Here is a 64,894-nt window from a genome sequence, read left to right as displayed (position 1 = left end):
AAGGAAATGTCCTTGACAGCAGAGATTAATAACCCCAAACTATTGGCGACTTTGCCAGCTTTGGGTTTTAGGTGCCAGTTGCAACCAGCTGGCCATTAGTTTCTCGAGGGGACTTGGCCAGATCTGGAAACCTGTCTGGCGGACAGTGGCTATATTGAGAGATCTCTGATCTATGGCTAATTAGCAATTGGCGCAGAGTCAGCAGACCAATTTGTGGTTTTTAATTACTCCGCGGCACCTCAGCATCCCCTCCCCCTCTCATCCCGAAACGCAGCCGATCAATTTGCATTTGATTTGCATATTAAACGAATTTATTGCCCTGGCCACTCAGCGAGATGAACAGGAATCGAAACAGGAGGCAGGAGCCGCCGGATGATGCATCACTCAATCAGGCGGGGAGACAGCCAAGTGCCACTCACTCACTTTGTCCGCGCAGCGGTTGTTACTGTACAGTGAACACCATTCCGGCTATCAGCACTCAGCCACTCGGACATCCCGGGGAGATTGATGTGGCCGTAAAAGATCGCAAGACAAATTCGATGGAGTGGATCGCACTGAGCTTCGATTGGAGCCTTCCCAACAATTAACACAATTTTTTATTTCGCTTTTATCGCATAATGGCATGGCATTTCTCCCCATCCCCAGCCCCAGCCGATTCCCCAATTTTCCCCATTTTCAATTGCCCGCATCTGCTGTCAATTTCAGCTTTTCCCGATTCCGCTGATGTGGGGAGAGATTCGGGTTATACGCGTGTCTGTCAATGGCTTCAAGTTTATGTCGAAACCTCTTCAGAAAAGTTTCCCCATTCTAACCCGAAGAAAGCAGATGCACAAAACTAAACTGGCCAAGAAGGGGGAGGGGGTGAATCATAGTCTATGACAATCGCCAGCGGGTTGGCAATTTTCGACAGTCGGCACTATAATGAAAATTGCACAGCAAATTTCAGGCGCGAAATTCATTTCGAGGCATGAAAATCGCAACAACACCGTGGAACAAAGAGGCGAAACGCCCCTTTATAGAAGGGAGAGGACCGGGTTTCCATTTATAAATTATTACATGGAGCACAGCTTGATACCCTAAGAAGATGGAAAGTATTGCATGAAAATATATTCATTTGCCAGAGTTCTGTAAGAGTCATAAAAAAGTATGTTCTAAAAAGTATATCAAGCGTGACAAACTATTAAAAAATGTTGCTATGAACTTTGTGAGCTTACAGATATCTCTGCAACATGTGACAAAACCACATTTTTAGAAAACCTCTTTGGAAAATGGTCGATGAATCATGCAAGTCTGTTAAAACTTCGTAAATGACATTTATGTACGTCAGTATGATTTATATCAGTTGCCTATCTATTTGCATTCATGAATGTAGAATTTATATCTATTAAAAGTATTATTTACAGGAGCTGCTTTGTGTGTCTATCACATTGGTACGTCACTTCAATAGTAACCCATTGTTCGATTCCTTTTCGCACTTACCCTACTTGCTCTGGCTGCAACCATATTATCCTACTTCGCCGGCGGGCAGAGGCCACAATTCATACCTGGAACCCAGGCGTTAAATTTGTCCGGCACGTACAGCGCGATAGGGAAAAAGGAGGCGGACGGGGGGCGGTTGGCAGGAGGTCTCTGAGATCGCAGGACGTGGGCAGGCGTGGGCATTTCAATCAGTGCTTGACCGCAGCCTTTTGTCCCGATTTCCCACCGGGTTTGGTGGGTTTGTGTGTACGTGCAACGTGTGCAACCTCACAATAGGAGGCCTGTTGCACCGACATGTCCTGCTCGCCCACAAAAGCGACTCTCTGGCATGGCATTTTCCCCTTTCTGTGGGCGTTGGCAATTAGCCTTCGATCTAAACGCTTATTAATGAGTTCAAAGCGAGCTTTCTGGCCCGAGGGCAGGATCTATAAATCTCGGAGATCTGCGGATAAGACTGGAGTTACGTTTAGCCAGGAGGCGTTACCCAACGAATCAGATTTATGCGGATATTAGGGAATACTCGTTACCTGGGCAACACCTCTTAGTTACGTTGCACCCCGATGGCTGTTAACAAATGTTGCAGCATTGTTCTTGAGATATTTCCATTCGAATGCATTTCCCCGGCGCATTTGGCAAATGTTGTCACGACTCAAAGTGTCACATAAATAACCCAGCCAGCCACCCCTTTCGTGGGCTAATGACGCGCCGTGAGGATCCCAGCAGGCAGTTCTGAGTTCTGAGCCGACTTTGACACCTTCCTTTGAAAATGCGCCGCCTGGCTTTTCCAGGCTTCCTACGGTTCACTTGGTTCTCCGTTCTCCGTTCTCAGTTCTCAGGCCTGGCTGGATCCGAAGTCGAAACTGCGTGATGCATGGGATCGTGTTATGTAACTGGACAGGCTGCACGGGGGGGAGGGGGTGGCTACTTAGCTATGCATTGGGTACAGAGAAAAAAAAGTGACTCTAGGAACTCGTTCTGTAAATCAAGAACTGCGTTTTCTTTATATTTTCAGAATAATCTGTTTTGAAGAAGATGATCTCACATCAAAACAGCTATTTTTTGATTGATTGCAGTAATTTAGACTTTTGATTTGAAAAATTGCTGCAAAACTTAATTAAAACCCGATGTGCAAAGCGGTTTAAAAAAAAAGAAAGAAGAATTTTCTACATGACAGATTGGTTTTAAGCCAACATCAAAAATAAAGAATTTATGAAATAGGAACATGACAAATAAACATTAGTAGATATTGTAAAACAAACATGTTTGGAAGATTATCCCCAAAATAAGGAAGTAAACCAGAAGGCTTATTTGACTTTTTAATTGATATTCCCAGTGCATCCTTTATGAGATACGAAGTACTTCACTTGGTTGTTTGGACAGTAAACAAGAGCCTGGCACATTATAAGTAAACACCCCATGTACGCCGGGAATGGATGAGCACAGATTACCTCGACCGGGCTAATCCTCCTGAAATTGCTTATCGACATCGGGAAACTCTACCAAATGACCCGCTATTGGCCATTTGGCTAAGTACACTTCAATGGAAATTGCTGCGGCAATTTGCCACTCGCCCCCTCCCCCCGAAATCCCTGCCCCGCACTCTTTTAATTGAATAAACACAGCGGTTAGTGTGTTTACATTTTAAGTGCATCAGCAGTCGCTGCAACGTGCAACGGGCAACGGGCAACGTGCAACAGTGGCAGCTGCTGCCGGCGACATGGTCAGCGATCAACTCTAATTAGCGGCAACCAGTTGAGGAGACAAGCGCCGCAAACGGCGGAAGCGGTCAATTATAAATACTCCGAGGAGTCGGGTGGAGAGGGGGCCTAAAGTTCCAGGTCCTGTCAAAGTGTCAGAAATATTGTCAAAGTCGCTGCTCGAGCCACACTTACAAGCCAAACTGATCGATAGTCCAGCTTCCATAACTCAAATTATTTTTATAAAATAAATTAAATTATTTTTATTAAATAATTCACTGAATTTCAGTCGAAATGATTTAGATGGATTTCTGGCAAAATTGCATTAAATCATAAAAATAGACCTGTAGATCTGCCAAAGCTTCACTGTACCAACAGTCGCATTTGCATACGGCCCGCTGGCGGCTGGCCAAGCTGGTCAGCTTCCACTGTGACGTTGATGGTGGGCATTATCACGGATTTTATTTTTATGCCGCCCGTGCGTGATACGCTTTTCCTTATCGCTGCCATCGCCTGATTTATATCAGTCATAAATAAAATTGCAATATGGTATCCAAATATGAGGCGTGATATGAGTGCGGCTTTCGATCGATGGTGAAGATGAGTCCGGGGACTCTACAGAAAGCAGAATATATGGTGTTAGTTTTTGAAATTCCTAATAGATATCAATATCGTAAACCTTGTTCATTCCTATACTTTAAAACATATTACTTGTAAACCGTTACTTGTAGAGTAAAAGGGTATACTGCATTTGTTGAAAAGAATGTAACAGGTCGAAGAGAGCACTTGCGACCTCATAGAGAATTTATATTTTTGATCAGAATCATAGGACGACTCGATCTATGTCTGTACCTTTTTGTATGTCCGTCCTTATTAACCTCGAAATCTCGAGAACATTTAGATTTAGAATATTAGGATTAAATATTTAAATACTTCTTAATTTTGAACAGGCGGGTGGTTCGATAACACAATTTTCGATTGAATGCAACTCTTCTTTTTAGCAAGGACCCAAACCTGACAGGAATACCAAAATCACCATTTCTTGCTGGTATTTTTAGTTGCTTGCAAACTACATCCACTACAGGCGCGGTGTTTAAACATATTTGCCAATGTAATTTCCATCTTGATCTAAATGAGATGGCGCACAAAATGCATGTTTATCGTGCAGGTGATATTAAAAAAAAATTGAAAATAAAAAGCTTCAAAAATAGTTCTACAAATTGCATAATTTAAGCGTTTTGTTTTAAACGGTGTAATTGGAAAATTATTAATTAAAATTTGCTACTTTTAGGAAAACGGTGCACTTAACATTTTCTGTTAGACAACAGGGCCAGCGGGGGCACCAACCATCTTTCCACTAGTTGGCAACCAGTCTTCATGGAAGAAATAGTACATTTCCTTAAATTAGTAAGCAACAATATTTGCATCGATGATTTTCGGGCACTCTAAAATTTTTCACTACGTCGTTCGGACGCGTCTCCGTATTTAATTTTTAGGATAGTTTATGTTTATAGGCGAGTTAATTGAATATCTGCCCTGAGCAGAGGAGAAGGTGAAACAGCCGCCTGCCCTGCTTTGTGTGTTTGTCTTGTACTCACTTATCGTAGAGCCGCGCGTCCCTCGCTCTTTCTTTTTCTCTTTTAACTGAATTGTGAAACGTAAAACGCTAAATAGTTCATTTAATATTGCTGTTCTCGCACAACAAATCACCAGTCCAAACAGCCAGCAGCAATTTATATAATATTGGAAAAATACAGAAAAGTAAAACAAAACGCTCACACGGACTGCCAAATTGATAGGCGGAGAATGTGTGTGTGTGTGTCTATCAACGAGATCGAATAGCGAAATGCAAAAGCGTTTTTCAATTGAAAAGCGGGCGACAGGAAAGTGAAAATTAACGCGGTTTACGACGCATTTGCATTCGGAACGAATTCAGTGAAAACCAGTGAAAATGTCGAGTGCAGAAGACGGCGAACTGGATCCGCAAATTCAGGTGATTTTACTTGGCAATGTGCCTTTGTCCTTCCTAGTTTTCCCCCCTCAGTTTCTCCTTCGTTCGTACCTGGCACTGAATTGAACGGTATTTTAACGACAATAACAAACGTCAGACTGCTTTGTTTTTGTTTTTTCTGTTGGTCTCTTTTGCATTGCAACTTTGGTTGGTACAGTGCTCCCTCGAAATCCAAGGGTGGCGGCTGTTACAAATTTAAAATTCTTTTAAAAAAGGTAATGGTATTCTAAATGTAATGGTTTTTAAATTAAAGTTGGCAAAGGAATGTTATTGTTTTACATTTTAAACGACTAGTCACTCATGCCACGGTAGTTATGAGCGAGTGTTTACTTAAAAACAAAACAGTATTTTTAAAATAGGAAACAGGCGTTTTTGCATTGCATTTCGTTACTCATTTATTGCGTGAACCTTTTTTACGCTTTGTTGGTTTTTAAATACGAAAAACCAACACAGAAAATCAACACAGCGTTTAGGCAAATTGAAATTTCCTTTTTCCGACGAAACAGTTCAATATGCATTGTGAAATGCACAATACAAATGGTGCCCTGAAGAGTGTCAAGTAATCCCACGCACTTCCAAGTAATTTGGATTTTTCCGCTGCGAATTTGAACTCGGTACCTAAATAAGATTCAAGTGCAGCTTGGTTATTGCTCTTTATCTTTCGCCTCTTCTTCGTCGCTCCTCTCTTCGCTTTTTCGGGAGAGGTATGCATACAAATTTAATAAATGGAAATACCAAAGCGCACACGCAAGCCGAAGCAGCAACAAAAACAAAAGCCTTTTGTTTTTATTTTGATTCGTATTATTTTTTATTGTGTAAGTCAGACAGTACAAAGTGTCTTGAGGAGCGGTTCGTAGTTTGCATATATTAAGATTTATATGCTGCTCATTCAACTACGTAAAATAATCGCACATTCGTTTAATGGCCTTAAATGGGAAAAAAAGCAGGAGTCTGTTGGTAAAAAAAAACAGCACCCTTTGGAAAAACAAAAGAAATTTGTAATTTACGCGATGCGAATCTAATACGTATGTATTAAATTTGTTTATGCATCAGAAAATAACAATTGTATTATTTCCGTGAAAAACACTAAGAGCTAGGCGGATCAATGATTTTCCCTTGTGAATCCCCCTGGCATTCATAAGAACATCCCGCTCTAGACCTCCAATCTTATCTATTTTTAAATGCAAAACCCAGTGGGAGACGTCACACGCGGCGCAAAGTCATTAACAACATTTTGATTTCAAGTCTCACAAGACGGCATGTGACTAGATTGAAGACGTCGATAGTGTCCTAAGGTATATGCATGGGAAAATTTACTGGAGGTACTCCTGGACCTACAGACAGAACGATCGTTTTCTATAAACAATCATTAGCGTGTCTATAAACAAAGTTTGCTACGCTAAACTGTACCGAAACCGGTTTAGGAATTCTATTACCGAAAACGCAAAATATTTCGCTCTGGCTATTTTTGCCTTCTTTTTCAATGTTTTTTATGCTCGACTTCCTCTTTAGACAAGCCGACTTTGTTGTCGGACGCAAGATACTTCAATCGTCAATAATTTTTCAATGAGAGTATTATTTGCTTTTTTTCGCGCGTGCAAACTTTGTTATCTAAAAAGATTTTTTGTGTTGATGACGACAAACAATTGATTTTAAGGCGATGGCGCAAAGTCTATTTGAATAAAATCGTGTGTCTCGACAGATGTTTTTTGTTTCCTCTAAAATTCTTTTCTTTTTATTTCTAAATACAACTCACACGCGTTAGTTGGCTAAAGAATAAGTTATAAGCGTGCTTCGGGCCCGAAACTTTCTAAAACCATACGAATGCATAATTTAGCGTTACTTATCGATTATACGATAATTGCTTTAATTAAGAAACAAAAGGGAATTTGTTTTATATTCACAGAAATTATAGGAAAAAGCTTTGCAGCAATTTAAAAATAATGTTTACCTTGCCCTCCATTTGATAATGGTAATCAGATTAGCAGGGGAACTTTAGGCGCAAGTCAAATTGATAAAAATTAAAAATGACTAATGACTTTTGGATACCCGAGGCTCCATTACGTAAGCAAGGTGAGAGTACAGGTGTCGGGAAATAGAGAACTCGACGAAGGCGCCTATGAATCAGAAATTGTTAGTGAGTCAACGTTTATAATAAATGCATATCGGGTGCCCCCATAATAATATTATAAATCTTTATAATTATATTATGCGAAGTTGTTTGATATTTTAAATATAAAGTATCAAAATCATGGACTCTTAATAATTTTTTTAGCGAATAAAAAGAAAGTTACTTAGTGGCAGCGGTGGGATTCGAACCCACGCCTCCGAGGAGACTGGTGCCTTAAACCAGCGCCTTAGACCGCTCGGCCACGCTACCCGCAATTATGTCAAGTCCGTGGCGGAACGTGAATTACACTGTCACAAATAAACGGCCTTTTTGAGAAGGTTTGTTTTTTTAGTTAACGGAACGTTTTGTAACCTTTTGACGGGTGCAATCCCCCAGAGGTTCCTCAACCACCATCATCAAAATATCATTATAGTCAATGATGCAAAACAGAGTAGCGACTTTCGCGAGCGGTTACCGCACTCAATTTTCCATACAATTTCAGACTTAATGAATTAAGTTTTGCCTTTGCTTTGTTCGCTCGTCGGAATTGTTAATGACATTCAATGAATGGTGCCTATGTAGTTGAAGTAGGCAGTCATTTCCTGCTTTATCAAATCAGTAGAGATAGTATTTATTAGGAGCAATCTTATCAGTCATGAACTTAAAACTGCAATTTTTAACACATCAAAAGAGCTTGATAAAGTTTGTGCGAACCCAAATTGAGCTAAGTTGACCCTTGATCTAGATTGCCGGTCATAAAGAGAAAGTTAAGAATTTAACTTAGCATAGCAATTGAAAATAATTTGTTCAAAGTGGGTCAGCCACACGAATTTTCAACGCAGTGGTTGTCTGATTTTTTCGGCTCGCTGTCGTTCATTTGTACCAAGTTGACATAACTCTAATAAAAAATATAAAAAACCTTATGCGGTCAATTGCAATCGTCAAGCTACGTTGACTTAATTTTCGAGTCGCCTGACCTGACATTCACTCACGCATTGCTGCTGGATTTTCCTTTATATAACAATAATTTTTACCTACCGCCGAGAATTTCTCAGCAGTGCCACTTTTGTTTCTCTTATTTCTGCAAGTCGGAGGTATTTTCCATACAATTGTCGCATTATTTTAGTCCCATGACGTAGATTTCCGCCTGAGTTGAATGTCCTACGATTTCCTGCGGCGTCCTTTTTGTTGCGCAAGGCAAATCGATGTAAATTTTATGTAGGTTTCCATTACAGTTCCTTTTTGCCAAAGTCCGAAGTCCCAGGAAAGCGGGTGGTTTAGGGAGGACGGGGGAAAGCCTGTCACCAGCGGATGTAGGTCAGGTCAACCTCGTCGGCATCACGCCACCGTCGCAAAGGGCAGCTGGCGTCATTGCGGAACTGGAAAACATTCAGCGGAACTGAAGGGAGTGGCGGGAACAAAGTAGGGTTTCACTAAGTAGGGAGTAGAACATCCAGAGTGGTCGGGACAAGCTAATAAACTAATCACATGATGTCCAATAATGAGGTAGGGTGATGATGTTACAGGATGGAAAACGGGTGTCATCAATTAAGATCAAATAATTTGGTAAATTCTTTAGTTTAAGTTTATGGATATCCAGTTACTAGAAAACACGTTTAAATATAGATATTTTCTATTGTGTCTTGTTTATCTTTAAATAAATTACGAAAATAACGCCCCAGACTGACGTGTTACTAGGCAAACAGTCGTCTTCTCCGATTATCCATCCATATAAAATGTGTGGGGGTGGCGCCCTCGTGTCTGACAAATTGTTTTGGATCCTAACGAGCCGCGCTCACGTCATCTTCTCCTTGGTGTTTCTCTAGTCTAGGGACGCTCCTGGTTTTAACCTTTCGCATTTGATTGGCTTTATTCATAGTCTGTGACTCAAGTTGAGCTTCAGTCGCCCTTTGGCAACGCGGTTCTGACAAATGCAAAATGAACGTGACGCAGTCCGTCCGCACATCGCGTGATTTGGTAAGGTTTAGGCCAGGCCTCGTTCCACTCGTCTTTGACCCTGTTGAAAGCATTAAATTTAGCGAATTAAATCAATAATTGAAGGGGAGTTCCATTGGGAAAGTTATGTTTGTTGTTTTTCATATCTTCGAGCGAACAAAGCATCGTTCTGTTCAAATTATCTTAGAACATTTTGAGTAAAATATTCCGCATATTTACACAATCGCGTTACCCCAATTGCATTTCGGTTGTTTTCTCGTGAAGTTGTGCAAATATTTATTCAATTTGCGTCGCCGTTTCGTCATTTAATTTATGCACAATATTTTTTGTTTATTTGATGATAATCAAATATTTTTTTGCAAAGCCACACACAGCTGCCTTGACGGGTAAATATGTTAGCCTTTTTTCAGTATTTACGATGGACTCGCATTGTAATAAAATGTTTTTATGATATTTACTCGTATGATTGTGCGTCATTGGCGAAGAAGGGCGTATGGAGGAGCTAGAGGTGGTTATGCCGTCTAGGGCCCTTAATCACAGTAGCTGTAGGCTTACCTTTGCTTGGGGTTTTTTCTCTACTCAATTGCATTTGAAACTGTTAAAAAGTGAAGGGCAAACAAGTGAACTTTTCATTAGCCAATAGTTTCCTTAGGCAGCGAATGCAGCGAAATGCACGAAACAAGTTCCTGGGGCCGCAGAATTCCTGGAAAGTTCAAGTGTTAAAATGCTCATCTGAGCCGCCGGATGCCCAAACTGGTTTCGTTTGTTTACACGAGAAACCAGTTTGCGAGTTTTAGAGGTTCGCTCGCACTTTGCTTGGTCTTGGCTCTTAAATCAATCTCGATTACAGAGGCGACTCGAGCGTGCCCTTACCAAAGCCCCCGCCTTCATCTCTAGTTTATGTATGTCCGGGATGTGGAGAAATGTTCAACGGACACGATAAAAATCAAACTGGGACAGCCTTAATAAAAGCTGCCGTAAAAAAAGGGGCAGAAAACACGAAAAAAAATTATAATTAAAACCAGTTTTTCGACAACAATCTGCCGTGGGTCCCAAACTGAAATTCCGAAAAAACACAACCAAAAAGCCCAAACAAAAAGCTGTAACCGCATGCAGTTCACCGATCCATGAACACAAGCCCGCCGGCTGTCGCCATGTAAATGGTAAATCCGCAACCGGGAAACCTGACATTTAAAACGGCTATGAGGATTTATTTTGAAAAATTGTTTGACAAAAATAAAGGAGTTCGTTCATGCCCATCACAATAATGCAATTGTTTAGGGAATCAAATTATAAACTTTTAGAAATATGCCTCGGCAAAATCGAATCAAAATTAGAAAAGTTAGGGACTTAGAAGTAATGAATTTTGGTCATTTTTTATTAAAGACCACATCTCATTTCCCATTATCGCATGTACAAATTTCTTTTCGTTTAACCTTTTTGAATTTTTATTTAACCATCGTTTTACGTATGTACACGCCTTAGGAACTACTTAAATGATCGCTGGACTACGAATACATTTTTATAGGAAAATAAAATGCATTGACAAAGAATACGAAACAGAATCTCTAAACGCTGGAAACTAAGGACAGGGCAGCCATTTGTTGTTGATTAGATTTAGTTTGTTGGGCTGTTGTGACTCTCATGGCTTTTGCTGGGACTATATCTATGCACTGGATACGGGGGATCCAACATCTAGACGAACTCATAGCCGATGCCAAACTGGAAACCATTCAAGATCTTATCCGTAGCCTGGCGTCGCACTGGCACACAATAGTTGAGTTCGATCCGGGCCCTTTCTGCTAGTTTAACCGCCAAACCAACGCCGAATGCACTGCGCATATTTTCTGTGGAGGGAATAACAATTAAAACCAAGTTTTTTATGAATGTAATAAGTGCCAACCTGTGCTGAAATTGTTGCTGTTGCCAATGTTGTAGAAGAAATGCATTCTAAAGTGACTAGCCAGGTTTTTGAAGACTCCGGCGAAGGGAAGCGGTGCCCACAGATGGGCACCCGTGCACCAGAAAGTCTGTGCCCCAATGGGTGTCCCATCAATTACGGGTCCAGCTCCTCCAAACTTGAATCCTCTCAGGGTCAGTGGTCCGCCGCAGTAGAACAGCGAATTAATAGGCAGCTGAGTGGTGTTTTTGGTCTCTTTAACGACGCCAACACGACCGCAAAACTGTGCCACCAATCCGGCAAACAGTGGCACATTCAACTCGCCGTGGGCAGTGCTGCTGGTGTAGGCGATGTTACCGCCCAATCCGCAGTATTCGTTAACTGATTTCAGGAAAACACCGCGGGTGGGGAACACGTTGCCATCGCGATTATCATAAACCACGGAGTAGCGCACCAAAGAGGCCAATTTGGGTCCACAGTGGTCGCGAATGGCAAAGGGCACAGATTTGTTAAGCAATCCCAAGTCTCTTATGGAATTCTCGTACTGCAGCGAGTGCGTCAACTGAAACGAAGGGGTATCGTCATAGTAAGAAGATTAATACAAGAGTGTCTTTGACGTACATCTACTCCCAACATTGTGTGTGCCGAGAAGTCCACATTGTAGCCCAGGTTAGTAGTTTGAAAGGAGCTGATGTCAAATCTATCTGTTTGTCTAAAAATGCTAAAGGATAATCTGTGGAAAAAATTAACATACTGATTAATTAATGATTAAATCAAAAAGGGAAGCTCTTTCTTACTCAGGTCGATTTTCCCTAAAGCGAGTGTGGAAGAAGGGTTTCCAGAACTTCAGTTGAAGATCATTGGCCCTGGTGCTGCTGTAACTGCCCTGCAGCGAAATGCTCTCTCCTCGGCCGAAAATATTAGGGATCGTCAGCTCTGTTCGCAGGGAGCCTTCGTTCTGGCCAATCTCAGTGCCGGCAGATCCCATCATGCGCGACATTTCGTTGCCCTTAAAGGTCACCTCGTATCCCTGGGGCGTGGCATCAGCTCCACGACTGATGTCGATGTGCACGCTCACATCCTTGAAGATTCCCAGTTCATGCAGATAGGATTTAGTAGACATAGCCTCCAACATTAGATCCTGGAAGTTGTTGGCCTTAAAGAGTCCATCCGCCGCCCTCATCACATAGTCGTTGTGGGTGCGGAGCAAACCGCTGACATTGACGCGATCCACGCGGGCTGAGATCTTGGTCAGGTCGTACTTGGAGTCCTTGGGCGCAGCCCCGTCGCGAGCCGACTGAGGCATCTTGCTGGTTTCGGTGGGCAGACGTTAAGCAAATACTGAAATACAGAATGGGAAACTATTTAATGCAAAGAAACTAATCAGAAATTATCTTTTATTTACAGATTGAACTGGAGAATCTCAATAGTGCAACCGACGAGATTAACAAATTAGAAATTGAACTAGAGGTAACACAACTACTTTTCATTTCTTAAAAAACCAAACTTAAATGTATTATGTTTTCGTTTTAACAGGAGGCCAATTCGACATTTCGCATTCTGCTAAATGAGTCTACGCGCCGCCTGAAGTTGTCCTCCAAGAAGTTGGGCAACTGCATTGAAAAAGCTCGACCTTATTATGAGGCTTTGGACAAGGCACGTGAGGCTCAAATCGAATGTCAGAAGGCGGCAGTTAAGTTCCAAAGAGCTAATGGTTCGTATTAACAAAGTACGTCCTTTGGAATAGTCATAACTCGACCTTCTTGTTTAGAAATCCATGCCGCGGCTAAGGAAACGGTGGCGCTAGCCGAGCAGCGTTTCATGTCCAACTCACACGAGTGGCAGTTCGACAATGCTTGGCAGGAGATGCTCAACCATGCCACCCAAAAGGTAATGGATGCTGAGACCCAGAAAGCCGACTGTCACGCAGAACATCAGAGGCGCACCAAGCTCTTCAACACGGCCGAGCAAAAGTTACAGCAGCTGGAGGATCGCTTCCGGCGAAGCATTAACAAGTCGCGTCCGTACTTCGAGGAGAAGCAGGTTTGCCAGGATCAGCTGCAGACGCAAAAGAATCGCATCCAAGAGCTGCAGCAGCAGGTCGCGGGTGCCAAGAGCACTTACTCCACGGCGTTGCGCAATCTGGAGAGGATCAGCGAGGATATACACAGACAGAGGGGAGACTTTCCCACTCCGCCAGGACCCCGCGAGCCGGGTGTGGGAGCGGAGCTAAACTCGCCGACTTCCAGTGCCTTGCCATCGTTGCCGGACTTCCAGCTGGAGCTGGAGAAGTGCGACTATCCCTCCATAGCAGGCAGTCAGATGTCCTTGGGTGCTAAGACACCTCAAGCATCTGTCGAAACTGAAGACGAGGAGGATGCCTGCGACTACGATGAAACGGGAGCTGGAGAACTCAGAGGCGTGGTGGATGAACGGGATTTGGAGGCTCTACGCCAGAAGGTCAAGATCCTGGCAGTGCGTCCCATTGAGGGTGGCGATGGTCAGCAGCAGAATGATGTATGGGAGCATGAGCTAAAGGCCACGGTGGACAAACTGGATCACTTGATGATGCTCAAGGAAACAGCAAAGAGGCAGGAAACGAACCGCTTGAAGTCCACCGAGCAGCGACCCGATTCGCTGGGCGCCGAGGCCCTGAAACGCCACAGTGATGAGGTGGAGGTAAAGATTACTACCTGTGCCGCCGCCGCCAGCTTGCCAGTCACACCCCACCATCAGCCGAATCACCTTGCACCGCCCACGCCCATCAAGAAGCTGCAGCAGCAGTTGGCCCCCTTGCCCTCGGTGAACGTCTCCATGCGGGAGTTGCCCCTGCTGGCTAGGCTTTCTAACGAGCTCCTCGATCGCAGCAGTGCTGCCTTCGGAGGAGTGCGCAAGCAGTTACGCAGGCGCTCCCTGGAATAGTGAGCGGCTTGGGGGGCGGAGGAAACTTTCGCAGCCAGCCCCATATCAGATTTGTTTATATTAAATGAATAATGAAAATTAATTGTAAAACGTTAAACGCCGCATTTAAATGTGCACCACTCTCAATAAGTCTACACCTACATGATATAAAAAAAACAAAACCATCTATTTTCGTATAAATGTTGATTACATTCTAATCTAATGTCTCCGTACTTGTTTCTCACTGTTAATACTTTAACTATGTAAATGTTTTGTGATTCGAGAGAGCGAAAAGAAAAGGATTGATTGATATGCAAACAATAAGCAGCTTTAAGTTAATGTTTAAACCCTAAACTAATAAAACAAGCAGACTCACTAATTTAAATCAAATGGGCACATGCACTAAATAGTTTAGCCTAAAAATACCACGAAAATGTAATTTGGAATAAAAACAAGTGTCGAAATGTAACGAATTCAATTAGATAATTAAGTGAAGAACTCTCAAAGCAAAGTGGAGTGGTCCAGAGATATGGTCGGTGCCCCTAAGTAAGGGAACGAAAGAAAAGTATTTGCAACAGGATAAATAATAGTGAAACTGGAATAATAATAAAGTTGCATTAAATTTCAATGTCTGAATGGTGTTTTATTAAAGTGGGTACGCGGGGTCTAGCTCTTTTTCTAAAGTTATGTGGGAATACTTTAAATTTAGGGACTGACATTTAAAGGGGACTTTGAATGATGCAACTGCAGCCGAAATAGTGCAAAGATAATTAAGAACACAGAACTAATATGTCACAGGTTCTATAAATCTCGCAATGATGTCATTTTTGCTGCATTGAAAGCCGAATTTATTGGGAAAACAAATGTACTGTCCTCAAATTATGTAAGCCCGTCATTGTATCCAATGGCAATCAGCTGACCTACCTTTGAATAGGTACTGCCTCTGCAGGTGGGTGGGCACACACGAATTTAGGATTTAGTTTCACTTGTGTTTTAAGAACTACAAAATATATTTAACCGAGCACACAAATATTCCCAATTGCTCTCGACTGAAACGCGTGCGGCACCGAAAATCAACAAGCTTCTTCTTCTTCTCCCCCAGTGCTGACTTACTGGGTAGGAAATAGCTAGATAAGCACCCAAAATTGAATAAAGAAACGTTTGTCACTAACGTGTCTTTCGTTTTTTCCTTACTGCATTTTTTTCATAACTATAGTTTTGGTTAAAAATAAAAATTATTTCCAACCCCACCCAGTACTAAACAAATCAGCATTAAATAAAAATATATTTGGCGGTAAATCAGATTTAGTGGGCAGCCAAAGCGAACGGTCACACTGCTAGTGGTGGGGAAATTATCGAAAAGGCGCATTTATATTTAAATGTCACGGATCTGATAATAGAATATTTCATTTTTTTTTTAAATAAATTCCATTTAAAAACTGCCATAATTGCTAAATTGTAGCCTAAGACTTTAGCGGAGTGCCTTGTAAAACCTTCTGTTTATTACATTTTTTAAACCTTCAGCATTGAAGAAACATAACTTACTAATATGTACTATGCCTTCAGAGGCACTGTTCATTGTCAAACTAATCCTTAAGCTAAACAATTACATCTAATACTTCTACTGTTTTTTTACTTTGGTGCATCTGATACCCTTTGATTGCAGCTTACGCATGATGTCGAGGGTTTCTTGATTTTTGGTTGGATTTTGATCGTTTGGAGGAGTGCCATTTAACCGGGTATTTCCCCGCTTTACCTCCACGCCGCAGGCTCTAAGTTTGTTCAGGATCTTTTGAGTTCCATCCATGGGTGGTTTTTCTATCGCAGGACTTACTTTGGTTGTCGCCGGAGCTGTAGGCTTTTGAGATGTTATGGGTGGAGTGGATCTTTGAGATGTCCTGCGAGGAGGTTTTTCAGAGTCCGCTACAGGAGGCAGCTTAGGTGACCTCGAAGGAGGTATTTGAGATTTTCTAGCAGTTGGTGAACGAGATGCATGCTGAGCCGCTGGAGCTGCGCGAGTGTTCTGCTCCTTTTTGGGGGACTCCTGCAGTCGCATTAGGTCCTCGAGCACAGTGGGCACCAGGATGGTGTCCTTTTTCGTTTTTACTGCGGGCGGCTGTGGCGAAGGTTGGCTGGTACGTGACCTTCGTTGCTGCTGGGCGGTGAGAATGGGGCGGCGGGCGGATGAGAGGGTACGCTGGCGTTTAACGGGCACCACTTCTGTTTCGGGCGGCTCCTCGGTCAACTGAACTAGGTACTCCGTCACCACATTCTCCTTGGATTTGGTTTTGGGAAGGGCTTGTGCCGGGGGCTTGGCGTCGGTGTACCAGCGGGGGTCCTCCAGTTCCGCCTCCCAGTCAATGATAGAATTATTAGCGCTGGAACACTTTACTGCCTCAAGGTCGTAGATATGGAGCTGCAATATTATGTGGTTATTATCAGAATATCCGGTGAGTTTTCTAGGAAGATTTGCTTAAGAGGAGTCTCCAATGCAGTCTGTGTTTGCTTTGGTTCCTTACCTCCTGTCTACCATTCACCAGCCTCGTTTCCCGCTTGGCGTCATCGTATGTTAGTGGATCGGCCGGCGTTACTATATGTTTGAGTCCCGAGCAGTCGATTAAGTGGTTCTGAAACGATTGGAACGTCATAAAATGGCGTTCGCAGCTACGGCAGAGTGTTATAAGGCGTTTCTGCTCGTCATACAGAACGTCGGCTAAGCGAATCGTCCTTATCGACTTATTTTTTCGCGTTCCATTCATGGTTTTTACAATAAATTCGCGCCAAGCGAAAAAATTAAAAAATATCTGGCGTTTGTTTTGCTTTGGGCGGTGTGGCCAGACAACGAAAGTGAAGAGGTGGCAAGAAATCCGCGTTAGGGTAAAAGTACTTGCAAAAACACCATGGCTTCACTGCACTCTGCATGCGACGTGAGCGCGCAATTCAAAATGTGTAAGTGTTAATGAATATTCAAATAGTATTTAAACTTGCATTACGATAACTTTATTTTAACTACAGAAATATTAATCTCTTCAGAGACTTTTATTTTTGCTTTTCATTTTTCTTTCCTTTAAAATTTTAAAAAAGCTTTCGTAAGGGTTAGGGTACTTTTTCTTAAAGGAAAAGGCTTAAGCTTGAAAAACTTAAAAGTAATTTACATTAAAGAAACCAGCTTAACCGGCAATACGAGGCTGGCTGCGACCACGCCTTAAAAATATATAAATCAGTAAGCCATTTTATTTACAATGTCCTCACGCTTTTTGCTCTTATGAATATTATTTGTTTTGTTTCTGTTAGACTTCTGCGTGACTCTTTCTTAGTTTTATTTTTGGTGCTTGGCTTTTGTTGCCTTTGATTAACGCCCATGCAATTGAAATTAAATCGCTTGCAAATGATTCGGATGCCAGCTAAAAAAGTTTGAGAATCGGAAAAATGCCATCGTTTATGCAGCCAGGGGCTGTGCCATTTGTATACTTTGCGCTTTTTTTCGACCGATGTGGAGCCATATGGACAGAACATTGTCTGATTTGGACTCCAACTCTGATGGCTGTCTAGTGGGTGGAAAAAAGGGAACCTTCAATTTTTTGCGTGTCCTGACATTGGTATATTATAATTTTTTGTAATGTTCCGGGTAACGAGCACGGTCCATGTGTCGGTCCACGTGTAGCATAATCACCTGACAGAGCGGAGAAGAGTATCGTTGGCAGATTCTTGATATTATTCAGCCATGGCCCACATTCCCGCTTTTTCTGTTATTCTTGGGACTTAAAAAGGGAAACTTTAAAGAGGCGCATCGCTTACACCAGGAAATTGTACGGACGGGGGGTCCGGCGGCAATTGGATGAAGTTGCCGATGCTGATGAGGCCGCTCCTGTAGTTCCTCCTGTAGTTGCTATTCCTGCATGCAATTAAGCCGGGGACGAGGCACAACTTGGCACTCTGTGTGTCCCAAAACTGCAAGCTGACCATGCAAATTACGTCGCCCACACTCATACTTGCACTTGCCACTGGCACACACGCATTCCTGTCGCCTCGTTTGGGGGCTCTCGGGGGTTCCCCGGCGTTTGAGTGATGCACCGAGTCGAGTCGAGTCCGTCGGCAAGGAGGCAACTAGCTAGCTGGGCCAGAACTACTGCCACTGCCAAAGCTAAGTTAAATGGACCTGCGGTGCACTCGAGCAGCCAGCACACAAACTACAGGCGATACCCTATAAAACTGACGAGGAGGTATTGAAAACACTCTAAACACACTAAAAATTACTTTAAATTCTCATAACAGTTTTACACTTGAATTTAAATTGTATTTGTAACTCAAACTCAGGGTTTTTTTTGAAAGGGAAGCTCATCCACTAAAAATACTCGGACAGCAGAAATCGATCTGCCCTTGCTCAAAGTGACCACAATTGAAATTCCGTTTGTGGGAAAGTGGTGGTTTCAGTGTGGCAGGCACCACTGTACCACGTGCATGCAGATTGAAGTGCAGACCATGTCAAGGTAGCGGCTGCAGCTTTGGCCAGTAGATTAAATTAAACGTGGCAAAGGCGACGGCGCCAGAGGAGGAGCTCCGTGGCTCCGAGGCTCTGGGGCTCCGAGGGCCAGGAGCAGCGGGCACTGCCAGGAGGAGCAACTGCAGCAACGGCAACAACATTAAACGTGTTTACACCATGTCCGACCAGTTGATATGCCAACTGCCCCGACCTGTCCTGCAACCCCACTCACTTGCACTCGTACACACAGATGCGTAGCCAAGCATGAACTGCTCTTGGACAATGAACACATGGCATGGCAGGGCATTTCCACCCGGCACCCACCCACCTATGTATCCGGCCAGCCGCCCATCCAACCAACCAGCCAACCACCCACCAGACCGTCGACTATTGTCCTGCTCTTTGTTTACAGTTTTTCGAGGGGTTTCGCAGGCGAGTGAACTAGCAAAAAAAGCAAAGAATCACAATCACTGCATACTTGCAGGTGCAGCTGCTGTCATAATACAATAGAGAAGCTGCCGCTACAATTGCCACACAGTTCTTGTTGCTGTTGCATTGTTGTGTTCTGCGAATTAACCACCCCGCTCCACAGCGCCCATAGTTTCCCTCAGCTTTCCCCACTATTTTCACCATCTTGGCGACCACGTTTTCGTACAAAAGTGCTGCATACTTTCCGCAGCCACACACCTTGGATGTGTCACAGTATTAGTGCGTGTGTGTGTGCGTGTGTGTCTGTGTTGAGCTGTGTCGCCATGTGTTAAGTAAGTTCGGACAAGTGGCTTTCCAGGCATTTTCCAAGCACCTCCGTCCGACACTTGGCATGTCACTTAAGCTAAGCATCAAGAAAATGCCATTTTTCACATAAAACTACAGCAGAAAGATTGATTCCGACTAACCTGCTGGCTTTTTGGGCTTGTGCTTATGGGTATTATCAAAGAATCTTGGCTTTAACAGCCTGCAAACCCTTTGCAAAGTAAAAGCTATTCAATTGATATGATGGAGTCTCCTGGTTTAAATATTAAGTTTTCACAATAAATTAGTTTTTCATTTGATTTCATTTTTTCAGAAAACTTGTTCAGTAATTCAAAAAATAAATAAGGTGTCAGAAAATACATTAGGTGTATTATATTTTAAACCTATTATATAGAAGTAAACCTCTTTTTATGAAAATTACCTATTAAAATTCTAAAGGCACAATGAATATATTCAAAAGCAAACATTAATTGGTCCCAAAATGGATTAGGATAACTTTTTCAGTGTGAGGCACAAACTTTAGCAGCTTTACATTGGAAGGACCATTGTTGAGTTCCCAACTGACAACCTGGCACCTGCTAGTTGCAACTGTCGCACCGTCGTCAGTTTAGCCGCAGGAATCAAAGTCCAAATATTACGCTCATTTATTGACCCTCGGCAAACACAAGCGAGAAGTCAAATGAAAATGCTATAAACGATGGACCGACCAACTTTCACCGCCCGCTCCCCTTTCTCCAGGACCTTTTCTGTCGAAGGAAAGGCATGTGTTTGTGCGGGGGGAGGGAGTCGGGGAGACAACTTCCTGGTTTGCCTTCCATGGAGTGTGTCTTTCATAGAACTATCGCTAGGTGGGGCACTACAATTGCAGGAGATCGGCAATTTCCTGCTTGCCTCGCAGGCAACTTGATTGCAAAGCACAAAAATCAATAGGAAATGCAGTTAAATATTTTGCAAGCCGAAATAATTGCACATCTGAGAGGTGAAGGGGAGGGGGGATCGAGCACTATACACGATAAATGCAGCCAGCTGTCCGGCGTTTCTGGCAGAAATTATTTAATTAAAAGCCGAAACTGAAGTTCCCGGAGAATGTTCCTCAGCTGAAAGCGCAACGGAAAACTTATGGATCATTGCAAACTTTTGTGCCCCTCTTAGGGCGTATTATTTCCCACCCGAAAGAGCTGAGCTGAGCAGGTGAAAAAGTTTGCCAGTCAGCCTTCAACTTGTTAAACAATTTCGTATATATTTTCGACAAGTTTGCTCCGTAAGTGCGAGTGTGCGGGTGGTTAAAAATCTTAAAGATAGGGCGGCTGCAAAAATAAAAACAGCAGCTCCTCCTGCTGGCTGGCTGGCTGGCTGGCTGGCTTTTGCGTCTGAATAGCTGACTGACTAGCTGACTACCTGCTGTCTATCTGCGATTCCTCTGACTGGCAACTTTGCCAGACTATTTTTCTGCCGCTTTGCATGTCAGTTCGTTCGGTGGGCTTGCAGCCGGTCGAAAAGTTACAGCTCCCCCGAAACCTGAAACCCCCAATCCCCGATTTCATACCCCTTTCCACCTGTTTTCCAATCCAATCCTCCGTCGGCTTTTGTGCGCTCGAGCGGCGAGCTCCTCAGCCATATGCAATTGAATTTGCCAGGCTCCTCCATCCGGGTGCTTGGACTACACAGATAACACTGCAAAATACCATAAAGTGAGCGCTTAAAGGGTAACGATATCAATAATAAATAGCCGGTCTAGAAATTCATGCAACAGTATCGCCCAAAAGCCACTGCCACTGCCTGGCTGGAAACAAAAAACAAAAACAGGCGAAGCGCCTCTGGTCAACTATTAAATTGGCCAGCTTAAACGTGGTCTATATAATAAATTGATGGGCTTAGCCGATCCCAGCAGGAGGGGCAGAAATTTAAGAAAGTGCAGACTGAAATTTAAAACGTTTAAGTGCATCCGGCAATAGCCTCATTTACATACTGTCGTTAGGTTCTTAGGACAAGAAATTTAATGCAGGCAGCTTAGCTTCAAAACACTCAAAACTAAATGGAAGCTTAAATCACTTGAGCAGCGAGAGCTTGTTAATGTTTTAAGCCCAACATTTGCTATATGACGACGATGACAGAATGCTTTTGAAGTAGAAACCGCGCCACGGAGGTCAGTCGATATAGAGCGAAAACCTCAAACATTATAAATGAAGCGCGACCATTTAAATGGCGGACCAGCAGGCGTGGGTTTCCGTACGACCGCCGCACTGCGGAGATAATAGAAAATGCATTTGGCCAGCATCAGAGCAGCAGAGCATCAGAGCAAGTTCGGCGAGGTAAACAGCAAAATCAACCGGCAAAAAGTAATCACCAATAAACGACAGTCGAAAAGCAGGCGAGCACAAATATTTGCCCCGAAAGCAGACAACAATAAATGACAGTTCACACACACACTGTGCCCCTCCCGGCTTTCCACAGGATTTTCCCCGCCGCATTTTCCCACTTGCCGGCCGACCAGCACAGCAGGCAACGATAAATGACAGCAAAATGCTGCTGCAAAGCCAAACGGTTTGCAATAACCGCAGAACGGGCTTCAGCTTTAAGTATCGGCCACGTTAAGCAGTGACCCCAGGCCCACGGCCCACGACCCCAAACCCCACAAAACTCCGAGCTGCCCAGCCAAACACGATCCCGACCCACCGACCCCAAACCAAACATTTTACGGCTTCACCTCGAAATTAAATTTCCCCTTCAAACGTGGCCAAAAACCGTCGATATGTCGGCATGGTGAAAACTAAAATCAAATTGCCACGGCCGGCAATGAAAATCGGGAAATTATCAGACGAAAAGCGCCAGTCAAAAATCGTTGCGAAAATTCTATGCACCCCGCAGTGCTGAAATAGAAAATCCTTGCATGTGCATCGATCAAATTTGGCCAAATGCCACTGGAAAGCCCTTGGATTATTAAAACTATAGTATGAAAATACAAGAAAACAGCATCAAATTATTTTCCACAAAAAGCAAGGTTCATTGGGCAAAAGGTGTGCGGCCACGTACCGCAAATATTTGTTAACACACGTGCAATGGCCAAAAGTGATGCGAAAGTTGCACTCGCGTTTTTTCTAATAAATGAAAAGCAAATAGCAAAGCGGCAACTCAGCTGGTTCTCCGCCTGGAAATATGAAATGATGTTTGTGCCTGCTTTTTCCTTCTCCTTCTTTTTATTTTTTTTTGTTAGGGGCAAAAAGTCCTTTGTGAGGAAAACGCTTGGCGCAGGTCAAGCGGAGTGTGCAGAACCCAACATTCAAGCTGGAAAAGCAGGAAAACACAAAGCCAAACTTTGCGCACGTTCGGCGTGGGAAAAGTGGTAAAATCGGAAATCTGCCAGTTGTGGGTTCAATAGTTCCGGCTGGTCATTAACATTGCTTCTTTAAGGGGCGTCCAGATTTTAGATACATTACTTTAAAGCCCCGACAACGCCGAGAGCCACTTGCGAGACCTTTCTTGCGACCTTGACTGTACAGCCCTCGGATCAAGGACCGCTATCTCCTTCACTGAACAGCACAGGGCACTCGCGAAAAAAGCCAGGCAAATAAAGTTAAAAATTCAAATGGGTCGACTCGGGGCAAAGAAGCCGAGTTGACTTCAGTTGAGGTTGCGGCGAAGAATTCGCAGTCTGGAGGAGCACAACTGCAAACAGAGATTGGGACACCAGACACTCACTTGCTGACAGCTGAGTGTATTCTTAATAATGCATATACACACCAAACAACGACGACAACAAAAAAACCCTATGTACGTACACCGAAAAAAATAAAAGGAATCCAAAATGAAAAGGGTCTCAAAAATCAAATATTATTGAATGGAATAAATTGTAAATGCATTTTGTTCAAGAATTGGACATTAAGAGGTATGTAACTTCAAAATAAAAATTATAAAGGTCCTTCTAAAGTATTTTATTATTTTTTCAGTGTTGCAATGGACATAGGATTCGGAGGAGGGAGTCGCGTCTGACGAAAAATTTACAATTTCGCACGCCATAGCGCCTACAGAATGTCACAGCAAAGTATGGAGAAATGGATGATGGTGGGATGGGGGGACAGGGAAAGGGGGAGGGGGCACCGTCGGTGGAGCGCCAGTGGAGCCGGGCTCTCGGCCTTTCCCGCCCCGCTGAGCCGCCGACAACAACAATCACAAAACAGACAAATCCAGCGGCAGAAGCAGCGACCACGACAACGAGAGCTTGTCGCTCCGATCTGGGCTGTGTGTCTGCTCGGATGTTTGGCTGTTTGGCTGTTTGTCTGTTACGTGCCACATGTGCGTCAGATGTGGCAATGATTTGCATCGAGGTGTGGCATAAAAAACAAACGCCCCAGCTGCGGGGTCGTTGCCAGTGGGCAAAATGGGCAAAATACGACCACGCGTGCGAAGAGAACGAGGATACAAGGATCCCAGTTCTCGGGGGGAAGTTATGCGCTGCCCGTTTTTATGACACATATGCAAATGCAGGAAGGACTCGTGTGGCAGGCCGACTCGGTGTCGGTGTCTCCTTGTTTATTTGTTGTCACTGATAGGTCACACATATAATTGAAATTTGTCCCCAGTTTTAATTAAGGTGCAGAGGGGGAGCTCAAGTTTGTTTAGCTTAAAAATTTGAGTGAGTAGAACAACAGGAGAATTCTCATGAAACGCTTAGGAAGAAAACCTTACAGAATTTTTTCTGTTGTAAGGAATTTCACCCTATTAGTTGGCCGTAAGCTGACACTTTTGATCCTTTTATTTAATTGGCCATGGCAAAACATGGACACGCTCCATGAATGATACCAATTCCTAAACATGGCCGTAGGCCCGAGGAGTCTGGGAAATCCTGGCAGCTGGCTCTCCTAAACTGGACATTAAAATGCACAACGCAGAATGATAGGAAAACACTTTCGGCTAATTCGCACTGCCGAGCAAAGACTCAATTTCTGCTCTCGCCGTTTTATTAGAAAAATCCATGAACGTGAGCATAAAATTTGATGCGAATAATAAAAGCAAATTAGCCACAACAAGCGGCAGTCGACGGAATACAGGCGGACTGGGTGGGAAAACTCCGAAATAAATAAATACATGACCATAAAGAGCAACATACAAATGCGATTAAAGTATCGGGGCCAATAATATTGACAGCCATCGACGACAATATCAACAGGAGGAGCAAAACCAATAATAACCTCGTTCAAGTTCATGTAAAACGGCCAAGGGGGTGGCGGTGGGTGGTGGGGGGCCAGCTGGCTCTTGGGCGGTTAATTGGCGTGCGAACCAGATGGGCGAAAACGAAACCGAAAGAGGAGAGATAAATTACACGTGTTTTCATTAACCCCTCAATGGGGCACTTTGGGTTGCTTGTCATAACTGCATGACTATTATTTAATTGCGGTTGTTATAAAGGTGATCTGGAAAACCAGTTATACGAGTTAACCGAACAGAACTCCAATATCAAAAGTAAACATAATATAATACAACAAGACGTGTTCATGATTACACTTAAGTTATTTTCTTCTTTTTTTTTCATTAATGAAATCTTATTATTCAATTCATTAAGTATTGTTTGAGAATGAATCTGCCATTTGTTCTTTCTTTTATTTGTATTTATGAATTTGCATTAACAGCTTGTACCTTGTACATTTTGTGAAACCGTTTTTATTTATGGATCGATAGGAAATCTGTTTCCTCTGGCCAAAGTGTTCCCCAGGGGCCGCTTGCTACCCGCCAGCACCTCGGAGGGTTAAGGCCGAAGACGCAAAGTGTCAATACGCCTTTTGTGAGGCAGGTTCGGAAAGGGGAGGGGCAGTGGGGAGTGGAGAGTGGGGAGAGATGCGCAGCGCTAATGAAATCAGACAACATTAACTGCGCCGCCGGCAGACGAGTGAGCCGATGATGCCAATCGTAAGGGGCCCAGGCGAAATGGGCCAACTCAAGACAACAGGTAACAGGTAACAGGTGAGCATCTGAGCAGCTGAGTGAATTAGATGGGCAATTGTTGCTCAAGGCTGTCTCCCTGAATTATGGCCCATATGCCGCCCCCCGAGGCGGTGGGAGGCGTAAACGTTTGATGTGACGGAACTTAAATAAATGTAATTTGCTGCGGTTATTGGCGGTGAGCGAGGCCGTAAGGAAAACTCGGTCGGGGACAATTCGATTTCTGGTGTAACGGCATCCGCCGGTTTGGCTGTGCATTCCGTGTGCGCACCGGAGAGATTTTCCCGGTGCCCAAAGCCGTCAATAAGTGAGGCTTTGGGAATGTTTGGCAAGCGATTGATTAAATTTCCATAAGCCTCCTGCTTTGTGATTGGCGATTATTTAGAAGCAGTCTCCCTCCACATAACTAACTAATAAATAATATGAAATATTATTATGTGAATATGTTTACTGTATAATTTAGTTTTAAAATATCTTGTTCACTTGCTTAAACAAAAAGAAAAATAGAATATAATCAATTCCTGACAATCTAGCTAAGCCAGCAAAACTACGACAGCAAGAACGGCAAAAAAAGTTTTCAATTAGTTGCGCTCACAACTTCATAATGCCAGTGCCAAAACAAGCAAACTGAATTTGCAAAAACCGAACTCGCAAACATGCCAATAAGTAGTCCCGCAAACACAAAGCCACCCAGCTGAAATAAAACAACATTTGACAGCCATTTAATTTGCTCTGGCCCCAGGACATTAAAACCCCAAAACAAACACCGCGGGCCAAATGGCAAATAAGTCAGCTAAAAAAATGCGACAATATTGCGTGCAAGTGCCGATGCTAGCATATTAGTTTTACAGCACGAGCACAGATAAATGCGGCCAAAGCCCGCCCCCAGTCGCCGGCTTTCGACTGTTTTATTTATTTGGTTAATTATGGCCGCTAGGTGCGGCTGTGCCGACTGCGGCCTCACAGCAAATAATAAAATCAAGCAAATAACACAATTACATCTCTGCGAGCAGAGCTAAATAAAATTACGCGCTCGCACGGCGGGAGTGGTTCAGCAACAGGCGGGCCCAGATGCAGATACACTCACAGTCTCAACTACGGACACAGATACAGATACATTCGCAGCGACAGTTGGCTAAAATAATAAGCGCGTAATTATGCGAATTAGGCGACAGGCAACAGTCGCATTAAATAAAGTCTGGCACACGCTCGGGGCAACTAGCTAAACATGCTCTTCTCTATCGCAAACAATTTAATTTAATTCGTTTTGGTTGCCTCTTAAGGATGTCGATTTTGAGGTATATGCGCCCTAAAAAGTATGCTTTAAAATATCTGTCAATTACAAAGAAATTTTAATTTTACCAAAATCAATATTGAGTTGATTTAATCGTAGATTTCTTTCTTGCTTTCATAGAAAATATTTCCATGACAAAATAGCATTCATTTTATCTATATTTCAATTAAAAAATATAAGTGTTTCAGCTCAAGCCCCTTGTTACTTTCTGACAACAAGCGTATTTCCTCATCGACCTGAAACCCTCCTTGGTTCGCCACTTTTATTTACCTTATTTTTTGGTAATTAGTGTATATATTCAAACATGAACAGGTTGAAAGTGCACATTTTTTCGCCAGCCAGCTACTAATATACACATAAGTGTGTCTGAACACGTGGCCAGTGCGACGTGAACAACTGCCATGCACTGCACACACGTCCTTACACACAGACACACACACTCTGCCCGAAACTCTCAACAACATTTCAACATTTCAGGAGCTGCAAGGAGTTGCAGGAGTTCAGGAGTTCAGGAGTCCAGGAGTCCGAGGAGGAGATCCTGAGGGGAGCCCAACTGTAGGCAACTAAGGCGCATAAGCGTCGTCATCTAATAAAAATTTAAAGCCATTATTGCAAGTTGCCAACGTCCTCGGGCTCCGCCGAAGAGGCTAAGAAAAGTCGGAGAAAAGCTGGAAGGCAACCCTTCGCACCTCGCCGACTGACCCCTCCTCGATCCCCGCCAGAGCATTAAAACAAATTCCCAAGTATATTGTTTGAACAAGTCTCGTAGAAAACGTCAAATGTTAAATTGCCAATTTTTTCCTTCCCTTCGCTTCTTGCCTTTTCCCGGAGTTTCGAGGGGAGGAGGGTGGAAATGGGAGGACAAGGATGTGGATGTGGATGTGGAATTTCGGAGCAGCCGTTGCCATTTCACTTTATTTGCAACAAATTCTAAGCTGCATTTACAATAGGCAGGCGAGAGCCTCCTAAGATGGCGCTGAATGCAACAAAATACCGGGGGGCTCGGCGATATGGCGGGGATTTGGGGATTCCGGGGATTCGGGGGATTCCGGGGAGGGGGTTAGCCATGCATAAATTGTGTTACTGCTCTCGGCCCTGTCCTTTGTTCCCGGCCAGAGCTTTACGGTTTACTACTTTCGAGCTTACATTTTATTTTACTTCTATTCTCCGTCTTCTTGTGTGCTATACGTGCAACATTTATGACATTCAGCAACAGAATCTATCCATATCTTTCACTCTCTGCCACAAAAGTCTTTTTTATGATGGAAATTAATATTGCATGAATTAAATTTTCCAAGTAAATGCAACAGAATAAAACGAATGCAAGCCAGGCTCCTCCTCATCCAGAATGTCGTTGCGTCAAAGCAAAGTAAGAGCTGATTGCTGAAGGGGGGAGCGCATGAATATTACTTTTCCTTCCCATTGATTCTATACAGAAGATAAGAGATGAAAAAGGCAAGCTGAGGATGCGAGATCGAGCAGCAGCTTTGAATAAATACCTGGCTTTTCTGGCTGACAGCATTGTTTAGTCAATACGAAATTTAAATAAACTTCGAGTCTATTAAATTATTTGCTTGCAGTTATTTTTTCTTTTATCAAGGGAACAGAATTACCAAGGCTTCTCATGTCGTTCGAAGTTACTTAAGAATATGTTTTTATGTAAGGGTTTTCCACAAATATGTTTACAAGATAACTCCCGCTTACAAGGTTTCCTCAGCTTCAACCTCGTGGTGCTCTCAAATATTTACTCGGGAAAAGTATCCATATCCTTGGCAGCCAGTGCGGTTTTCAGGTAAGAGGTTCCCATTTAGGCTTTAGTTACTGAGTTCACACTTGCATCTATCAAGGATCTCGGCGGGCTGAAAAACCACTTGAAAATCCGCCAAAAAAAAGCGGAGAAATGAGGACAGTCTGGTTAGAGATACACGGACGCCTTATCAGCGACTCCGGCGGGATTTGCATTTGCATTTCGCTGTTTTTGCTGGTCCTGCCGGTCCTGCGGGGGAAGGAGGCGAAGAAGGGAAAGGGGCGGGGCGGGGTGCTTGTTGTTGTTTTCCTGTTGGGGTTATGTAGGCACACACGTTGCCGAAACGCGGATTAAAAGGGATTAGGCGTACGCGGCGTGTACGCATTCGTGGCAGGCCGTGTGGCGGGTAGTTCGCGGGGGCCAACACATGTTTAAATTATGCTCAAAATTTGTTTAAAGCCAACTGGGCGAGGTGTTTGGAAGGGGACTCTGCTGGGTACTGGGTGCTGGGAGCTTGTGCTCCTTGCTCCAGTTGGCGCAACTGATAAGCGGGCCAAGTCGCGGCGAGTTTGGGGGGTCTGGGGCACATAGGTAAGCCGTGGGGATAATACGCCGGGTCTTGACTTAAATCGATGCTAATTTTCGGTTTAATTCAATGGTTTTGTTTACATGCGTTGGAACAACACCAACAAATCAGACCGTGTGTGTGCGTGTGTGCATGTGTGTAATGACATTTTGGCTTTTGTTGCCACCGTGGCTGTGTAAATAATGCCTTTATTATTTTGCTTGATATCCAGTCGCAGCAGATAAAATTGGAAGGGCAACAAAACCACAACAAGCAGCAGGTGTTAAAATTTTCACAATATGATTATCTACAATTTTTTGTTCGCCCGCCGCTCCACATTTTTTCATTACACTTTTCAGCTCTGCTGTCTGTCTGGCGGTGTGAATTTTTGATGAAATTATGCGTGTGCCGGGTTAGGCGTAGCGTAAATAATGCGTACTTATCAGTGGCAAACATTGGCGCAGGTTCTGAGCCCCACATTAGCGGGGAGCTGTTGGCTCGGAATTGAAGTGCATGTGAGTATCTCTCGGATTTGGGTTCACTGCGGTGCTCCTGGCTCCTAGCGTGTGAATGGAGCTGGAAAATGTATTCCTGTAGCGCCAAAAAGGTAATTTCAGTCAGTTTCGCGGGATTACAGGGGCCTTTAATTAACCCAATATTAAATTTAACTTGGATTGCTTACTGTCCTGTATTAAAAGTACTTTTTTTAGCCTTACTAGCAGATAACTTCCGAAACAATGTTAGTAAATGAAGTGTAAAATAATTTGTACTTCATATGAGAGACCTTTGTAGCTTGTGATCCAAGAATTAGCCAAATTGATCAGTTAATAATTAATTAGAGTCTCTCCGAGTTGGAAAGCCCTAATGAGTTTCCAGTTTCAGGAATTCCTATATGGTTCTCTTTGTTATGTTAATCAAGTCTAATTAATTTTCCGTACGAACATAATTGGAAGCCCGGTGAATCATTGGACTTGTACCCATTCGAGCCTGAGTAACTTTTGCTCGGCATTCGCATTTAGAGGAGAAATTGCCTGCCGTCTATCTTCGGAGTTCGTTCTGCACGGAGCTACTCCCCGAAACCCATTGAGGTATAATAACAAAGTCAATGAACACCTTGATGACAGTTAACAGAAACCGTAGAATGGCCAAAAGCAACGCACACGCTCGCACACAAAATGGCAGAAAAGAAAAGGCAGAAGATGGCGCAAATTACAGACAAGCTTATTACGCAAAATTTCGCTTAATTAGCAGGCAGAAAGGAACCGAACAAAACGCAAAGGAAAGGAATGGAAAGGAAAAGCGGCAAAGTAGGCAACAGTTGCCCGTGGAGTGCGGGAAAAGTGAAAGGAGGCTGCAGACTGAAGAGGGGGGAATGGGGAGAACTACTTGTACACCATACACACGGTGGCAGACTTATGGCACCTTTAGCCAGCCAAAGCGTAATATATATGAACTGACCTTAACAACTTGCACAGCAGCAGTGGTAGCAACTACAACAGCAACAACGACGACGACCGTCAAGAGGAAGAAGCAACATGTTAGCCGGGTCAAAATGGGGTGGGTTTTGTGAGGGGTTGGGGTAGAATTTACTCGGGCAACAGAATATTAAATGCCGCGTGGGAATTCTCGCCGTTTATGGTTGCAGCTCAAATGGGCCAGCTAGGCGGAAAGGGACGGCGCTAGAGTGGCAGAGGGAGATGGCCAGATAGCGAGGAGCGCGGCCAGTTACGCTTCAGTAATTTCACTTAAGTCATTATGAGCCATTAATAAAGCCGGGCTGTGCACTAGTTGAGCCACCACATTATTCAGGCTATATCTATATGCTACATCCCTCCTGTCTGTCCCCCCGAATGTCTGCCGGAGCAGCTCATTTCACACATCAAAAATCAGGAGAGTGCTGCCCCGAATCGTTATGATAATCCCACCTTCATTGATAACGATTTCATGGTTTTATATGGTAACATCACAGATACTTAGCATATGCAGCGAGTTTAGTGATACAATTGATATACCATCAATTTTGTTGAATTGGTTGGTAGATAAAGAGAACTCAGCTGTAAAACTCTTTATAAAAAAATATATTTTAATATCCCTGATCGCCAGTAACATGAGCCACCCTCGATTTATTTCTGTGGCACCCCGCCCCCACACTATTTGTATTATTCAGATGCACAGACAAACAAACATATTTGTTGATTCCCCTCCAACTTGTTTGCTGTTTTTCCTTCGTTGTTGTGGAAGTGCAGAAAGTCCAATTTCCCTGAACCGATTTTTGTTATTCGGTTGAAGTGCATTTTATTGCAATTCATCAGCTGCAAAAGCAAAACTCGAGTGCATTGCGATTTGTGTTGTTCGAGATGTGCGAGGTATTTAATTAATTTAAAAAGTAAAGTCCACCAATCGAAATATCATATGGTGGAGATATTCGACCGTAAGAGTGCATGGCCATTTTTATTTATAGTATTTCCCATCGAAATGGGAATTTGCGAAGTGCAGAAAATTGTTTGATTTTCAATATTTAACTTGATGTTGATGACCTGTTAACGTTTTGTCCGAGTGGCAGTCAAGTTGAAAGAGAGTTTAATTAAATTTTCGAGCAACTGACTGGTTAAAGCCCTGTGAACCTATTCTCAGACTTTTACACTCGTTTCGGCTTACATCTTAACAGGATTATAAGTTATTTGAATATGTTTTTCTGGTGTCTCATAACTTTTGATACTCATCCTCAGTAATCCCAAATCCGGGTCAATTCATTTCCTATTACTCAAATATTTCTGCTGGCATAAACTTTTTCTAATTCATCTCATTGCTGGCACTTTCACTTAAGTCGAAAACTTCTAGGATATTTTTTGTTTGCCGCTGTTCAATGAAGTTTTCGCCTCACACCCGTAGTCCTAGATATACTTTTACTTTTACTTTCATAACCAAAAGCCTAACACTCGAGACAGCAACAAACACTTCGAAAAAGTTTGAAGCCCACTCTTAAATCTTATCTGTGAAGTAGCACTCTTAAAGGCCAACTTATAAAACTCTTCTAACAGAAGCTCTTATAAGCGGGTTTAAAAAACTCTCATATAAGTTTGAATCTCATCCTCTTCTAAAATCTATTCAGCCAGGAAAATAGCGCTTATACAGCTCTTATAAGACAGGTTATACTAAGTTTGTGGCACGGCTTATACAGCTCTTATAGGTATGCGACTTTCAGTTTCTTGGTGGCGCCACTCTTCGAAAAGCGATTCAGCTATGAGTTGGGGCTTATGTATAAGAGCCCGTCTGCACAATTAGCAGAGTCACAAACCTCTCTGGCGCCGAAGCAGTGGATGCTGTGAGAGAAACGTACGATATCTTTACGAAACTGTGACAAAAACGAAGTCGAGGTGTTCTAAAAGATACGAATACTTCTTGCAGGAGAAAAAATTGTTTTAGATATCAGACATGTACATAGAAAAATAGAAAAAAAACAACAATGAAAATAAGGGAGTTGAAAAAAAGTTTTATTTTTAACCTGTGCTGACCGACGAATTTATGAAATATTTAACGTTCGAAGTATAAGGCTTTCCTACTTATAACACGCATATTTTGTCTTATATGTTGAACCTAGTGGGGACCTCAACCCCTGAACTATGCTGCTGCTGCAAGTCCATCCGTATAAGTTGCGCCGCAGCATGTTTTTCGCACCACCGATGTTCGAGTTCGATTCCATCTTTTGTGAGCCGCGCTTGGACCTGTCGGCTAAAAGATACAGATACTTTGCGTTTAGTCTTGGTCGGTCTGCGCGTGCTTTATGTTGACAAACATTTGTGTGGCTCCCCGTAGCGTCTCTGAAGTCCGAACTTTTTGCGCCGAAACACATAAAAATATTCGAAGAGTACAAATAATCGAAAAATAGTTTTAAGTCCCAGACAGTCCGTACATACTGTTAGTGAGAAACAAGTGCTGAAAAATGTTCTGCGAAATGCATGGCAAAGTGCGGCCAAGCCTAGAATCGGCTAAGGCTTGTTATTAACCCGAAAGATACAAAACATAAGCAAACTGTAAACAAGTTGAAGTGAGTGAGTGAGTGAGTGTGTCGCAATCTTACAACGAATTCCAGCAATCAAGCAACCTACAAGATGCAGTTTCGGATAACTCTGACATTTGCCGTGCTCTTGGGTGAGTTATCTGCCACCAGTAAAAATTGAAAACATATGAACCGCCGAATGTAGCTCACAGATGACCGCTTGCAAAATGTCTGCGGCAAAAGTTCATGACATTTCAGCCGGGCCATCGCAACAAAAAGAAGATGAGTCCCCGGCTCTCGGTGGCAGTCGTATCTTTCCATATGAATTGTGGCTAAGAGGATCGGGGACTGGGTTTCCGTGGTGGGGGACTTTATGTCGAGATACTCCTTTGTCTGCTCGCTGGTTTTTGCCAGCGATTTTTAGTTTGTTTGCCGTTGACATTTAAACACTTGTTTTTTCGCTTACCCAGTCGACGGCGTCTGCGGCGTTTGCTGCTGCGGTTTTTGCCTCACAACAAATAGATATAGAGAATAATTTTCTTGCCACAGCCAAGTGTTGCTTTAACACACAGGTCACCCCCTCAGCCCCCTCAGCCACCTCGGTCCACAACCCCCAAAACCCCAACCGACCCTTTACATGCAAAAGTTTTTCGTATAAATTTTTTCACAGTTTCAGTATTTTCCTCAACAATTTTTGCAGCCTCAACTTTTATTTTTTCCGCCTGCTTCGGCTGCTGTTTATTTGATTTATGCGACATAATTCAGGCGAACTTTGTGGCACACATAATTTAATTTTTGCCATCACTTCGAGGGGGAAGTTGCAGAACGGAAAGGTGAGAGAATGGGCCCTTTTACTAACAGACATTGTTGCCGTTGCCGAGCGCTTTTTAATTATTTTCCCAGTTTTCCCTCCAGTTCTGCGATGACAAAGTTGGCGCTTTTGTCTCGCGTAGTTTGGGCTTATTGTCGGTATTTGTTCATCTGTTAATTGAAAACTATTTGCATATCAAATTTGTGTGGCGTTAAAAGTTCCTTTTTAAATTCGTGTACAAGTCAAGTGTTAATTGTCGAGTGCTAAGAGTCGGCGTTGCATTCAGAGACCGAATCTATCATCTATCTGTATCAACACGATTCTTTTGTTTGGTCTTCTTGATGCCACATGACGAATTTATTAGTGGCCATAGAAAATGTTTGATTATCGTCTTGTGAAATCAGTTAAGAAAAAACTGAGTGTTAAGGTTATTGGTTTATTGTTTGAAAACAAGAAATTAAACTGGTTTTTCTCATTTTTTTCTTAATATCGATATAGTTCGTACGTGTTATGTGGCAGGACTAATATATTTATTTCATAAGACGGATAGTTGTATCACTTAATTCATGAGTGAACGTAATATTTTGAAATTATACATGCCCGATTTAGTATTGAGCATTGAAAATGTTTGATTATCGTTTTGTGAGATCGGGTTGAAAAGAGGAAGTGAATAACAGAAATCATAGAGAGATTGAGTGTGCGATCAAAATGTTATATTGTACATAACAAGGCAACTTGCAATTTATGCCGCTTAAATTGCCATAGTTCCATGAAATAAATATAATTTGCCTTGTTAACCATTCGCAGAACTGAGACACTTACCATTTAAATTATATTAAAAGAAGAGGAGACCCGAAGCAAAAACAGAAAAAATAGGAGGAAGCAAATGAGGTCCCTGGCAGGTTAGCAATATCATTACAAGACTCGGCCAGACTTTCCTGTGGCATTAGCACCTGCCCAATGATATACATATTTATATATGTATATACGAAACACGAGTTACAAATGTGTTCGCAAGCGTCCAAAATGAATACAAGCCAAGCTGCAAAGGGCGAGAAACCGCCAAGAAACCTTTTGGCCAGAAGGCAAAAAAGGAAGTGAAGTTGGCAAGCTGCTAAAAGACGAAATCCACCTGCCCAGGCACACTCCAAAAATTTTAATTCAGGCTGTGTGTTCAAAATTAGTTGTGTGCCCGCAGATCCACACTGTTTTTCTCGTAGTTCGCCTCTCTTTTTGAGCACAACTGGAAAATTGAGGATGTGGTTAGTCGCCGGACGGGAGTGGAGCTGGCAAATCTCTTTTACCCACATTGGGCCCGTCGCAGACACATATATATTCGCTCATATGTACCGTCAGCTTTATAATCCGCAGACGGTTTACGTAGGCAAATTGAATTAAGGCTGCAAAACCTCGGCAAACAGAATGGACTTAAAACCCGATTTGGCCTAATGCCGCAGCTAAAATGTGTTAGCACACAGCTTTGCAGCTCAAGTCCTTCACAACACATCGGTGGGGCCGGTGGTAGTGCATTGAACCAACGGCTTAAGCCGGGCTAATCGGTTGCCCAACTACGGGCACTCGGCAAGTAAGCCACTTGCTCTGATTAAAAGCAGCAAAAAGCACGCAGAAAGGAGTTAAAAAATGAGTGCAAATTATATGACGAACGGGTTATGGGGTTGCGTACAAGAGCTCTAAGCCATAAAGAGCAAATGATGTTGGTACTAGCCTACATAAGGCGGCTCTTCAGTTGCTAACTGACCGCGTTTGGCTCTGGCCACACAGCAGACCGTCGATGTGATGTATGTGCTCCATTTGGACGGGGTCCAATTCCATCCTCAAGCCCGAGTGCCAACCTCATTACAGAAGCTTCCCTTTTGAAGCTCTCCACCATTTGATGGGGCGGCAAAGGGAATATCTGTGCACAGGGAAAACCTGTACAAAAATGCTGTACGTCTTGGAGATTTTAATTGTGGAACACATTTCCAGGATATTGCTCTGCACACTGGCTAGAAAAAATATCTATCATCTCCTGGATTCCCTCGGCCATATCCTTCTAGTAGAAACTAATTCATATAAGGGCGATGCCGACTTTAAAACCATGTCTCGCACGAAGTCTCACATGGGGTTCCGATAATTAAAGAGGGATTTGCGATTTTAAGTCTGCACAATCCACTTTACACTTTTTCAAAAGCTCATCCCCGTAATGGAATGCTGCAATACTTTTATTTGTTCCACTCCGCATCTGATCATCCATTGCGATAACGATTTCCCACAAAAAGGTGGATTTTGCCACCTCATCTTCGCAACGTTTTTCCCAAGGAAATCACATTCCTTGACATTTCTGCCTGCATCTGCATCTGCATCTAGAAGTGCCGCATAATTACAACCCCGGCCGTACCTCCTCATTGGCGAACAGTTCTTTCCATTTCAGAGTTTGTCCCTGGATTTGCCCCCTTGGCTTGATCACAAAGCTGCGACCCCAAACGGAAAATGCTGGTCATTTGTTTTTATGTAAATACGGAATGCGCTGCCATCTTGCCGTTGTTAAGTTGGCTTATGGACATTTCCCGTTCCCGCAGAAGCCCCTGAGCTTCATGAGCTGGATCCCCTTCCTGAGCTGAGCAGTATTTATTTTTTGGTTGGTGTAAACATTTCTATTTGGGCTGGCAGTTTTTGGTCAAAAGCGCAGAGCATGTTCCCTATTATTTTTTGTGCAAATTCACTTCCGCCAGCAAACCGAAAATGAGCAACGAAAAGCAGCAGAAAATTGCTCGCAACTTCTTTTCCTCTGCGCTGGCTGGCAGCACATTTTCGTTTGTGCAGTAAAAATAAATAACAGTTTATGAAAATTTGCCAAAAAGTATCAGCGGCCAAGAAGAAGAACAAGAACCAGAGCAAGAACAAAGTGGAGTGAAGTGGCTTTTCCTGTTTGGCCATTGTTGCCGAAAAAATGGCTAAAAAGCTGCCCATTTAAGAGGCGTTGACACTCCCCGCCAATTCGGTCTCTCGCCCGCTTGAAATTCGTGCTAACGAGTTGTCGTTGCCGTTGTCGTTGTCGTTGTCGTTGTTTGCTTTCCTCAACTGGAGGGCCGGGTCTTCAATAGGCCCGTGTGATGAGACCGGGCCCAATGAGCCCCACTCCCGCCTCGTCTTTGTGCCAAATTGAACCAATTTCTCGCTCTTCCTTAGGATCTATCCCAGGGTTTTTATTTTGCACAAACATATTCTGTTTTATGCCGTTTTTTTGCAGTACTTTGCACGTCAAGTGAGTGAAAACTCAGCGCTGGAGAATGCGATTTCCAGCATGAGTGTGAATGCGAATGCGCTTTCAAAGCTCAGCTTCTGTCTATTCATGCGTATTCACATCGAGAAGGGGACAAGGGGGCGGTGGTTTCTGGCGGTGCCCGCCCCGCCCCTCGAACACACTTGTGTATCTACACACTCAGGAACACCACCCAACTTTCCCAGTTTGAGCTGCTATGAGCCAGGCTCGTGAAATTGATATCGTCGTACTTCATGCTTACGCCCAATCATAATCGCTTCTCATCACTGCTAATTCTGATTTCACGGCCAATTGTGATTAGACGTTATGCATATGGATAATCGATCGTTAACAGCGTGAAATGGCAATGTCAACATGTTTTAAAAATTAATTTCCCTTTTTTTTTGTTGATAACTGAGTTAAAAGGACCACAGAGGACCAATGACTTTTTCTGATTATTTTAAAGATTGATTCTGATCAGTATCTGTTTCTAGCACTAATCGGATTTTTATCTATAGCATTATTTTAAAGATCGCCATGATCAGTATCAGTTTCTAGCACTAATCGGATTTTTTATGTATAGCTTTTTCGATTCGTAACGATTCGTATCGAACCTAAAAATTGCAGGGCTTAAAGTGATTAACAATGGGCACAATAAATTATATAAGCGCTTTTAGAATCATTATCTTTTTATTTCAAAGACAGCAGGGAATACACATTGCGGTACTGAATACAAATAATTGCCGGTATCGGCTTTAAAATTACCGCTATATAAAAGTACACAAGTTATTTCACTGATAATATGACAACGCTTTCTCAAACCTTACACCACCAAGACGCTCACGGACACAATTAAACCACTTGGACGCAAGCTCACACCTGTCGGGATCAGTGACATCATGGCACTCTTTCACCTGTTTTACCTCCTCTGGCGTACTGGCTATTCTGGATGCCGCATCCTTGACGATCTTGCCATCAACAATAAATTTATTGTATTCGAAGACGCAATGGTGAAAGCACTTAAAATCATTGGTTACTGAGTAAAAACTTTGTTTTTTTATCTCTTTTGCGCTTTTTCAAGGGTTGTGCAATTATCAGGTGTCTCAAGCTGCGGGTATTCGTAAGATATATACTCCGGTTAACTATGAGGAAATATATTCTTACGGCTTCAAAACAGAAGATTGAGTCAATGGAAAGCAGGAAAAGCAACGCACCCAACACCTTCATGTTGAAAACTTGTTATGTTTTTAACCATTTTTTCAAGGCTCTGCTTCAGGCTTGACTTTCTAATATTATTAGCTATGGAATTTTTCTCGGTTGCGTGTAATTAAAATTACAATTTAAGTTTTGAACTTTAAATTGGGGAGAAAAAGAAGGACACTCATAGTTCTACTGACTGCTTTTATACCCTTCTTTAGCAACAAATTATCGCTCTCAAGCTGCGCTTTATCGGCAAAAACGATACATAACTTGGGCCGTAGAACTTTATTTGAAAAAGAAAACAAGCGCTTTTGGATTCATTAGTTTTTTATTTAAAGACAGCAGTGAATCCATATTGCAGAACTGAAAATAAATGACTGTCGAGACATTTGACCTTAAAATTACCACTGTTTTTGGTTGTTAAATGGTACCGAGTTGCTTAGAGAAACATTCGGTGAGTTTGTACGCCAGCTCACACTTGTTGGAATTCTCGATAGCCAAGCATGGTTTAGTCTTTTCCGCCTTCTCTGGCGTTTCGTCGAAAGGGTTACGAACGATCTTGCCATTGACTATTACTCCTTTTGACTCAAAAACGCAATGGTAAAAGCACTTAGCTTCAGAATGGACTTCCCGTATTTGTAGTTTAGTTATCTCTTTGAGCGCTTCATTACGTGTTGTGCAATTTGAAAAATATCGATCATATTCAAGGTACTGTGGGAATTCGTATAGGATATACTTCGGTTAACTAGTATGAAAAGTATTCTTACGTCTTCAAAACAGAAGATTGAATCAATGAAAAGCAGGAAAAGCAACGCACCCAACACCTTCATGTTGATGACTTGTTATGTTTTAAACCAATTTGTGTAGGCTCTGCCTCAGGCTTGACTATTTAATACTATTCGCTATGGAATTTTTCTCGGTTGCGTGTAATTAAAATTATTAGCATAATATATAAAATCTTTTGAACTTTAAATTTGGGTGAAAAAGGAGGACACTTTCGCAGAGTTTTGACTTCTTGCAATATTATAATATTTAGTTTTCCGTATTTTTATTAGTCAACGGGTATCGCTTTGCGTTCTCTAAAAAGCTACTAAAAAGGGTTATAATAGAGGCGAAGTACTTGGTTAAGATTATTTTTTTCTGGCTAGAAAAGTATTTAAAGGTAGAAAAAACTCGCTTGTTTCACTGTGTACCGTATAGGCTCAGCTCCCAGCTCGTCGCACTTGGCTCGCAACGCGTTGGGAAGTGGGTGTGCGTAAGGTGTCAGTGGCACCTACCACGACGCCGTCTGCTACAGGAGACTCTACTCTAGTTTAAACAGACCACCCAATAAAGTGATCCACTAGCCAATAAGAATAGGCACCAACTCAATTTAGCAATAAATTATCGGTCTCAAGCTGCGATTTATCGGATAAAACGATACATAACTAGGGCCGTAGAACTTTATTTGTAAAAGAAAACAAGCGCTTTTGGATTCATTAGTTTTTTATTTTAAAGACAGAAGTGAATCCACATTACAGAGCTGGAAATAAATGACTGTCGAGACATTTGACCTTAAAATTATCACTGTTTTAAGAGAACGAAAATGCCGAGTTGCTTAGTGAAACATTGGATGAGATTGTACGCCAGCTCACACTTGTTGGGATTCTCGATAGCCAAGCATGGTTCAACCTTTTTCGCATCCTCTAGAGTTTTTTTAAAAGGGTTACGAACGATCTTGCCATTGACCATTACTCCTTTTGACTCAAAATAGCAATGGTAATAGCACTTAAGATCAGAACTGGTTTGCCGTTGTTTAGTTATCTCTTTGAGCGCTTCATTACGTGTTGTGCAATTTAATAAATATCGATCCGTGTACTGTGGGAGTTCGTATAAGATATACTTAGGTTAACTAGTATGAAATTTATTCTTACGTCTTCAAAACAGAAGATTGAATCAATGGAAAGCAGGAAAAGCAACGCACCCAACACCTTCATTTTGAAGACTTGTAATGTTTTGACTTGACTTTCTAATATTATTAGTTATGCAATTATTCTCGGTTGCGTATAATTAAAATTATATGTATACTTAATCTTTTTAACTTTAAATTGAGGTGAAAAAGGAGGGCACTTTCGTGAAGTTTTGTTTTGGGGTTCTGAGTGCTTTTATACCCCTTATTTGAACAAGACATGATTAGCTAAATTTCGTGTGTAGTATTTAATTTTCCGTATTTTTATTAGCCAGCGGGTATGGCTTTGCTAGTAAAGTATTAAAAGATAGACAAAACTCGCTTGTTTTGTGTCACTGTGTACCGTATAGGCTCTGCTCCGAGCTCGTCGCACTTGGCTTGCAACGCGTTGGGAAGTGGGTGTGCGTGAGGTGTCAGTGGCACCTACCACGGCGCCGTCTGCTACAAGTTGATACTCCTACATGACCGCCAGGACCCCGCCCCTTCCCAACCAGTCTTGGCCAGGAGAGGGAGTTGATGCAGATGGAGATGCAGATGCAGATGCAGAGTAGATGGAGCTGGGGCTGGGTGTCTGGGCCTGCTGGCTGTTTTCCGCTGGCGAACTGTTGACTGCCAGCTTGCCACTTGGTGGTGGCACGGTGGCACGGCGGCATGGTGGCTCCGAGGGTGGTGGGTGGTTACTGCCGGGTCTTCACTGCATTTTCGGTCATTATTCAACGTCATTGCAGCTTGCTGCTGCGGTGGCAGCTTCAATGATGCATAATTTGTAGCGTTATATAAATGCAAACTGTGTTGATATTTTTTATGCTAATTGCATGCAAGTAAGCTTACACACACACACACACACACTCGCGGCCAGCTCTCTGTAATTACATGAGCCTGGGCGAAAAAGAAAGTTGACAGTTAGGCTGCGTCAACATGAGCGGCAGGCACCAAACAAGTTGCAACTGCAACAGCAATTGTTGTCGCTCCTTATGAAGCGGCAGTAACGAGCAAACAAACATACAAACCTGCTGGATATATCTGTACAGTATGAACACCTACATATCTGATACAAGCAATTATGCATGACGCGCTATTACAGATCTCGAAAAGATACAGTCACCGCGGGCAGGTCTAAAAATGATTGTGTTAAAGATGTGTAATATGCGAAGATGTCAACGTTTTCTCCCTTGAAACAGAGTAAAGTTAACTGGGCTTTCAGTTGAATGCCATCCAGTAAATACATCGCATGCTAATCAGCTCAAAATCTATATAATTAAACGACTAGTAAGCTCCTCTAGTGATCCACTAGCCAATACGATAGGCACCAACTCAATTTAGCACCAAAATATCCCTCTCAAGCTGCGCTTTATCGGCAACAACGATACATAACTTGGGCCGTAGAACTTTATTTGTAAACGAAAAAAAGCGATTTTGGATTCATTAGATTTTATTTTAAAGACAGTAGTGAATCCATATTGCAGAACTGAAAACATTTCGAATTAAAATGACCACCATTTGAATTCTACGAAAAAAATGAGAAATTCAATTGCTCCTTGACACATTCTTCGAACTTGTACGCCAGCTCACACCTGTCGGGATCCTCTATGGCCTTGCATGGTTTCGCCTTTTCCGCGTCCTCTGCCGCTGTGTTAAAACCGCTTTGGTTGATCTTGCCATTGGTAATAATTTCAGAAGCTTCAAAAAAGCAATGGTAAAGGCACTTAGGTTCAAATTGGACTTCTTGTGTTCTAATTTTAGTTAACTCTTTGCGCGCTTCCGTACTTGTTGTGCAATTATGAAGAACTGTTTCGAATCTATCGGGCTGTGGGAATTCGTATAAGCTAAGCTCCATCTTACTAGTAGGATATTACGTACTTACGTCACAAATAATTGAATCGATGAATAGCAGGACAAGCAGCGCACCCAACACCTTCATTTTGAAGACTTGTTGTGTTTCAAACCAAATGTTCTTCTTTACTTTCTAATATTATTAGCTGTGGAATTTTTCTCGGTTGCGTCTAATTAAAGTTATTAGTAAATATAATCTTTTGAACTTAAGACCGGGGTGAAAGGAGAACACTTTCGTAAAGTTTTGTTTTGAAGTATGACACTGTTCGGAGTTTTACTGACTGCTTTTATACCCCTTATTCACACGACACCTTGCATAAGCTTTAGAGATGATTAGCTTAAATTCGTGTTTAATATTTAATTTTCCGTATTTTCATTAGCCAGCGGGTATGGATTTGCATTCTCTAAAAAGCTACTAATAAAGGGCTATAATAGAGGCGAAGTACTTAGTATAGATTAAATAAGTCGATACGTGCCATCGAAAATTTCATGGCTATCATTTACAAGAGACTGTTTAGCTCCTCCAGCCAGTTAACATACTTATCTCCAAAGAGGTCCACTTGGCAATACGAACAGGAACCAACTCAATTTAGCAACAAATTATCGGCAAAAACGATACATAACTTGGGCCGTAGAACTTTACTTGTAAAAGAAAACAAGCGCTTCTGGATTGATTAGTTTGTATTTTAAAGACAGCAGTGAATCCATATTGCAGAACTGAAAACATTTGGCCTTAAAATGACCACCATTTTATTTCAACTAAAATAATGAGAAATTCAATTGCTTGTGGACACATGCTTGGAACTTGTATGCCAGCTCACACCTGTCGGGTTCCTCTATGGCCTTGCATGGTTTCGCCTTTTCCGCGTCCTCTGCATTTGTGTTAAAAATGTTTTGGTTGATCTTGCCATTGGTAATAAATTCAAAATCTTCAAAAACGCAATGGTAAAAGCACTTAGGTTCAAATTGGTCTACTTGTGTTCTAAGTTTAGTTAACTCTTTGCGCGCTTCCGTACTTGTTGTGCAATTATGAAGAAATGATTCGAATCTATCGGGCTGTGGGAATTCGTATAAGCTAAGCTCCATCTTACTAGTAGGATATTACGTACTTACGTCACAAATAATTGAATCGATGAATAGCAGGACAAGCAGCGCACCCAACACCTTCATTTTGAAGACTTGTTGTGGTTGAAACCAATTCTTCTAGCCTCTACTGCAGGTTTTACTTTCTTATATTATTAGCTGTGAAATTTTTCTCGGTTGCGTGTAATTAAAGTTATTAGTATATATAATCTTTTGAACTTAAGACCGGGGTAAAGTTTTGTTTTGAAGTATGACACTGCTCGGAGTTCTACTGACTGCTTTTATACCCCTTATTCACACGACTTCTTGCATAAGCTTTAGACATGATTAGCTTAATTTCGTGTGTAATATTTAATTTTCCGAATTTTCATTAGACAGCGGGTATGGAATTGCATTTTCTAAAAGCTAATAAGGGATATATTAGAGTCGAAGTACTTAGTACAGATAAAATAAGTCGATACGTGCCATCGTAAATTTCATGGCTAGCATTTACAAGAGACTATTTAGCTCCTCCAGCCAGTTAAACATACTTCTCTACAAAGAGGTCCACTTGGAAAAACGAATAGGAACTAACTCAACTCGCTATCGAGCTACGCTTTATCATTAAAAGAGACACATAACTTGGGCAGCAGAAAAGATTTACCTGGTTATTTATTTTATCCTTACGTTACGCTTACGCCCAAACACAATCGATCCCTTGATTCGTATCGAACTTGAAAATTCCAAGGCTTTACATGACTTATAATAGTCACAATAAATCAAATATTAAGAAAATGTAACACCGAATTGATTAGCTCATCAAAACTTTATTTTATTTGTAAAAGAAAAGAAGTGCTTTTAGATTCATAAGTTTTTTATTTTAAAGACAACGTTGAATCCATATTGCAGAACTAGAATTAAATGATTTTCAAGACATTTGGCCTTAAAATGACCACCATTTAAAAAAGAACTCTTAAGAATTCTTAAGAGACTCTTAAACAGAAATGGATTTAAAGCTTAGCGAGGCATTCATATAGCTTGAAAGCCAGCTCACACCTGTTGGAATCCTCGATAGACAAGCATGGTTTCACCTTTTTCAATTTTTCCTTAAAATATTCTTTGACGATCTTGCCATTGGCAATCATTTTAGATTTCTCAAAGACGCAATTGTAAAAGCACTTTTTAGTAGAAGGGTTCTGTTGATATGGTTTAGTCATCTCGTTGAGCGCCTCGTCAAGTGTTGTGCAGTTTGGAAATTGTTTATCAAGTCCAAAGTACTGTGGGAATTCGTATAAGATATACTCCGGTTAACTAATAGGACATTCATTCTTACGTTTTTACCACAGAAGATTGAATCAATGAATAGCAGCAAAAGCAACGCACCCAACACCTTCATTTTGAAGACTTGTTGTGTTTTAAACCAATTGTTCTAGTTTCTTCTTCAGGCTGGATTTTAAAAAATCACCCTTTGGAAAAGTTTTGTTTCTACATAAGGCTTTTATACCACTTTTTCGCATGACTCTTTGCATAAACTCGAAACTTGATTAGCCTTGTTCCGTGCTTAAAATTTAATTTTTCGTATTTTTATTAGCCAGCGGGTATGGCTTTGCATTCTCTAAAAGATAATAAATATGGGCTATATAAGAGTCGAAGTTTTTAGTAAAGATTTAATAAGTCGATACGTGTCATCGAATTTACTAATAGAAAAGGACTGGTTAACTCCTCAAGTGCATCTTAAGTAGCCAGTTACTTATTTATCCCGAAAGAAGTCCACTTGGCAGTACGAATAGGAACCAACTCAAATCAGAGCTGCGCTTTATCGTTAAAAACGACACATAACTTGGGCAGTAGAAAAGATTTACGAGGACGAGTAAATAATTGGCAAATAACGCCGCCTGGTAATTAATAAAGTTTATCCTAAGTTGACGGCAAGCGTATGCCGTCGTCATAAAATTACCGCCATAAAAGGCACTCTGAGTTCACGAAATGCTCGGTGGAAAGCGGTGGAAGGCATACAAATCGGAAAAAAGAAGCGCTTTCAATAAATTATCAAAGCCGAATGAGAGTGCTCGATGAGCAATTGAATATGCGATTTCTATGGTCATTAATCCCGAGCACCGATACACCGCCTGCTAAACAGTTCCCAGCTCGGTTTTCCACAGCTCCGGCAGCCAATTTGACTATGCAAATAGCTGGATTTGAGCGCTCTGTGTTTTGCGAGTTGCCTTTCGAGTGCTGCCAATTAACAAGCCCTAGACATCGAGTATAGTATGTGTATGTGGGCATGTGTGTAGGTACATACAAGTATGTGTGTTTGCGAATCGATATTTACTCAATTAATTTATAACTTCCGCCAGCAGACAGGGACGGCAAGATAGCCGAAGCGACAGCGATTTTTCATTCATAAAAAAGGCAGCGAGCTGATGAAGCTCCGCTGATGTCGCTGGCTGTCAGCGGGTTTTTCAGGCCGAGTTGCCACAGGAAGCAATCATCGTGCTACAAGTCATATTAACTTACGCTGGGCGCACAAAAAATAAGTATGCGAGTGTATGGCCATCTGGAAAAAGCGGCGGGCCCAGAATCACGGCAAAAACAGAAGCAGCAGCTGGGAGCTGGGAGCTGAGAGTTGCCAACTGGCAACTGGTAACTGGTAAATGGTAACTGGTAACTGGTACTTGGGAACGGGGAACTCGGTTGATGGGGCTGGATCCGATCCGATCTGGTCGGCATATGCTGTCCGGCAACTTTGCGCATGCGAAAGTTGCACTCGAAGCTATCAATGAAGGAGGACCCAAGCCGGACCTGTTCCCCCCGAAAACCGGCGAGGAGCCCAGGCTTCGAAATGCGAGCAGGTGCACCACTTACCCACACCGGCAAACATTTCATAATGATGGATGGCCAACACCAACACACTGGCGCGCCTGAGCCGGTTTTCGACCAGCGTCAGTTGTTTGTATCTCTTTGTTTTGTTTCTTTTTTATTTCTTATTTTTGTTGCTTTTGATGTTTTTTTTTTGTTTTCCCGTGTTGCCTCAATTAAACTGCCTGGGATGTGGTCGAAAACCCACAAAAGTGTACGGCAACTTCTGGCCCAAAAAGAAGCGAGATACTCGTGAAAACTGAATTAATAACCAGTCGCCGAGTCAATGTGAGAATTATATCAATTTTTAGTTGCAGATGCCAGGAATGTAAAGTTCATATTTAGCACTAACGAACTTTTTATGGAGTAGCGAAATAGGATGATTGATGGCCTGGTTCGGAGTTAATAGAATGACAATAACCGGGAAGCCGTATGACTGATGAGGGTGTGAGAACTCCAAATTGATAGGGACAGGAGATTTCGGAAACCGATGTTTTTGTAGAGATAACATGAACAAAAAATAAAGAAAGGAGAGTTCCTGTAATGAAGAAAGCCGAATAAGGAACACACAGTTTCCTTCTCCACTTATGAAATAGTAGTAACTCACTACATTTTGTTTTCGTATCTTTCGGATACATCCAGTTACTCCACTTTACTGAGCATAGAATTTAGAAGATTACCCCTTCCGTTAAGAAGCATAAGGGTTCGCCTTTAATCAATTTGTCCCAATTCACAGAGACTCGAAGATCTCTCGATTGGTATTAGCCATACCTGGCGGCATTTTTGATTCGATTTGTGGCGGCTCCACGGCGGTGTTAATTTTGACAAATGAACATTTTGGTTGCTGGGCATGTAGAGCATGGGGCACAATGGGCCAGCCAGCTTATCTATAATTTACATGTTCTGACTAAACTGGGACTCCACACAAAGCACCATGTTGCGTTGTCTCTGCTCTCTGCTTAATTACGGCCCATCGAGCTCGGCCTTTTGTGCTGCCTTTTGTCTTGGCCTCAAACTAATCAGCTCGCAGCCATTAATCTGGCCGTAGTGTCTAGTTTCGATGCAGCGGTACCTCGATTATCTAACTTTCAAGAGGGAAGTTGTGACCGAGCGAGCGATATGTCCGAACAGTTTCCAAATCCAAAGCGCCGACAGACAACTTGAATTTCTGGCTCATGGGTGACGGCTAACGCTGGCTGGCATTGTGGTTCTTTTTTGTCCGACACACTGAGCCCCATTATGAGCCAAAGTGCAAAACTAAAAAATGGGTTTTATGTCCCCCCATTAAAATCTGTGTTCGCTTTCGAATGGGAATCGTTGACAATTGCAGCGGTTTTCGAGGCTGGCCCGCATCTGTTCACACGCTGCCTACATAAATCTCAAAAAGTTAATGAACGCATCCTTGAAAAAACGAATTTATTTATACACAAATGTATGGGCAATACCGACGTTTTGCCGACCATTAAGTTTAATAAAAACAAATGGGTGAGCACTCGGTCGCTTGGTCGACAGCAAAGTTTGGAGTCGCATACATAAATAAAATTAAACAAAAACTAACAAAAACAAAAGGAAAACTTTAAGCCTGGTCGAGTGTGTGCGGGTGACAAAATAAATAATTCAAAATACGATTGTTTCTTTGTATTGATTATATTTGCAAAACATATAAAATATCGGAAACTATGTTTTTCTTTAAAAATAAAAACATAACACTTAAACATGCTTTCGAAATGTTGTATTTCCGTTGGATGATTTTGTCAAGCTTCTAATTTTGGAATCGATTTGCATAGTTATAAATGGTTTTATGGGTTACCGTTCTATTCATCAAACTTTGAATGAACAACTTGGCCGAACAACAAACTGAGTTAAGAGCTACAATGAAAAATCAAAAAGGGACTTAAGTGAGTTTATATATTCCATTAGAACGCTGATTGTTGCTAATTTTAAGAGCATATTTGCATAGTTATGAATTGTTTAATGGCTTTCCGTTCAAATATCTCACGGAATTTTTAATGATCACTTTTCGGTGGTTTCATAAAACTTCCAGTCTCGGCTAAACTAATTTTGTCCCACCAGCAAAGTTCAGCGCTTAATAAAACGGCAGAAATATGTTGTTTGACCTTTCGGCGAGACAGGCCGACAAGTCAGCCAGTCAGCCAGTGAACCGCTCCGATGTACCGCTCCGGGCCGAGACATTATAATTATGCAGTTGCCACATACGCGGGGCACGGAGCGGTGGCAAGAAGTGCAATCGACTCCGTCTTGGCATTTGCGAGCCGAGCGGCGACAAGTGCAGCCGTCGTCGATCGACGTTGGCCAATTCAGCGCGGCATTAAACTAAGCCGTTCGAGCCAAGAAGGCAGCCAAAGCCAGGTGCGTGCCTTGGGTTCGGATGCCAGACGGATACTCAACTATACCATGCCATACCCATACTTAGCTGCGCTCCAGCTAAATTTAAATTCAGCTTAATATGCGCCGCGAACTGAGGCAAAGCCCACGTCTTTTGAGTCTTTGTGGAGCCATTCATTTGGCGGTTACCATTCATAAGCCCGTAGTTTTTTCATACGTTCATCGTGTATATATCTCTTTTACCTGTTCGCAGCACGTAGGTTGTGTCGACGGCTCTCTTGGCCAGTCTTGCCTCCCGAACTGAACTGAACCGAACTGGTTTTGCTTTGATTTCTTTATGGGTCTATTATGGGTCTCTGGCCAGCTAGACTGTTTGTTCAAATAGCCTCTCGACGGAGTGGGACCCTTGCTCCCGGCTCCCCAGTGCCTTGGGTTCTTGAAACTTTCCAGGATATTGGGCAAGAGCAAAAATTCATTTTCCACGGCCTGCGAAAGTTTAGCCATTTGCAGGAAATCACCCCACCAAGTTTTACGAGGCTGCTAAATAATATTTTCTGCATATCTTAGGAGTCCCCCGCCCCGACTTTCCATTTCATCCCATTTCCTCAGACTAATTTATTTTCATAGTCGGAAACGCGGGGCTAGGTGCTCTAAGCGGGTTTTATGATTTTCAATTTATGACTAATAAAACTCGTATATTTTTTGAGCCAGCTCGGCTTTGTGGGTGTTCAAAAACTCCTAACCCACGCATGTGGCAGTTGACAAAACTGGTCGGACGAGCGGATTGACAGCCGGAGTGGCTTACAGTCGTAAAATCATCAAATCTATTACTGTTCGTTCCCTTCGCGTTTTTATTATGCACGACATCAGGAAAAATTGATTTTTATTTTTCCCGCCTCGCCGAAATTTAATTTCGTCCAGCTTTTTATAGTTATTCGCTCTATGTTTTCTTTGTTTTTGATGTCCTAAAAACATTCAAAAATGGTTCCATTAAAGCCTTAAATTGAGCGGGAAGCCTTTTTGTTGCTGCACTAAATTTAAAATTTCAGCTGACATTCCCGACGAATTCCGGACTTGCTATAAATTCAGATTTGCAGTGGCAAGCTGTCCAGCCCGCAAAATACTTTCAATTTCGCATGGAAAATATTTACTGCTGCGGTAAGGCAACAATTTTGAAAATATTCTATCGCATAGCCGAAAAAATAGTTGACGCGACCGAGGGGGCAACATTTTTGTATTAATTAACGAAAGATGAAAGTCCCGTGGCGGGAGGGTCTCCACTTGAGAGTCGGGGTCACATCTCCATCCAGAGTTTGTGTTCATCTAAAATGCTCATGAAGCAGAAAATAATTAATGTTAATGCCTCCGAATGGATTCGGTGTGGGTTCGCCGGGGCTCTGGCCTCTCGGACGCTCTAATTTGTGCAGACCACAAAGTTCATAGCAAATTAGTTGATTAGTTTAACGTCGAAGAGGCCCGGTTCCGCAGCGCCGGCTCTTGGCATTTGATATTGGCCTGGTCCGGCCATTCGGCGTTTGTTCAGCTGCAAATTTTATAATTCAATCAGTGCTCGAACACACACTGACTCAGAGAGAGAGACTCGGTAATGCGACGATTCGCCAGCTCCAGGATCTGTGCGGGGGCACAACAATAAACAAACATTTCGAGGTCGTTAATGCCCCCGGATCCCGATCCCGATCCCCATTCAGCCGATTCGCCCGATTCAAATGCGTTTTATTGTGAATTTATTAAGCGTGCCCGAGGCGCACATTAAATGCTTTTTCGGTGACACCAAAGTGAGGGTATGCGGGCTGCCAGCGATGATTAAGGCGGTTCTGGGTCAGCAATAAACTTGGCCATAAGCGGAAGCCTCAAAGCCAACAACTGTAGGGTCCCAGTGCGATGGGGAAGATAACTCGAAATGCTTTTAAGACCGCGGAAAGAGTATTTCTTTTCGAGATGATATCTTTGGGGAGAGCCATCTAGAAATCTCGAATTGGCAAGCCAATCACCATATATTATTTTACTTTATATTCTGCATTTAAGCTCCAAGGCTTAAAGGTATATTTTTGGAAATGAGTTCGTGGAAATAATTAAATAATGTACCCAATTGGCATTGCTACCTAATCTAACCCTCTGCATTGTATTACCATGAGAACAATGGAAGTCGGTAGGGTGGCTAAAAACCGCTTAAGTGCCAGCGGGAAATCGGCTTGGCTCACATTTTAGCCAAGTTTAAGTCGCTGCCTCCGTTCTCAACCCTCAGGACATGTGGAAAATAATTGTTATTGCCCCGACGAAATCCTTTCCCTTGCCATTTAAAACAATTTGAAACACTTTGCCGGCGCTTAACATGGCTGACAACAAATTTGACACACCAAAGCCGCTTTAATCAATATAATAAAAGACATTTGTTAAGTTCACAAGCAGCCAGCAGCCGACAAAAAATGGTTAACAGGCGCAGATAAAGGAAAAAAAAATTTAATTAAATTTATAACGCAAAGCCGCAAAACCCGGAGAGGAGATTTATGTGCCCGTTAATTTTGTCAAAGCGAGTAGATGCCGGCTAAGTGTCCTGCCGGCTAAAAGGAGTGTGCACAGGGCCCCGCCGCCAACAACTCGGTGGAACAGCAACAACAACACGAACAACAACAACAACAATAAAGAGGGCCAAGAGCAAGAGCAACAGCAAACGAAAAAAAACCTCACCGGATTTCCTGTGATATGCCACAATATTTTCCATTAACGCGCTGGAGTTACCAGAAAGTGGCAGCGTGAGCGAATAAACTGGAAACTGGTCTCGATAAGGAAAAAACACAGGAAAAAGGAGCGAAAAGGGAAAACAAAAGCCGAGTGTGCGTTGGTCCAGGCCACTTCACTTCACTCTGGATTCTGGACTGGGGATTCTGCCTGCTGGCTGCTGGATTCTGTATTCTGTATTCTGGATGCTGGCCCTCGATTCTGGATTGTGTCTCTAGGCTCACAGCCTCACCCTCTGCGACAGTTGCTGTTGCTGGCTTTGTATGAGTTAATGACTTGTAGATAGTTTAACTTACAAAGCGGCCAGCAGGCCATCTCGGCCGATGCTCGAGGACTGGGGGCCCGAGCGAACGGCAGTGGGCTAAATCGGGCCGGGACCTTCGAGTGCGTTGCGTTGCGTTGACCATTAGTGCGACATCCGGCGTTGCGCTTCGCCTGGTTTTGCCACACGTAACAACTCACGATAGAGATGAGCGAACAAGTGATGGAGATTTCGTTTTATTTTAGAAATTACATTTTACAAGATTTTTTCTGGCTTTAACAACATAATCATTTGACCTGAATTTACAATTCCCTTTCCCTAAAAATATAAGAAATATCAGAAATCCTCTCTTTGTTGAAATTAACACACTTTTGTTGCCTTTAACTTTTGTGTTATAAAAAGTAAGTTGCTAGAATCTTGCGAATGAATCGGAGTAGAACCGATAAAAGCCAGAGGCTCGCCAAACTTCCTGCGTGAGTCACTTAGCAAGTCAGGCCTCCCCGAGTGTCCTGCCAGAGGACCTGCGGAGCTCGAAAACTATTAGCAGGCTTTTTGAGGCCAATGCAGGGCAACACACTCACTTAACTTGCGGCCAGGAATCGACTTTGGCATAGGCTCAGCCGCAGGCACATGCAAATCCGGAGTGGTTGGCCAGAGGCAGAGGAAGAGGAAGAGCCAGAGGCAAAGGTCCTGGGAGCCCCGGATCGACATCATCATCATCGCCATCGGCAATGCCATCGACTACGGACGTACGCCTTGCGGTCGAGCAGTTAGTTTAGTTTGCGTACAATTTGTGGGACCAGTTGACAATTACAGCTGCCTGTGCCTCTACCTCTGGGCCCTAACTTCCACTTCCCGAATGGCCACTGACCACTGGCCAGAACGACGGATGGCCGGCCGACTGGCTGGCTGACTGGATGGCTGGTTGAAAACCCATGAATGAAATGCTAAACCGGTTGGACCTTTGGCCTGCTGCTCATCTTTCATTTACTTTGCACTTACTTCACTCAGCAGAGTGTGTGTTTTGTACACTTCTCCTTGCTTCGACTGCTTCTTTGCTTCCTTCTGTCACACTTCAAGGATTTCTTTGTTGGCCATCCTGGCCTGCATATGTGTGACAATTACCCTCTGTGTGTTGCCTTTTCTTCGAGCCAGCGGGGTGTCTTTCCATCGCCAGCGTCTCACCGCCCTCTCGGCCCTGATGACCCTCTTGGCCATAAAACCATATAGCCATATAGCCATCTTCCCGTCTTCCTCCCGTAATGACACTAAATGAGTTGTATGCATGTCGCTGCAGTTGCAGTGGGCCGGTCTCAGTTTTCTCTGTTTTTGTCGTCATTGTCAGTGCAAAAACCTGTCAAGTTGTGCTCTTTTTGTTGCCTTTTTTTCGTCGTCGTCGTCGTCGTTGCTGGTTAATTGCCGCAGGAAATGTTCTGGCAGTGCCGAGTTGGTCAACTGTCGCTTGGCTTAATTGCTTGAACTTTGGCCGGCAGAATAACAGAATGGCAGAATGGCAGAGAATGCAAATCGAGGCGCCCTCAAAACGAATGAGTAACTTTGCCAGTGGGTGGCCGCTGGCCACATTTTCACATTTCCGCCCCAAACCAATTCATATCCGCTTTTCCTTCGAGCGCCTTCTTTCAAGACCATCTTGTCCCCTTGTCCGCTGTCTTCGCAGACAAATAATCAATTAATCCGCTGATGAAGTCCACGACAGAAGCGTTTGCTTTGTTTATTTGTCCAGCCATTTGTGGCCACGACTCACGCGGCGCGCAGTGCACAGTGGCACCGAAACCAGTTTAATTGAGCAGTGCTCGCTGGAGTCGAATTAAAAACTAAACTTGTTCCGATCGGCGGAATTAAGAATGTTATTAGAGATTTGCGCTTGATAAATGGCCAATTCATTAGTCGCAGATGGGCGAGGGTTATTTATCGCAGATGGGGCGACAGTTGTCTTTAGCTGGGTAATTTATAAGAACTCGATCGGAGATGATTAATTCGCCAGCAGGGTATTATCTCCCATTTAATTGCCTGGCCAAAACCCGAAAACCGAAACGGAACTTTCTCCTGTGGCTCAGCTCACCCACACGCGGCATTTACACGCAGATTTCCCACCATCCGGCGACAGTGTGCGTGAGTTGTCAATGCTTTTATGTACCTATGTAGATTGCCCTAATGCTGATTAGGTCGGCGACACACACACTCACACCCCCGGGACACATAACCCAGAGCGGGCCGAGTGAGTAGGCCGTTCAATTTGGTATCGAACGTGGCCGGGTCGTTTCTTTAAGACATTTTAATGCTAATGAGCCGCAAGCTGCAGACCTACTTTGAGCTAGGTGTGGGCCGATCCAGCGTCAAACAGACTGAACGGCAAAAGACCGATGGACTGATGGACGGATGGACTGAGGGACGAATGGACGGACAGAAAAAGATACAGATACATCCATGTCTCAATGACAGCCTGAGAGTTGAGTTGAGTTCCCCGGCTCGACTGACACATGTGAGCGGAAAGGAAACGAAACGAATCGAATCGAATTGAATCGGGCAGAAAAAAAGAAGTTGTTCCAAATTAGTGCGATGTGACTGAACGACGTCGTCGGGGCTTACGCTTAAGTAATGTGTATTTTATGTGTGGGCTGTAAAACTGGGTAACCGTGGCCATCTGAATCCGACTCCGACATCGATTCCGATTCCGAATCGGAATCCGATTCAGATTCAGACTCCAACTGCGACTCTCGGCCCTGTCAGCCATCAGGCAGCCATGTCGGTTCGATGCCAATTGAACTGTTCCCATTGCCGGTGCACTTGGCAAACTACGTGCGCAAATGTCGAACGTGCCGATTAACCATGCGAATTTCCTTTCCATCTCCTTTTGTTTTACACGGGGAGAAACATCTGCAAATTAATCCCTTAAAAAACCAAGGTTTTCGGGCAGAGACAATTCAAAATAACTTCCATTGAAAAATACTTCTTCTATATATATTCCCCAATGGTAATAAAAACCCCCTGATTTTCTCTCTGCAGCTGCCACCATCTGCCACGGATTGGCCGCAGTTACGGCCCCAACTCCGCCGGTTCAGGGGGCGACCCCGCCCGTGCAAAAGTTCCGACTGACGCCCCACGATCTGCAGATTCTCGAGGGCACCGACACCCTCCTGCGCTGCGAGGTGTCCAACCGGGCGGGCAAGGTGCAGTGGACCAAGGACGGCTTTGCGCTGGGCTTCTCGGCGGTGATTCCCGGGTTCCCCCGCTACTCCGTGCTAGTGGATGCCAAGCAGAATGCCTACAACCTGCAGATCAAGAACGCCACGCTGGAGGACGACGCCGAATACCAGTGCCAGGTGGGTCCTGCCGCCGGCAATCCGGCCATCCGGGCCAACGCCAAGCTGAGCATCGTGGCGGCGCCGAGCAGCATCGTCATCGAGGGCTATGCCCGGAATGCCCGCGTCGAGGTGGAGGAGCGCCAGAACCTCACGCTCCACTGCATCGCCGAGAACGCCAATCCGGCGGCGGAGATTGTCTGGTTCCAGGGCGAGGTGCCAGTTGCCACAGGTGAGTTCGATTCCTTTTATACCCTTCATTCAGAAGTTTGCAAAGCAAAAGAACATATATATACGTGTACGTCTGACGGTCGTAGGATAATGGCCAAAAATCAGCTAAATACAAAAAGATATATCAATTATAGCGTATACATTTTATACAACATTAATAAATTTAATTTTCAGCAGTTACCTAGTTCAAGGAACCTATATATCCCCTAAATTGCATATAGTTTTTTGACCAATTCCCTTGACATTTTCTCCCCGTGTAGCTCCCATTGTGTCGGTGAATCAAACTGCCCCGAAGCGCTTCACGACCAGCTCCACGTTGCACCTGCAGCCCCGCGCCGAGGACGACTACAAGGAGTTCTCCTGCGAGGCGCGGCACAAGGCCCTGCCCCCCGACGTCCCGATGCGCGCCCAGGTGCAGCTCTCCGTGCTGTGTAAGTGTGCGAGTGGCTCCTGGACCCCAGTCCTTTGTGTCTAATCCTGACGCCTGTTCCCCCTCCGCAGATCCCCCGGGAGCCCCGTTCTTCGAGGGCTACGGCCAGGGCGAAAGCCTGCACCGCGGCCAGGAAGTGCAAATCGCCTGCCGCAGTCGCGGGGGAATCCCCCGGCCCAGTTGACCTGGTACCGGAACGGCGTGGCCATCAGTTCGCCGCAGCGCACCTCCGGGCGACTGTCGGAGAACGTTTACAAGTTCACCGCCGCCGCCGAGGACAATGGGGCCAATCTGGTGTGCGAGGCCAAGAATCTGCTGGCGACAACTCCCCTGCGCGCCGAACTCAATCTGACTGTCCTGTGTAAGTTTCCCTGGCGAGGAAAAGCCATAAACCATATTCACCTCGGTGCGAAATTCAAAAAAGAAACCAACAGTTCTGTTTTTTTTATAATTTGTGCTTTAAAAAATATTTGTTTCACTCATCCATAAACGCAAACACGACTTCTTTGTGCAGATGCCCCCAAGGACGTGTATCTGAGCGGCGCCAATCAGGCCAAGGTCGGCGACTCCGTGCAACTGAGCTGCGTGACTGCCCCCTCGAATCCGCAGGCCCGCATCAGTTGGTCAATAAACGGAAGGCCCCTCGAGAACAGCACCTACAAGACAACCAGTGCCTCCGACGGAGGCTGGGTGAGCAGTTCCAACATCACTCTGAACATTGACTCGCAGAGCAGGTCCTTCATCGCCGTTTGCCACGCCCTTAACACGGAGCTCACCCAGAATGTGGTGGGATCTCACACCGTAAATGTCCTCTGTAAGTCTACCAAACCACCCTTTGATCTTATCGTTTGAGCACTTCATCACTTGAAGGGTGTAATTTAATTAAAATGCTGTAATTCATTCATTTCATACAGATCCCCCTTCGCCGCCTTTGCTGACTGGCTACAACGATGGTGACATCCTTATCTCTGGATCTATTTTGAAACTGCAGTGCAGTTCTGCTGGCGGCAATCCCCCGCCCACTTTGCAGTGGTACAAGAACGATAAGATCCTGAATGCTCCCTCCAAACTGGTGGACAGCAAGATCTCCTCAGAACTTTCCCTGCTGGTCAACGCCTCCGACAACAATGCCATCTACAAGTGCAAAGTTCAGAATGCAGCCATTGATATCCCGCTCTTCGCCACCAAAACTCTGGGAGTTCATTGTAAGCAATTGAAGATTTTTATAGCTGACTCAGAAACTGTACAGTATTTTCAACCCTTAGTTCCCCCTGAAACGGTTAAGATAAGTGTTGTGCCCAAGAATCTGGTGCCTGGCATTCGAGCCAAGTTGGTCTGCGACTCCAGCTCGAGTAATCCTCCAGCGAAGATCAGTTGGTGGAAGGACGGCATTCCCGTGGAGGGTCTTAACCTGGCCAACAGGCCTGGTCTGTGGGGTGGCTCGGTGTCCACACTGGAGATGTATGTCAACATCACCCAAGATCTGGATGGCATCGTCTACACCTGCCAGAGTCACAATGAAGTTCTGCAGCGCAGTGTGCACGAGACCATCAGCTTGGATATACTTTGTGAGTTTAATTGCTACCCAATATTAATTTGAAATACATTTTTAACTAACAATACCCAATACCCAATACCCAATATCCGAACACCTTTACCCCCAGATCCCCCCAAATTCGAGGCCTCGCAGAGCACCACGTTCGTGGGAGTGGAGGGAGCGCCGTTCCATGTGGAGCTGATGGCCAGCGGAAACCCCATGGCAATTAGCTACACCTGGACCAAGGACGGCCTGCCCATTAGCAGCAACAGTCTGAGCGGCCAGCGTTTGATCTCCGACGGACCGCGTCTCAATATCAGCCGGCTCAGTCGCAACGATGCGGGTGTCTACATCTGCGAGGCGCTCAACAGCCAGGGCACCGCTCTGCTGGAGATCCAAGTGGCCGTCGAATGTGAGTAGTTGAAGGCCACAAGAAGTGACCCCCAAAACGGAGCTAACTGTGTATGGTTTCTCCTGTTTTTTCTTTGTTTTCAGACGCCCCCACAATCACATCGGTGAGTGAGGGCCGCAGCTTCGTGGCCGGCGAGCCGGCGGTCTTGGCCTGCCACATTCAGGCCCGCCCGCTAGAGGCCGCTCATGTGCGCTGGTCCCGCGACGGCTACGACCTTGCCACCCGCACCATCTCGAGCTTCGAGAACGGAACCGCCCTGCTGCAGATCGCCAAGGTGGAGCGCAGCGACATTGGCAACTTCACCTGCATTGTGGACAACCAAAGAGGAGCTCCCGCAGCCCAAAACGTACTTCTAGTCGTTCAAAGTGAGTATAATTGTCATATAAATATTTAAATTTTTCTTAAGCAAGAGTAATGTAGTGAAACCTGATAAACTTAACCATTTGTTATGTATTTTCTTTACATCCAGCTTCTCCGGAAATCGATCACTCCCCCTCCTACACTCGCTACGCCGCTCGCTTGGGGGTTCGAGCTCAGCTGATCTGCAGATCCCTGGCCGCTCCTCAGCCCAGTTTTATTTGGCGTCGTCATGGCAAGGACATCAAGATGCAGCGACGGAACAAGTTCAAGAGTGTGGAGCGCCAGGTGGATGCCCTCAACTACGAGTCCGCTCTCCTGATCGAGAACACCTCGGCGGATGACTACGGGCAGTACGAGTGCGTGGTGCGAAACGCCCTGGGACAGGCCAGCACCACCTTGGAGTTCAGCAAGCCCTCTCGTCCGGACGCTCCTCTTCAGCTGCGGGTGGGAAATGTCAGCGACACGGGAGTGGAGCTGAACTGGACGCCCGGATTCGATGGAGGCATGCAGACCTACTTCCGACTGAGACTAAAGCAGCATGGCGAGGATAAGTACAAGTATGTGGACGCCAAGCCGGGATACCTAAACGTGTCCCTCGATGGCCTGAAGCCCGGAGCCACCTACTACTTCTCCGTGATGGCCGCCAATGAGGCGGGAGGTAGCAAGTTCATGCCGGACATCAAGCTGACCCTCAGCAAGGGCTCCCAGCCCCACTCGGCGGAGTACACGGAGAAGGACGAGCTGCCCAATGTGATGATCATAGGAATCACCTCGGCCGCCATGGTTCTGTTGGTTCTGAATGCTGCCCTGGTGGCCTGGTTCGTGATTCGTCGGCAGAACAAGTCCCAGAGCGAGGCGGAGCCCAGCAACGACGACGTGTACTCCAAGGACGACAGCCAGTCTGTCTACAAGGTGAGTGCCGAACACTCCTAACCCACTAATGAGATCTAACCAACTGATTCCTCAACTCTAACCAGCTGCCCATCACTGCTTTGCAGGCGGATGTGCAGAAGAAGGCGGCCGCCTCCACGTACCTCGTGGAGAACGTGGACATCATCCAGTCAACGGCGTACCCGCCGAAGTACCAGGAGAGCTCCATGTGCACCCCGCCGTACCCGCTGTGCAATCCGGACTTCACCCGCACCCTGCCGAACCCCAAGCGGCACAGTCAGCGGAACAGCGCCACGGGAATGATCGAGGGCATGCAGATGCGCTCCAAGGACGATCACATGCTGATCTCCAACGGGCTCTACATCCCCTCCCCCTCGCCCGCCTCCTCCCTGGTGATCAAGGGCAGCTATATATCCTCGCCGTCGCCGGCGCCGCCAGCCGATGGATCGTACTTCAATATGAGCGACAAGTACATGTCCTACCCGCCAGTGGTAAGTTGAAAAGCTAGTTAGGAATACACTTTAAAAAGTGGGAGGAATCAGTTTCCGCCTGCGGAATATATCTCGGATAATTATCGAACAAAGTTATTTCGAAACGGAGGCCGTTCCCCATAATGATCCAGATCGATCTCATGGCTCTCCCGCTCCACAGTCATTAACAGCTTGTTAAGAACAACCTGTGTTTATCGCATTTCTAACAACCGCCCCACCTGCCCGCTCTTCTCATCCGCAGACCTATTAAGCCGTGCTGAGCGTCGGTGACAGCCACAGACAACCCAACCCAACCCAAGCCAAGCCAAACCAAGCCGAGCTAACCGAAACCCAGCTAGACTGATTGACATACATCATTCATAATCACCTGTGGAAACAAGGAAAGTGAGGGACGCACGCAGAACTGGACTCGAATCAAATCGAATCGAATCGAATTGAATCGTGTCTTTCGGTTACGACTGGCTGGCCGTTGGTTTTATTGAATTTTATTTTGATTTTATGTTTGTAATTATTACTTTACGACGTTGGTTATTACGGAGCGCAAATGGAGAAACCGTGTTGAGTGTGTTTTGAGAAAAGACATTTGCATGCGGCGCTCAAAGGCTGTGATAAGTACCTGTGCCCAAAGCTCTGGAGACGTTGGCACCACCGCAACTCGGAGATGGAAACACGCAGGCCAAAACGTTTGCCACAAGACCAAAGACCCCTTTCCCTTTCCCGTTCCCATTCCCATTCCCATCCCCATTCCAATTAATTTGGGGCCCGGGATTGGGGATTCGGGGTATTGGTCTGGCCACGGGGCAGGTGCGCAACCCGTTCTACGAAATGCCTGCCCTCCACCCACTTAGTCCACCACAACCCGAACATCGGCAGAAGCAGCAGCATTAGTAGACACCACAAAACAAAAGAAAAACAACAAGAAAAACAAAAGAAAAATAGGGGAAGGAACAACGCAACACTCTCAAAATATTAATTCGTAGTAAGGTCTCTCGATATTAAGTAGTAGGAATTACGCATTTTAGCCTTAGTCTAAATATATTGCGAGTCTGGCGAGTCGTGACTCATTCTCATTAGCAGTTGTTCAAGTTTAAGCTATAGGACATACCGATATTTATCAATATACGTACTGTAAACATGTAAACATAACGAATATACACAGCAGGCCCGAAAAGCGCAAGCGTTCGACTTCCAACGAACCCGATTCGAAATCACCAAACCGAAATAGCGACTTCAATTATATAGACATTTTAAGTGTGACTTTTGATAGGCCTAAGACTCGAAACATTGAATATATTCAAAGTACGTATTTACAGCATTCAGCGACTTTCTTTTTATCATGCATGACAATAATTATATACATGGTAAAGAAGTTGATGCACGCGCGAGCGCCAAAAATTATGCTAAAGAACTCTATAAATACAAATTCAATAAACATGTTAATTATAAATTAGACTTCGACCGCATTTGCATTTAAATTGAAGAAAGTTGGAGAGCAAACGAGCTAAGTACGTGTGTAAAATAAACTTTTATTATATAAAATAAATATTATAATGTAATATTTAAAATATTAAAAACGAAAACAAAGCGGTGAATCCACACAAAAAAAAAAAAAAACATAAACGACAAAAAATAAAACAAATTTTTGTATCTTCAGAAACGGAAAAATATTTGAATAAAATTACAAATTTTTCAAATTAAAACAAAGGTATTTCATTTCAAGGGATGGGGGAACTTATAAATGTGGAGGATATGTTAAGAAGATAATGAATGATTTTAAAAACATAACACAGCGTTGTATACAATATGAAATTTCATAGCTCTAGTGAACTAATGTTTATAATTTTTGCTCTCCAGAATACCTTTAAAGATTCACCGAAGTCAGAAATAAGTGTCATCAATCAGCTAGATGACTTCGGTCATCATTCTTCATTCTTATTGCCCCGAAGGCTTTCTCCTGGTGGGCGTGCCCACTTGCACCTTAAATGCCGCCTAATTGATTCTACTTTTCGGGCCAGACAAAGTGGCTTCGTTTTGTTAGGAAGTTTTATTAATTAATAGCTGCGCCGCTCACCTTAATTAATGGAACATTTAATAATACATATTTTTATACCCTTGCAGAGCAAAAGGGTATTATAATTTCAGTCAGAAGTTTGCAACGCAGTGAAGGAGACACCTCAGACCCCATAAGGTATATATATTCTTGATCAGCATCACGAGCAGAATCGAAATATGTATGTACGTCTGTCCGTCTGTCCGTCTGTCCGTCTGTCCGTCTGTCCGTCTGTCCGTCTGTCCGTTTCCGCGCAAACTAGTCTCTCAGTTTTAAAGCTATCGTGCTGAAACTTTCCCAAAAGTTGTGTAGTTGTTGCACGCAGTATATATGTCGGAACGGGCCGGATCGGCCGACTATATCGGATAGCTCCAATACAAGAGAATGAAATAAAAAATTCTCACTCTATTGTTTTTCATCAGATCGACTTGAATTCTTCAAGATGGCGTTTTCTAACTGTTATTGAATTTCGGATTAAATTTGATCAAAATCGGATAACTCTATCATATAGCTGCCATAGGAGGGATCGAAAATTATATATAGAATTAATGGAAAAAAATTGATAAAATCGTTGTTTTTCATCAGACAAGTATGATTTTTGGAATATAGAGTGTTCTTACGACTCTTGAATTACGAGGTAAATTTGATCAAAATCGGACAACTATATCGTATAGCTCCCATATGATCTATAGTCAAAAATATGGAAAATGAATAGAAAAATCGTCTTAGCTTCGATGTTGTCTAGCCTTTATGCGTTTTGTTCGACATATTTGATGACTGCAAGGGTATATAAGCTTCGGCTTGCCGAAGCTAGCTTCCTTTCTTGTTAATTTCTGAAAAGCGGCATTAACGGCTTGTGGACTTGGTCTGGGGCAATCAGCTTTCACAGCCTCCAGAGGTTTGCTGGCCAGACAGGTGGTTTCAACAAAGTTTCGGATTTGTTTCTGGTCTCGAAAGATTTCCTATTAAATTATGACTTTAAAATCCTGTTTTGGCCAATATGACGTTTTGCTGACTGGCAGTGATTTAATTTTAATTAATATTCAAATACACAGCATTCGATTTAGCATTTCCATTCAGGGGTTTTGATGTTTTAGTTTGCACTGAAATAATTTGTTTACTTATTTTATTGATTTACAAAGTGCACAAGGTTTGCTGCATCCATTGCACAGTTCCATTGAATTCAGATTGCTTATTATTACAGTAAAATTGAGTATTTGTTTATTCGATGGCTCAACGCAATTCCTGTTAATTAAAACAGCAATTTCAGTTAGGTTTTCGGCTAACTCCATAAACGTTTTTGACATATTTCCATAATCAAATCAATTCTAATATATATGCAATTTTAATTACCATGTTTGGGCTGCCAGTCGCCGCAAATTTCGACGCTTTTTCTGCCTCATATACGCCTTGATTGCCACTCAGTGCAATGGTAGAAAAATAAAACAATTAAATTTAATTTTCAGCATACCCCGTCTGCGCGCCAGGAATAAACAGCGAGGGCAAAAAACAACAATGCATAATTAAGTACACTGAATTCATTAAATTTTAATTAAAACATTTGAACGGCCAATGGATTTTTATTTTGCTTGGCAGCTTAGCGAAGGCACTGGCGGTAATGGAAGGGCTCCCGAGTAGAGGACTTTCTAATGCCCTAGCCAACACTGTGCCGGGGCTTTTCCTCCGGGGAAATTGATTTTCCCTGGCCGGCCCCACAAACGCACTAAGAGGGTATCCAACCCGGCTTGGAAAGTCAACAGAACCATCACGAAACGGAAAACTTCATTAAAAGTGGGCAGCAGTTGTCGAAGATGGGAAGCTGGGGGGTTAAGGAGTTGGGGAGCTGGGGGGTTGTGGAAAGGGTAAGGGGGTAAGGGGGAAAGGGGGCTGCCGCCAATGTGACGACGCCTGGCGCGGCTCCACTTCCTGTGGCCATCCGTACTTTTACCCCGGCACCCAAGCCCGAAGTCGCACTGGTAGCATCTTGAAGAGCAGCGCAGAATCGAACACATAATCATATTTAATAAGCGAGTTGCCAGTGTGTGCGGCTGCTCCTCCAGAAGTTGCACCGATGTTGCTGCTGCTGCCGCTCCTTCTGCTGCTGCTGATGACGATGATGAAGCTGCGGCAACAAGTGCACCAGCACCAGAGCCGAGCCGAGCACAGATGTGCTCCAAACCGGTTGGCCAACTGGGCTCCGTCCTAACGCAATTTGTTAACCTGACTGACAAACTGCGGCCTGTTGATGCTGCACTTGTTGCCGTTGTTGCTGTTCTTGCTCTTCTAGCTGTTGCACTGGCCGGAGATGTTGCTGTTGCTGTTGTTGCCGAGGTGCGATTGCAATTAAGAGGCAGATCCCGGACCAGTTTCCAGTTTCGCTGGTCCCAGCTGAATTCTGAGTCCTGGCCGGCAGCGGGCACTTCATTCATAAAATTACGCGCATGTTGCGTGATGTGCTGGCCAGATAAGAGCCGCGGCTCCAAGCCAGTTTGCGAGCCCAGTTAGGGCCAACGCCAGCCCGCAACCTGTTGACGGGCTCGCCAGTTTGGCGAAAAATACTGGCCGCGACTGGCAGCCACTTCTTGACTGGCAGGAAAAGCAAGAACACTCCGAAAACTCGCTTTTCTTGGTAATTAATGAAAGCTGACTGAAAGCGGACTGCCGAGCTGCCGAGCTGCGGCTCAGATCTGCTGCACCATCTGCAGTTGGCTACTGTTGCCGCCAGTTATTAAAATGTTGCGATAAGTTCGGCTTGGTAGCACATTTGTATGCAAAGTGCCAACAGTTTTTCTCCTCGACGCTGCCTCTTTTTGATGATGATGCGGACCGGCCAGCCGGGACAGGAAGTTGTCTCTGGAAAGTGATATTGAAAACTGCACTCAGAATGGATTACTTCCTTTTTCCAAGTCCCTTCGGTGGGATGGCTGCCGGAGATGGAACTGCGAGTTGGAGTGGAAAGCTCGTTGATATGACCACTGATATGCTGGCTATCTCGAGTGGGAAAACCTGGCTTTAATGGGCCTGGGACTGTGAAGCCAAAGGAGCTAGATTTCTAGTTGGAAGTAATAAGAGTCAGGAAATATGATTTCTAAATCTTTGTTGCGGCAAGACCCAAAAAATACAATATAAAATATACAAATATGCAGATGGATGTTCCAATGCATGATTACTACTCAAAGTGTCGTAGGCAAATGTATTTTTCAGATACCAATTGTGAAATGTACTTACCATATCTCTTTAGAGCATTTCCATTGAATCCCCCAATTTCTCTGTGTGGAACAGAACGAGAACGCTCTTCGTCAACAGCTTGTGGTGTCTCGAAAGCTCGGGCTACAAATTGAATTTGCTGCCATTTGCTGCACTCAAGAAGCTTTCTCACACCTCCCTCCCCCAAGAGGGCCCGCCCGCATGTTCCGGCAATCAACTGCCACGCCATTTAGCATCATTAAATTACTGGGTCAAAACATCAGTACAGGCCATAAAAAATGTCACAGCTTTTCCAGTGGAGGCGAAAGACGGAAAGCCGAGTGGAGCGGTGGAGCGGTGGCTGTCTTGGAGTCGTATGTCAGAGGGCAGAGGAAAGGCATCTTAAAAATGTAGAAGCCTCGAGCACTTGACAAGACCAAAATGAAAAGTCAACTCTGGCTCATTATAGTTCACACACCCCCGCCACGGAAAGCCCCACAATGAGTCCTCGTCCCTGCGGGGAAAAGCCAGACATTTGTCAGTTGTGTGCCGCATAATCTGCTACATAATCGCGGCCAGTACAATTATCTATGTCAACCGAAAACGTTCTCAGGGCGCCAGAAGCCAGAAACCAGAAGAAGGCCTCAAGTGGCCGACGGTCAGCCAATTAGAACGTTTAAATATTTAAAAGATAAATCTACGAAGCGCAGAAACACTACTTGATGTAATTTCCAGGGCCTAATGACAAATTTAATGCTCCACTCGAATCTGGTGCGCTACTGGGAACTTTTCCAAGCGGGGGACCGC

The 64,894-nt window shown here is 43.8% G+C and overlaps 8 protein-coding genes, 1 long non-coding RNA gene and 1 other non-coding gene across 13 annotated transcripts; 3 read left to right on the top strand and 7 right to left on the bottom strand.

The window, feature by feature from the left end:
* The first annotated feature begins 4,608 nt into the window (after positions 1-4,608).
* LOC108093940 (SH3 domain-binding protein 5 homolog) lies at positions 4,609-14,682 on the top strand. Its single transcript, XM_017194325.2, has 4 exons — positions 4,609-5,169; positions 12,561-12,623; positions 12,690-12,867; positions 12,925-14,682. The coding sequence occupies exons 1-4, from the start codon at positions 5,128-5,130 to the stop codon at positions 14,073-14,075; spliced, it is 1,434 nt and encodes a 477-aa protein (XP_017049814.1). The 5' UTR covers positions 4,609-5,127; the 3' UTR covers positions 14,076-14,682.
* On the bottom strand, positions 7,486-7,567 carry Trnal-aag. Its single transcript has one exon. It is a non-coding gene; the product is annotated as a tRNA-Leu (tRNA).
* Positions 10,663-15,142, bottom strand: LOC108093941 (SAM50-like protein CG7639). Its single transcript, XM_017194326.2, has 5 exons — positions 14,979-15,142; positions 11,951-12,494; positions 11,775-11,886; positions 11,157-11,715; positions 10,663-11,100 (listed from the first exon to the last, which is right to left on the bottom strand). Exons 2-5 carry the CDS (start codon positions 12,457-12,459, stop codon positions 10,949-10,951), a joined length of 1,332 nt encoding a protein of 443 aa, XP_017049815.1. The 5' UTR covers positions 12,460-12,494; positions 14,979-15,142; the 3' UTR covers positions 10,663-10,948.
* Positions 15,143-15,534: 392 nt separating this feature from the next.
* LOC108093636 (muscle M-line assembly protein unc-89) lies at positions 15,535-16,883 on the bottom strand. Its single transcript, XM_017193794.2, has 2 exons — positions 16,574-16,883; positions 15,535-16,470 (listed from the first exon to the last, which is right to left on the bottom strand). The coding sequence occupies exons 1-2, from the start codon at positions 16,811-16,813 to the stop codon at positions 15,676-15,678; spliced, it is 1,035 nt and encodes a 344-aa protein (XP_017049283.2). The 5' UTR covers positions 16,814-16,883; the 3' UTR covers positions 15,535-15,675.
* Positions 16,884-32,604: 15,721 nt separating this feature from the next.
* Positions 32,605-60,303, top strand: LOC108101799 (nephrin). Its single transcript, XM_043207982.1, is given in 13 exon segments — positions 32,605-32,985; positions 54,204-54,731; positions 54,991-55,161; positions 55,232-55,318; positions 55,321-55,521; positions 55,675-55,974; positions 56,075-56,365; positions 56,426-56,728; positions 56,825-57,109; positions 57,193-57,474; positions 57,579-58,381; positions 58,447-58,851; positions 59,093-60,303. Coding segments are annotated over 13 exon segments (3,705 nt in total). The 5' UTR covers positions 32,605-32,945; the 3' UTR covers positions 59,102-60,303.
* Positions 38,416-38,992, bottom strand: LOC108093988. Its single transcript, XM_017194400.1, has 2 exons — positions 38,874-38,992; positions 38,416-38,817 (listed from the first exon to the last, which is right to left on the bottom strand). The coding sequence occupies exons 1-2, from the start codon at positions 38,934-38,936 to the stop codon at positions 38,527-38,529; spliced, it is 354 nt and encodes a 117-aa protein (XP_017049889.1). The 5' UTR covers positions 38,937-38,992; the 3' UTR covers positions 38,416-38,526.
* Positions 39,574-40,149, bottom strand: LOC108093986. The gene is made up of 2 exons (XM_017194396.1): positions 40,020-40,149; positions 39,574-39,963 (listed from the first exon to the last, which is right to left on the bottom strand). The coding sequence occupies exons 1-2, from the start codon at positions 40,080-40,082 to the stop codon at positions 39,670-39,672; spliced, it is 357 nt and encodes a 118-aa protein (XP_017049885.1). The 5' UTR covers positions 40,083-40,149; the 3' UTR covers positions 39,574-39,669.
* LOC108101911 lies at positions 41,469-43,229 on the bottom strand. Of its 4 annotated transcripts, XR_006245463.1 has the most exons (3): positions 43,001-43,229; positions 41,919-42,943; positions 41,619-41,734 (listed from the first exon to the last, which is right to left on the bottom strand). XR_006245463.1 is itself a non-coding variant. In XM_017206486.1 (2 exons), the coding sequence occupies exons 1-2, from the start codon at positions 43,055-43,057 to the stop codon at positions 41,562-41,564; spliced, it is 357 nt and encodes a 118-aa protein (XP_017061975.1). In that variant the 5' UTR covers positions 43,058-43,229; the 3' UTR covers positions 41,469-41,561. The 4 variants fall into 4 exon arrangements, 3 of the variants coding, with proteins under 3 accessions (XP_017061975.1, XP_017061976.1, XP_017061974.1); XM_017206486.1 differs by lacking the exon at positions 41,919-42,943 and having other exon boundaries at positions 41,469-41,861; XM_017206487.1 differs by lacking the exon at positions 43,001-43,229 and having other exon boundaries at positions 41,469-41,734; positions 41,915-42,154.
* Positions 43,806-44,425, bottom strand: LOC108101913 (general odorant-binding protein 56a-like). Its single transcript, XM_017206488.2, has 2 exons — positions 44,283-44,425; positions 43,806-44,226 (listed from the first exon to the last, which is right to left on the bottom strand). Exons 1-2 carry the CDS (start codon positions 44,343-44,345, stop codon positions 43,960-43,962), a joined length of 330 nt encoding a protein of 109 aa, XP_017061977.1. The 5' UTR covers positions 44,346-44,425; the 3' UTR covers positions 43,806-43,959.
* On the top strand, positions 44,521-46,417 carry LOC108101914. The gene is made up of 2 exons (XR_001772127.2): positions 44,521-45,243; positions 45,310-46,417. It is a non-coding gene; the product is annotated as an uncharacterized LOC108101914 (long non-coding RNA).
* Positions 60,304-64,894: the final 4,591 nt, after the last annotated feature.

The sequence above is a fragment of the Drosophila ficusphila genome, unplaced genomic scaffold (assembly GCF_018152265.1).
Source record: "Drosophila ficusphila isolate 14025-0441.05 unplaced genomic scaffold, ASM1815226v1 contig_414, whole genome shotgun sequence".
Lineage (NCBI taxonomy): Eukaryota > Metazoa > Arthropoda > Insecta > Diptera > Drosophilidae > Drosophila > Drosophila ficusphila.
The sequence above is the reverse complement of the archived record's forward strand: the minus strand, read 5'-3'. Positions and strand labels throughout refer to the sequence as shown.

Bases quoted from the DNA above. Each gene is read 5' to 3' on its own strand.
- LOC108093988 (XM_017194400.1), bottom strand. From the start codon at position 38,936: ATGAAGGTGTTGGGTGCGTTGCTTTTCCTGCTTTTCATTGATTCAATC. The intron at 38,818-38,873 runs GTAAGAATACTT...GAATTCCCACAG, and splicing joins CAATCTTCTGTTTTGAAGAC to TACCTTGAATATGATCGATA.
- LOC108093636 (XM_017193794.2), bottom strand. From the start codon at position 16,813: ATGAATGGAACGCGAAAAAATAAGTCGATAAGGACGATTCGCTTAGCC. The intron at 16,471-16,573 runs GTAAGGAACCAA...ATAATATTGCAG, and splicing joins TGGTGAATGGTAGACAGGAG to CTCCATATCTACGACCTTGA.
- LOC108101913 (XM_017206488.2), bottom strand. From the start codon at position 44,345: ATGAAGGTGTTGGGTGCGTTGCTTTTGCTGCTATTCATTGATTCAATC. The intron at 44,227-44,282 runs GTAAGAATGAAT...GAATTCCCACAG, and splicing joins CAATCTTCTGTGGTAAAAAC to TACTTTGGACTTGATAAACA.
- LOC108093941 (XM_017194326.2), bottom strand. From the start codon at position 12,459: ATGCCTCAGTCGGCTCGCGACGGGGCTGCGCCCAAGGACTCCAAGTAC. The intron at 11,716-11,774 runs GTACGTCAAAGA...CCTTCGTTTCAG, and splicing joins ACACAATGTTGGGAGTAGAT to TTGACGCACTCGCTGCAGTA. The intron at 11,101-11,156 runs GTTGGCACTTAT...TTCCCTCCACAG, and splicing joins CAGCAACAATTTCAGCACAG to AAAATATGCGCAGTGCATTC.
- LOC108093986 (XM_017194396.1), bottom strand. From the start codon at position 40,082: ATGAAGGTGTTGGGTGCGTTGCTTTTCCTGCTTTCCATTGATTCAATC. The intron at 39,964-40,019 runs GTAAGAATAAAT...GAACTCCCACAG, and splicing joins CAATCTTCTGTTTTGAAGAC to TACACGGATCGATATTTATT.
- LOC108093940 (XM_017194325.2), top strand. From the start codon at position 5,128: ATGTCGAGTGCAGAAGACGGCGAACTGGATCCGCAAATTCAG. The intron at 5,170-12,560 runs GTGATTTTACTT...TTTTATTTACAG, and splicing joins AACTGGATCCGCAAATTCAG to ATTGAACTGGAGAATCTCAA. The intron at 12,624-12,689 runs GTAACACAACTA...TCGTTTTAACAG, and splicing joins AATTAGAAATTGAACTAGAG to GAGGCCAATTCGACATTTCG.
- LOC108101911 (XM_017206486.1), bottom strand. From the start codon at position 43,057: ATGAAGGTGTTGGGTGCGCTGCTTGTCCTGCTATTCATCGATTCAATT. The intron at 41,862-43,000 runs GTAAGTACGTAA...GAATTCCCACAG, and splicing joins TCGATTCAATTATTTGTGAC to CCCGATAGATTCGAAACAGT.